The sequence below is a fragment of the Populus alba genome, chromosome 6 (genome assembly GCF_005239225.2).
Source record: "Populus alba chromosome 6, ASM523922v2, whole genome shotgun sequence".
Lineage (NCBI taxonomy): Eukaryota > Viridiplantae > Streptophyta > Magnoliopsida > Malpighiales > Salicaceae > Populus > Populus alba.
Genome location: NC_133289.1, coordinates 17,910,560 through 17,982,269, shown reverse-complemented (window position 1 = coordinate 17,982,269; position 71,710 = coordinate 17,910,560). Strand labels below are relative to the sequence as shown.

Genomic DNA, 71,710 nt, shown 5'->3' with positions numbered 1-71,710 from the left:
ATTGTTAACATCAGCATATCAAAAAGATCCAAAAACACAAAAAAAAAAAATTAAATTGAAGCAAAAACAATTCATGTTTTTTCAAAAGCACGGTTGGACCGCAATGCCAAACAAGACTGAAATAAACTCATAAACAATGTCTAATGGGCTAGAAAAACCCAAATTAAAAATAATTATTAATAAATAAATAAAATAGGATAATAAAAATAAAATTTTCATGCTACAATTTCTCTTTGTAACCTGAATCTCATATAATAAAAATAAAGTTTTCATGCTACAATTTCTCTTTGTAACCTGAATCTCATATTTGCGTACATTCTTGGCAGATTTCAATCCTGAATTCAAATAAGTTATTTTATCTCGTCTTGATGAATTAATATGCCTACAATATATGGATAGAAAGCTTGAGATGTTTAGTCTTTATAACAACTTGAATTGCAACACAATTGCACCTGTAGCTTTAGATATGTCGCAAACAGTGCATGAAAGTCTAGTTTTGCAGATGTGACAATATTCATCTAGTAACTTCGATCTTATGAAATAATATTCTTCTAAACTCCATTTGATCTGAAAATTTACAAGAATATAGTTTCATGTGTCTAGTATTTTCCTAAAAGATTTCAACTTGAATTCATGTATGATTTGAGAGATATGTTTGATCTTATAACCTATAATTCAATAACATTTTAAGGTCAAATTCGGACTTGATTTAGTTTATATCACATAACTTGTAATTCAATAACATTTCAAATCAATTTCTAACAAAAAAAACTCAATTAATTTATTATATCTATATAACAAATTCTCATAACACTCAAGTATTTCAGTTAACAACATCAAATAAATTATCTCGTGGATGGGTCTGCATCATTGGAACCATTAGCATATCGTCATGCATGAAAAATTATCTCATCCTCCTCTACTACAAGGTCTAAATGGTGAGCCTCCCCAACCTCTTCAAGTCCATAACAACATGATAAGAACCAATTAGAGAAAGCGGTGTACACAACATCATCAATAGCATCATGAATCACGTCAGAGGCTTTCTAACCCTCTCGTATAAAAAAAAAAAAAAAAAGTTAACATAATATATACCAAAAAAAAACATATCATCATATAAATAAATATTTATAAATGTAAATACATATTTTTGTTTCAAATATTTTATTTATTAGATGTGTATTAATTGTTAGAAATGAAAAATCAAAGGGAGAAATAATATTATGGATTGTTGAAAATCAAAATGATTATCGAATTTATTGGCATCCATTAGGGGATTGTCAGAATGTTAACAATTAGAAAGATTATCGGTTCTATTGGCATCCGTAGGGGGATTGTCAGATGTTAACAATTAAAAGAATTTTCGGATCAATTAGCATCCGTGAGGGGATTATTGGAATGTTGGCAACCAGATTTATTGGTATCCGTAAGGGGATTGCTAGAACATTGAAAAATCAGAAAGATTGTTGAATTTATTAGCATATGTGAGGGATGGTAGGACTGTTAACAATTGAAAAGATTATTAGATTTATTGGCATTCGTCAGAGGCATGCTGGATTATTGACAATCATATGGATTGTCAGATTTATTGTTATCCATGAGAGGATAGTTATAATAACAATGATTAAAAGAGTTGCTGAAATTATGTCAATTAAACATGATTGCTTTAAAAATGTGAAAATTATAGTTATTAAGTTGAATTTGTGAATGATAGTTTAAGGAATTGAATTGTAATGTTGGTGTTAAATGTAACTTTAAGAATGATATATGAATAATAAGATTCATGGTTAAAATAACAATTAAATATTTATATTTTATTTGTTAAATTACATGTTCATCACAAGCCAGGCAAGATTAGTAGGGCATAGGATTATGATCTTTCTAGTTGATATGATAAACTAATGTAGTAATTTATATTATAGATTTTTGTGAATGGGTATCTAAATAGAATAATGTGTGAAACATGAAAATCAAATAACTTTATTATAGGTATTGTAATAATTAAAATATTTTTAATTTAAATTGTATTTATAATGTAACTTACTGAAGTTGTGAATTTTTTTTCTCATGGTTTACAAATGAATTACAAATAAATAGTTAAATCTAGTTTTGAATTTGAGGATGTTATATAGTTTATTCTGATGATTTCATAAACTGAATATAGGTAATATCAAATGTTGTATGATCTATAACACCTGAATCATTTATCTATGCATCATTACTATTAAGTGCATAAAAATTAAGACATTTACTTAGGTTACCGAAAGTTACAATCGAGGTATGGCCTCTCTAGAAGAAGCGACAATATCAGTAATTTTGGCTATAACAACAACAAAAAAAAAACATATTAATTCAGCTTGGAATTTCTTTTGCTACGTGCCTTGGTAGGATCCCATCATTTTGAATAACCATGGAATTGTGATTTAGTATGTCCAACTTCACTATAATACATACACAAGTATTCTGATCATGCAACTCATACATTATATTTTAGATTGTGTGATCTAGATGACTGATCTCGATAAGCAACATAATTTGGTGAGCCAAATATTGTCTCAAAATTTAGATTAGTTTACTTTTATTGAGTTTTTAACCATCAAGCCACCATGGCAATGGTCAAGCTCACCATTCATTTTTGTTCTACAAATAGCATTATTGTGTACATATACACAAGTTTCTTTAAAATCTAATATTAGGTTCTTCTTTGAGATTTTGACCTTGAGTTTGTTCATATTTTGCATCAAGTTTATTCAAGAAGATGTGAACATGTAATCATCCAATTAATTATTTATATACAAGAACATGTTTATGATCTTTCATTGCAATCTTATAATGATAGTACAACTTCTAAAAAATCTCAATAACATCAAAATAATAAGTTGAGAGAGAACAATCAAGCACTTGGTGAAAAATATGCATTGATTTAGTATAAAGATTTGTGATTCATCTAATTCATCACAAAAAGTTTTGGCCAGACAACTTTAGATTTCTCGTGTAGTTTACAATCAAAGTAACGTTTCATAATTCTAGTGACATATACATAAGTAACCGTCACTTGACCTGTTGATTTTCTACATACCACTTTGTATTGGAATGTTTCACTTATAATAAATTCAAGCCTCTCATATCATGCAATATACATCTCTATGATTTGGGACCGTACATCATAATTGGTTTTGGTCAAAGATGATGACAACTTTGAAGTCAAAGTTTCCTAATTGAATATTATATAGTATTGGTGATTCAAATGTAGATAGGAATTTAGATTGATCATGGATCATACTGCAGAAAAGATATTTAGTAAAATGGTACAAGTATGGCTTAAATATATTCAATTTGAATATATGGTACATATGTTAGATGCTTTATTATGGTGTAGTATGATTTCTCTGTTCTACCGTGATAACAAGTAGAGAAATAGCAATGTATAGTAGATGAAGAATGGTTAAGAACAATAGGGTTTAGTATATAACTTTTTTTAATTAAAATTCATAAATAGTTAATATGCAATAATGAAACTAGAAAATGAATAATTATATAAATCCTAGAAATAATTATTAGAATTCTATGTAGTTTATATATTAGAAAAAAAAAACTAAAAGGCATCACTAAAATACTATGGCCCTAAACTTCTTGAACTGTGGATTTAAATAGTATAATAATCATTTTTTTTCTTCTCAAACAAAATCAATTAACTTATTATTGGAGTCTTTTACATAACTTGTCATTTTTATATTGATCAAGGAAAAATTAGCTTTTTAATATTTTAGTGGCATTGTGAAATAACTAAATTATCCTTAAAAGAAAATTTTTAAAAAACTAGCATCCAATGGCTTTTTTGTATTTTTTTTCTTTTAAAAGCATAATTAAATGACTAAACTACCCTTCAAATCAAGATTTCTTTAAAATGTGTCAATGTGCATTTTTATCTTTTCATCCTTTTTTTTTTAAAAAAAAAAAAACTTAGGTTTCCTTAGAGGTAAGCAGGTAATTTAATAAACATAAATATAATTTTTTTAAAAAAATGATTGACTTGTGCATTGCTCAAGTTAGTCCATGGATGGTGGTCATACTTTTAGGGCGACACGAGAGGCATTGACCAATGGCCAAACACTAGCTTTCAAGTCAATGTTGGAGTCATCGATGGCACCCTATGCCTCAACGGCGTATGTGGTCAATGCACCTCTAGTTTGGTGTTGACGACCTTTTTTTTTATATTTTCTCTCTCTTCCTTGATTTCCGTGTTTAGCATTATAAATTTTCAAAACAGCCATTCAATTTATTTCTCCTTTAGATTTGATCAATGTTTCTCTTATTACTATTTGTTTTATATAAAATAATTAATAAAATTAGATTTTTTTTTTAATTTCATCATCCTTTAATTTTTTTATATATGTTAGATTTGGTCCCAATTCTATTGATTGCTATTTTTTACTTGACATGATTTTTCAAATTGATTTTTTTTTTACAATTTCATCATCCTTCAGTTTTTTTTTATTATATTTGATCCTTATTATTTTTATTGTTATTTTTCTTAATTTGAAAAAAAATTTAAAATTGATATTTTTTTCTGGTTTCATCCTTCAATGTTAAATTGGTTGAGAATTGAGATTCTTGATTGAGCCCAAGTTAAGGATTTAATGGGTTGCATGATTAAAATTTTAACCCAAGTTTAGGACATTCACCCAAGTTTGTAATGGAGACCTTTTGATCTGTGTTCAAGCAATCCCCAAAGAAGTTGACATACAATCCAAAAGGTAAAAAATCAGGTTTGATAGAACACTGACCCAAAAGTAACTCTACACCTAAGAACCAAATGTATTGGATTAAATTTGGATTTAGAAATAACATTTTACCTATAACATGAAGTATACAAATAATGTCACGAAGCAAGTTAGCCTTTGATAAGTCATTGCAGTATCTTTGTCTTAGCAAAGAAAGGTTTGCAACACACAAAACAAAAGAAAATTTTAGTTTATTCAAATCATCATAACTATCAAAACTTGTAGCCATGAAGCAATATATAGTCCCCTGTAAATAACATTAATGCTTTTTTGGGTTGCAAGCCAATGGACTATATCTACTAATCAACTAACACAAGTCTAAAACTAAAACAAATCCTAAAACAATGTCTAATAGGTCAAAACAAACCCAATTTAGAATAAAGTCCAAAGTTAATAATATTCAACACTAAAATAAATAAATAATATCATAAAAAAAATTCTTTTGCATGAAATCCCCATGCATGACTGAAACTCCCCTTTTGTTTTCCTTGTATATCTTACTGAAACTTCATGCTCCAAATTAGCTAGGAAACTTTGTTTTTAATTGCTAGAATTCTCCCTTAAACTGTCTCCCTTAGTCTCCTTGATGTGTTGGAAAATCCTATAAAATAATAAAAGTAACAACAAAAGAATCTCAATCCTCCTTACCATCACATATATTCCATAATGGATATGAAATCTTTACAAACTATGGATAATAATTTTTGCCATAAATTTCTCCTTGTTTGAAATGAAATCCTTCTAAAATAGGTAAGTTAATATCTGTCACACATGCTTCCATAAGCATTAAGAAATCCTTGTATTGAATCTCAATCCTGTAAATTAATAAAAATAACAACAAAAGAATCTCAATCCTCCTTGCCATCACATATATTCCATAATGGATATGAAATCTTTACAAACTATGGATAATGATTTTTGCCATAAATTTCTCCTTGTTTGAAATGAAATCCTTCTAAAATAGGTAAGTTAATATCTGCCACACATGCTTCCATGAGCATTAAGAAATCCTTGTATTGACTGGAATCCATAATACACAAGGAAACAATGTTTCTCTAATTTTCGCACATTTCTCACAGATTTCAATCTTGACTTCAAACAAATCGTTTTCTCACGTTCGAATGAATAAGAAAGCCTACCTTATATCGATAGAAAGGTAAGAATATCTAGTTTCCAACCAAATGGAATATTAGCATAATTCCTTTTGTATCTCCAGATATAGTTCAAACAGTAGAAAAAGGTCTAGATAAACAGATTTAACAAGATTCATCAAGTAACTTTTACTCTCTGAAATAATCTATTACCGGATTCTGATTGACCTGAAATTTTAACCCAATGTATAACAACATGTCTATAAATACATGTAAAAATTTTATCCCGATCCAACAATCGATTTGAAAGTTATGTTTGATAGCATAAAATTGAACAGTGAGAAATTTTATGCTAAAATTCAAATCTGACCTTACTTGGATTGTATTAGTTTGCTTTTTTTCTTTTTTTTTAAAGCTCATGCATTTTCATCACTGAAAATTTATTTAATTAGATATTGGGCTCCATTTATTTTCTTTTTATATGATTTTTTATTGATTCTAAAAACGACCTCGATTATCTCAAGTCTTTTTATTTGTTGTTCTTTATTAAATTTAGTTTTTTTCTTAAAGAAATTTTGTTTTAAAATTAAATTAATTAGATATAAGCATGAGATATTCACATCATGATATTTTATTTAGGTTGCTGACACGATCAAAAGATTAATATCTTATTCCAAGTACAGGAGTGTCGAAATAATAAATAACCCGGCAAGATCGGAGTCGAACCACAAGGAGGTGAACTATATATATATATATATATATATATATATATATATATATATATATATAACAAAGAGTTTATGAGAATTTTATGGGATATTGATGTAAGGATTAAACAATGATAAAACAATTGTCAAGGTTAAATGGTTCATTAATAGTTTTAGAAATAAGTATAGTATAAACTCTTTTTATTAATCAACTAGAAACCATACACAAAGAAGGTTCCAATCAGATGATTTATCCTTAATAGTTCATTAGAAATTGTTAACATGATCATATTAATTATCTTATTTAAGTAACACCAAACTTTTAAATATTGTCAGGAATTCATGATACTAACTTATGTTAATAACAAATCAAGTTCCTTTCATAGCACAGGTGTAGGTTATACCATACGGTTGGCTATGAAAGTGCCAAGCATTTGTTGTACCAAGTGTTATGTAACACAAATCTAGATTAACCATTTAACAAGTAAGGTATTAAGAATTAATAAGATAAAAAGATAAGACGTGTTAATAACAAACTTTCTTGGATATAAACAATGAAGTCCATATTGAGTTTATATTATACATATTCTAACACCATTAGTGAAACATTTTCACCTTGACATAATAAACTAAGCTAAACATAATGAAGAAGAGAAACATAAATAAACAATATAAGAACATAAATATAGTAAAGGAAATGAAAAGCATAAACAAGAGATTAAGGAAAATATAACATGAAATAAAACTTAAACATTACAAAAATATAAAGAAAGAAACAAAGAGCATGATCTTGATCTAAACAACCAAGATGCCTAAATGCATGGAAAATACCTTCTTTTATAGGCTAAAATTTGAAACTATGAATTTGATGACTAATTGTTGAGTGAGTGGTCATGTTTTGACTTGGTGACAATCCTTATCTTCTTGTTTGAACAAAACGTCATTGATAACGTCAGAATTTGAACAAACTTAACTCATGAAAGTTCTTAAAAATTGTCTCAGCTTTCCAGGAAAAAAAAAAAAAAAAAAAAGCTGAGTCATTTGGACTTCTAGAACTCGAGATATGGGCTGAACACTAAATAGTGTCTGTGCTGCAGGACAGATTCAGACTTCTCCGTTGTTGCTACAATTTGAACTTAAAAACAGCATTTTTAAATCTTAGACTCCCATAAAAGTTTTAGGCCTACGTTTTAGCTTTTCATCCATATAGAGCATACCTAAATCCAAGATCTACAACTCCAGATATGATCCAATGACCAAATAGTGTTCCAATTTGGATTGAATCATCATCTTTTTTATAAGTTTGGCTCTTTTTTTATCTTTTAAATTTCAGTAGTTAAACTCATAAATCAATCCTTTAATTTATGTGATAGACCTGCATTTAAGATGAACATTTACCATAAATTAAATGTATCTTATAGTATCAAACTTGTTATTATAAAACATGCTTTCGTTAAGGAGTTATTAATACTGTAAGTGCAAAATGATGATATAAAACCTTGATAAAAATACACTTTTAAGTATTAATCAATTGCTTTCCATATCGTTTCTCTGATGATGTGTGCACCTCTTTTAGTGTCATCGTACATCCTTTCACAATAGCATTAGAATCGTTTCGATGGAATCTTTCTAGAGGTAGGGACTGCGTGTCCATAACGTAGTGATAGTGAGTCTCCGATAGGCTTTTCTTTCTTTTCCTCCCAAGAATGATATTGGCAGCTCAATGTTTATAGTTAATTATTGTCATTTTTCTTTATCGTTTTATTTCTTGTCATTGCTTTTTTTTTTATCATATTGTTAAATTAATCAAGTTTATTGAACCCAGTAAAGTTAATGATCAGGGTATCATATTTTTTTTCAGATAAAAATGTTTTCTTAAAAAGTAATTTCAATCATTATCAAAATATATTTTTTTAGCCATGTAATATACATTGATACGTTACAAATTATCAATAATTCAAAATAATATATTTTTTTTTATCAAAAGGATACTCTATAAAATAAAATAATTAATTGCCGCTACAATTTTGACACTCCAAAATCAGAATTTTTACACTATGATCATTCATTAGTAAGCTTCATGTAAGAACAAAAATCTGTCATCATGAAACTAGCGTTGCGATGCTAGTGGGCAGAGTTTTCACCTCGATTTGTCATGCCATGCGAGCTAAATTAAATCCTCTGCTATTAAACCTTTGACATTAGATGTTTTACTGCTTATGTCGATTAAGGAGGTGAAGCATCCCATCCTAATAAATCTTATAGACAGGAAAAGCAACTCAAATCCAATCAAACTTATTTGTAATTTTATGTAATGTTGTCATGCTCTCTTCCCTCTATTGGTTAAGGTGGGAAGCGTGTTGTTGTCATCTTTGTTGAAACATGAGGCCTTCAACAAACCGAGTGCCCCAAGAGCACGCTTGCACTCATCCACCATAATACTAAATCTAAAGTAATATTTGAAACACGATTGATTGAAATTTTGTTTTAAAAAAAAAATTAATTTTTATATTTTTAGATTGTTTTAATGTGTTAATGTTAAAAATAATTAAAAATTAAAAAATTATATATTATTTTGATATATTTTTAGCCAAAAAAACACTTTAAAATGTAATCACTACTACACTTCTAAACATCCTTAAAATAATATCTAATTCACAACCAACCTCATACCGTTTATTGTAATTCAAAGTATGTGTGAGCAAACATATTTAGTTTATTATAATAAGAACATACAAAACATAAAAAAATTATTCAAAGGAAGTCTAGAGTACATACATGTCTAAATCTATAAACATGGAAAAATAAAACTTAGTACAAACATGCTTTTGAAATAAACTTCATACAAACATGTTTATATCAAGGATGAATCATTTGTCTTTTAAAGCTTTATTGCTTATCATTTGTGCAATTATAATGGTTGCAATATATTTCTAAAGATTTCAACAACATCAACATTCGTTTAGATTTACTTCTAAATAAGATCTTCGAATAAAAAATTATGTAAATCAAATATCTTCCATAAGCTCTAAATTCAAGAAAAAAATCAAAACATAAAAAAAGAAGCAAACATTAAAAACATTAACTTAAGCTCTAACCCCCCCTTGTAAGTTCAAATGTTAAATAATTAATTCTCATCATTCAACTTTTGATGAGCTACCATGAAACAAGAATTAAATTTGAAACGTAGTTGCTATTAAATTTGAATTTTTTTAATGAAAAAAATTATTCAGAATTTGCTAGAAACATTTCTAGAAGAAGAGACTATTAAAATTCTTCTTGAACCAGACTCAAGTCAAAATCTCAATTGACCAAAAAAACAATTATGGTCCAAAATATTATTTTACCCAATCCTAGGCCAAAGCATAGCTAGGCCAAGCCAGTATACATGTGAGTTTAAATTCAAAACATATTTTATTTAGGATATTTTTTTTTTAAAAGTTTAGGTGCTTTTGAGTTTAATTTTAACTTCTCCACTATCCATTTTTGTTTATATTCAATTTGTGATTGTGTTTTTTGAAGGGTTTTGATTTTTACCAAAATAAAATAATCAATAATTTTTTTTATATTAATTTCTCAATTACTCATGATTTATTTAAATCATGTTACTATTTTTATATTAAATAACATAGGTTGAGTATTAAATTCAAATAAAGTTTTAATCTAAAAATTAGTGTAACTCACTTTAAATTTGAATTTAAATATATCAATTAACCATGTTATTTGAACATTTTTACAAAACTGATCACCTCTGCATTCCTATTTTTCCAAATAATCCAGCAAGTGCAAATAAAAACCCAACACTCAACATCACCACGCAAGCAATTAGCAGAAAGCCAACTGCATAAATGCTCTTCAAAGAGGACGAAGTTTGTGCCAAATATGGAGAGCTTTCTCACAACCCCGCAACACACGAAGGACAGTTTCAGGTTCACCACCACGTCTAGCCCATAAAGGAGAAGGAACCATGCCACCGCCACCCTCATATCTTTCATCGGCAAGCAGACTATTCCAACTGAGAACTTCATGCTTCCCAGACATCAAATTTTAAAACTAACCTCATAAAAAACACTTTTTATTAATAGCTTGGAAATCTCTTTTGAGAGAATTTTTTTAATGGTTTAGTAATAAGAATATTCTTATGCTAGTTTTCACATATCAAAACTACTGATTTTTACTATATAAAAAAAAAAAAAAAAACATGTTGCTAATAAAATATTATGTTATTGTTTTTAAGAATATCAGAGTTTTTTTTGTGAAGGTATTATTTTTTTTAATGTTATGTATTTTTATATATACAAATTTTTTAAAATAATTTACTCATTAATATTTAAAAAGAATATATTATCTATTTTATTAATTTTTTCTTATAAATATTTTATATAATCTTATCAAATTTATTGTTCTCATGTTTTTCATATAAGTGTGAAAATGATCTATCCATAATTTTTTAAATTTCTTAATTGAAACTTTGAAAAAAAAAATTCGGCTAAATTTTTTTCATTCAAAATAACAAAAAAAAGACATATTAATAAAAAAGTTAATTGATTATATATATATATTCATTTTTATTAGAAATCATTATAGTTTTTCCGAAGTAATTTTTTCATTACTTTAGCTTGCACTAAATTTTTACGTTTTAAAAATATTAAAAATATTAATTTTTTTTCTATGCTTCAAATTATTATATTTTTTATGTTTTTAAAATGTTTTTAAGTTGAAGCTTACCATGGAAAAGCAAATAAGAACTGAACGGAAGACAGCAGCAATGTTTTTAAAAAAATCAAAATAAGAATCCTTGTTGATCCCCACCAAGAAAAGCCGCTTCCAAGTTTATTGCAGCAACAATACTAAGATTACTTCACAGAGGAATCATGCACCAAAAAAGGAGGACAGGGCATTCTTCCATGGCAGAAATGAACCCTCAGATAAAATAACTTAGACTGAGAAGCACCTTTGTCAGCAAAGTCTGCATCTTTAGGAATGCAAATACCAACCCAGATAAAAGCTACCACAACCAACAATTCCGAAAGAAAGACATTAACCCTTTCTCTCTCACAAGAAACTCCAGACTTCTCAAATTCACAGCTAGTTGATGTGGCATTCCATCAATGATTCCAAGCAAAAGATTATCTCCAATTAGAGCAAAACTAGAAAGAGCATTCTCAAATTGACCGATAGCCTGCCAAACTATATCATGTTACCATTAATGGGTTCTAAACTAAACACCCAAATCACCAGTGCGCTTCTCCCATGCTTTAACTACATGCCACACAAAAATAAAACATACATCATATTTTCCAAAATCTTTCAGAATCAGTACCCTATTTCCTCAAAACCTGCACTATGTTATCCCAACAGCTCTTTCGTAACAGAATATAGAAAAAAGGTGTTCCTAACAGCCATGAGCCACCAAAATCATGAATTGCTTACATCTTTACATGGTTATCATTTTCATCTCCAATCCAGGAGATGTATCTCATGCTATACTCTATAGCATTGCATGCTTGAGAAATCAGTACCACATCGTATTACACTACATTATATTATCAATGACATTACTTGACAGAACTTTGCATGCAAGCCAGACAGCCAATTTAAATTACATTAGAAAAGGAACACTGCTGCAGAGTTCATGCTACAGATCTATGGTATTGAGCATTTAACTTCTAGACACATTTATCCAAAATAAAAAGATGATTTCCAGCATAACAGCATCAAGAAGGACACCTTTTGTATATCAAACTACACAGGATCCTACTAGCCGAGAAACCAAACAATGAAAAGAACTTGTTCTACCTACAGCAATCAAACTCAAGAAATATCCTCAACATGCTATATAAGAGAAAACCTCCACTTCAAGATAAGAGTTTTCGCTGCCATAATAGACCAAAAGAAATTTTCCAATCATCCAGCAACAACCAAATCCCAGAGACCAGATCATACAAGACTGCTTCTACTTGACAAAAGAAATAAAATTATAAATTACAACAGACGGTTTTAGCTAGATTATGTTGTCCTGCTCGTGGAGACCACCTATGAGTGCATGCACACAAAAGAAGGAACTAGCATGCCCATATTGAATCCAGTTCCATAAAAATAACAGCATGAAATTTGAAGCAGTTAAAAAGGTTTTGTTACCATGACAAATCAAACATTGTAATTCATAACAAGCTTGCTAGATAAAACATTTTGGTTATAAGAAAACATGGGTGCCATGACAAGCAGTTTGATGAGATTACAACCAAAAGGACTGAATTATCAAGGAGGGTCTGGAAAATCCAAAACAATCCCAGATTTCAGGAATTCAAATTTCATTGATGAAAGACAAATTGATGAAATTCTGCACTTCAAAGAAACTACGGAAACAACTCATATGCCAAAACCAAAAACTGCCCGTATCTTGTTTAAAATAAGATCCCGCCATCCTCTTTCAGTATTCTCCACCACAGTTTCATTCCCATATCTGCATGAACAACAGGAGAAACAAAATACGAAAGACCATGAGCCCAAAGAACAAAAAAAAAAAAAACAGCAGAACTTGACTAAAATAAAATTAAAAAACAAGTTTTACTACTTCAAAACAAGAACTAACCTGTCTTCCTCGGGTATATCAGTATGCACCACCTTCACTATAGTAATCCCAGGTTCAGGCTCATCAAAAGTCAGTCTCACCTGCAATCACCATCCAAATTCATTCAGTTGAGCTATCTTAAACTATAATCAGTCTCAAACAATTCACAAACAATCCTGCTCACAGAAAAATAAAAACCAAGTACCTATCCAAAAATGGATAGAAAAAACAAAACAAAAATCCATTCAATTCAGCAATTTTCGCCTATTCATCACCAGTTCGTTATATCAACCAAAATTTCAAATCAAAACCAACAATTAACTGACCTTCGATACAATCCCATCAGGCCAGTTCCCAAACCTCCATTGCTGCACAATCAATTTCCCCTCCTGCAACTCCAAATTCCTCCCCGTCACAGACCCATCAAAAATACTAAACTCCCCTCCAACCTCTTTGCTAATCCTCGCATTACTCTGTGTAAACCCCTTCCACCTATTCTCATCCATCAATATCTCAAACAAATCCCTGGCCCTACAACTGAACTTCTCCGTCAAACTAATAGTCTTAAACCCCTCTTTCCTCACCTCCTTCTTCTCCACCACCGGAGACACACTCACCTTCCTCACTGATGCGTCAGCCACCGGCTGCTCCTTTTTCTCCACCTTCTTCGTCTCCAATTCTTCCTTAGCTGGCCCACCTTTCGCCATACTCTGCACGTAAACTCTAACTTTATCCTCCACCATCGGCTTCCCCTTCGCAAACATAGCATTCTTCAAAGTCTTTCCAATTGGGCTTTCATCTTTCACCGTAACACGAATCTCAGGATCCTCGTCAGCGTTCTCATCTGAAATGTACGGAATTTCAACAGATCCATCTACCTTCAATAAACTATTCCGTTCACTATCTTTGGCTTCGCCTTGCCACGAAAGAGCAACGTGTAACTCATAACCCGGAATAATCTTCCCCTTACGGACATTAATATAAGCTTCTCCCTCGACTTTTTCAACTTTGTTGATTTTGATAAAGAGATTTCCTTCACCGTCGAGGATTGTGAGGTTGTTGAGGAGTTTGGAGAGGAGATTTCTTGACCATTCTAAACAGTCTGTCTCAGCCCAGTGCCAGTTGTGTACGTTGGCTCCGTCTGGTCTGTCTTCCACGATCCAACGTTTGTCTCCTTCTCCGTACTTGGCCATTGACGATTCTTTGATGAAATTCAAGAATGGAGGAGATGAAAGGAGCGTTTTGGGTTTCTGAGAGAGATTCAAAGAAGAGAGGGAACCAGTGGTTTCGGTGAATGGATGGAGGGTTGATTCTTGTTCTTGTTCTTGATGATTCGGAAAGGTCTAGAATTTTTGAGGTCAGGTTTGGGCTCAGGGAGGGCAAGAAAAAAGAGGGATTTTGGAAAGTTCTAGAGTACTGGACCTTACTGTGTTTTATTAGGGTAATTGTTGTTGTTGCCACTTGGTTGGTTGGTTGGGCGTCGGGCCTTTTTGGCTAAAGATGGAGGATGAGTTTAATTAGCTTGTGCTTTTTAACTTTTGATTGCAGTGAAAAGAAAATTTATTTCCTCTTTCAATTTATTTTATTTATCCTTTACATGTTAATGGCATGTTTAAGAATACAATAAAAGTTATTTTTTAAAATAATTTTTTTATATAAATATATTAAAATAATTTTATTTTTATTTTTTTAAAATTTATTTTATTAAGAATGATTTAAAAATATTAAAAAATATTAATTTAATTCTAAAAAATTTCAAATATTTTTAAAAGTATTTAGCTGTGGCTAGGAAAACATAATTTTTTTTTTTTACTTGTTATGAGTGTATTGGTTAGATGTATAACTACATATAACTCATGTACATTAGTGATGATGTTGCATTAGAGGTCGCTTTTGGGCTATAATTGATTGTCACCATGAGCCATAGGGTTTAACCTTCATGTTGGAATTCTTCTCTAGATAAATTAATATGTGTGTGAGAATTTCAGCATGTGCAAAACAAAATATCATCATTTGCAAAATAAGTTTTTTAACAGATTTAAGAGAACATTCAATGTTTAAGTCAATATCAATAAAGATGGAGGATAACTTTTTACGAAGACTGAAAAATTACGAGTCTTTTTTTATATACAACTTTTTACTTTTTTTATTAATCTTATCTTATTGTAGTATCAGTTATTTTTATAAAGTTTTTATTTTTATTAATCATCATTATCCTTTGATGGGATTGTTCATGAAGGAGACAAAAAGTATCCAATACCTTTATTGATTCCATTTGTTTGCTTAGAAAAGCAAATATGAGGTGTCATCCATGTAATAGAGGATGTTTTATTTTGAAACAATGAACCATTAAGGTCCAAGAATAGAAATCATGAGTCTATTGTGTGGCTTTTATTCTAAAATATTCCAAAATGTGTAATATATAAGGTGTCATCCTATCTTGTGTGCTTTAGTAGACTCCTAAACCTATACATTACCATTCTTTGCCATTGGTTTGTTCATTAAAGGCTTGCTTTGGATCAATCAATCCTAATTAAATTTAAATATATGGGTTTAGTTTTATGACTGTCGGATTTAATTTAGGCAATTTACGATTTATTTTTCTATATGATGCATCATTTTGTTTCAATCTTACGTGTTACATCTTTCAATGCCCTTGATTTGGTGTAATATAGCCTCTATATTCAAATCAAATTCTTGGGTTCATCCATCTTCTTAAAAAGATTTAACCAAAATCATCCTTTTAATCTTCAATCTTTATGTACTAAGTGTGTGTAGTGTTTTTAGGTTTAAAGACAAGGCTGGTAAGCCCAGTCATGTTGTTGGGTCAAACCTTTTAAGATTTAAAAGCGTGTTTGGTGAAGTGATAATTTACTTAAAAAAATATATGTTTTAGGATCTTTAAGTCATGTTTGGCAAACACACTCTTAAGATAAATTTTTAATCCATGATTTTTAACTAAGAGTGTGAATGAGAAACCTCATAACATTTGTTTTAGCATTGCATTATGTTTTTTCAGTGTTTAGTAAAAAACAGTCTTAGTTAAATTTTAATTAAATTTCAGTTTTTTTTTTAAGATCATTGTACAATTAATTTTAGGGTTCTCATATCTTTTTACCCTTTCATATTTAATATTTTGGATTGTAGAAAAAAAAATATTTATTATAATTTAACATCTCTTAAAAATACCAAAAAAATTCAGAAAAATAGTTTTTTATATTTTGCATATATCATGAATTTAATAACAAATTTATTAACACCATAGAGGTTTGGCCTAAATTTTAAAAACACCAAAAAAATATATTTGTTTATTTTTAATATAAAAAATTATGAACTTATATGTAAGATGTATATTCTTGATATTAAAAGAAACAAATGCAAAAAATATATTTTAGTTTTAAAATGACTATGTATAACCTATAAAGTCATGATCTACCTTACCAGGATGGGACATGTTTTAACCAATAAACAAACTAACAATTAGAAAAATACAATAATTTCTTAGTAATATTCAGACAAATAAATAATTTAGCTTTATCTTAGGTAAGTTGTACTAAAGTAATTTTATTGTTCCCCTACACAACCAGTCCCCTTATCCAGATTCTAAAGACCAGTTAAAGTTTTTAATAATCAAAATATAAGTGACAACTCCAAATCTTTTAAACAATAAAATAAAAACAAGAATTATTTGTTCTTTTCATATATACTTAAGATCCCTATCTAAAAAGATAATCATTATGATGTCACTCACGTGCAACAAGAGTCATGGTGGTTGTACTATAATATTGGTATTTACTTAACATGACCTATAAATAAGAAGTATATATTCGGTCCAAGATTAATATCTTTATCAAATAAAATTCTTATTATTATCATACTAATTCAATCATGTATATCAAATATAAAATAAATAAATACAATATTAGAAACATTTACATAAATAAGTTCCGTATTGTTTATTTTAAAATATTGGCTTTATAATTTTCTTCGGTTTCCTTTTAATTAGGTCATTCCAATTTTATAACTTAGGTAACAGGTTTAGCTGGTTAACCTTACTATTTTATAAGGGTCATTTTTTTACATCTTTTCTTAATTTTATTCTTTAAAATTAAGCTTCATCATTTTGCTTTTTATTATATTATCTCATTCTCATGATCCAGTAAGATCTGACGACATTACCCAAGTCCAAAGGTGTTTTATTTTTCTGGGCTTTTTTTTATTGATTTTTTTATTTTAATATTTTATATTTTGATTGTTGATGATTCACCATAGTTATTTTTTTCAATTTGCTTGTTATGAGATCAGGTCTCGTTGAGTGCTAGCTTTTTTCGCTTCGCCACTGGAGATACCATCATGGTCGACTATAACAAGGAATTTCAAGTTGATATAGCAGAAACCAAGCCATCTAATGCCATTTCCATTATCGATACAGATTGTGAGGTTGATTTTGTGCCTCGTCTAGATAACAAAGAGCCAAGCAAGGAATGGCACAAGTTCGTGCCTTTCACAGGTCTTTCTAGACGTTTGGGTGAGAAACCTGCTGCAGAGTTGGCTCTACCTGATTCAGGTTCTGTTGAAAAAGATAACCAAACAATTAACACAGCTCCAAGCATGGCCACTGAATCAGAGATCAGGTCTCGTAAACATCCAACAGAGGTGGTATGGTTCATGCTTGCACCTGGAAAGAAATTGAAAGAGCTCGAAACAGAGGATGTCAAAGCTTAAACTACGAAGAAAGAACAGTTCCAACCATTCACAGAGAAGAAATACTATTTGGAGGGCTGACTTTGCTGTCATCCTTCAGGCTTGCTATTAGTGGTTTTTGGTACTTCAGGGTGTTAGAAAATCAATAGTTGCAACTATTTTTATGATTGAAATCTGAATCTCACTTTCCTTGTTTGCTTCTATAAATAGACCTTTTTTTTTTCTTTTTTCTTTTTTGCTTGCTTGGTTAGTAAAGACAGTTTAGGCAGTCGAAGAATATTTTTATTTTTATTTTTATTTTTTACGCAGAAATTGCTTATGACTAACTGTTAACTCAAAAGGACAAGCACAAGCTTTCCAATTTTTCCTTTGTTTAGCTGTTCTCTTCCAGTTTGTTTGCATCCTGAATGCTATCAGCTCAGGAGACCAATTGGCATTGCAGAAGGCCATGCACCAAAGTTTACCACTTAAAAACTGCTAACGGTAACTTCGGGGGAACAGAAGCTCCACTAATTTCCACACTTAATAAAAGAGGGAGAAAAGTGCTTGCACCGATAAGATCAGCAGCAAATAAAACATTTATAGTAGCAAAACAAATAGTTTCCACTTCATTTAGACTCAGGGTGCTCAACTGTATGATGAGTTAAATATACAAAGAAAGCAATGCTGCAGAACCAATTATGATTCTCTGAAAAATTGCAGCATCTTATGGACGACACTGGAGGAAGAAAGAAATACATTTTTTTCAAGTTTTCACCAAAAGCTAATGAAGCCTTAACTTAGAGTAGAATGTTTTTCAATTTTAAACCTCATGCTGATCTTATGCTTCTCTATAACTTCATAACATAGCAATATCACTTGTCAAACTGGGTAGACAAAAAAGAAACCGACGCTACTGGCTTAAACATTTAAGCTACCATATTCAGCTGGACAAGCAAACACTCAATAAATATTCCAAGGGCTAAGGGACACTCTCACCAAAGCGCTACCAGTCCTAGAAAGAATAAGACACCACTCCACTCTTTGGCTTATGGGAGGCACCCTGTCAAGCATGCATGAGGTGCTTCCTTTGTCTCTATGATGTCACTTTGATCGAAATTCAAGACTTCAACTGGGTATTTGCTTTCACCTCATTCTAATTCCCCAGCAACACAAGCCATCTATGTTGCATGCACAAGAGCCTTTTCCCGATAGGTAATAATCAAACAAGGCCAAATCTTTATGATGATGTAATTTAATGAACAGTCTTGCTCATTCGTGTGCCAGCAAGAAGGATATTGAGATAGAATGGGCCTGTTAACAATCCCTTGTGATAAGACCACAGTTTTCATTGCAAGGACAGCTTCCCAGCAACACAAGGAATTATGATATGTCTATTGCAGCAACCACTAAATGCAGCCACCACAACCCAAATAACACGTAAGTATCAAGTGTCAGGAACTCAGGATTGAAAAAACAAACACATGCAAAACCAAATCATATATCACAATGATTAGCATTTAGCCAATACATAACTATGATACAGAGGCACAAGCTCAGTATAAACAGCTTGCAACAATAAGAAAAGTACCACCAATAATTGAACTATCACATCCAAATATTTGCACTGATTTTAAGAATCTCATTTAATGATATAAAAATACCTCTGACATGATCGCAAACTTTCATGTAAACCCTTAGAAAGGCGCGCAAACAATCTGAAAAGGTAAAAGATAAAAATCAGACCCCAGGAAAAGAAGCTAAAACAAAATTGTTGATTGTGATAATTCAATAAAAGATAGAGCAGCTAGAATCTTCCTATACCTAAAATCAAGCAGTGAAATATAAAGGTCAATCCTGGCATCAGCAAGACATTGCATAATTCTTCACTTAAGGTCCAGCAAATAACTGCACTCTGTTCATGCCTTGAGTTGCAAATTGGATTAAACTCAGGTGTATTAACAGCTTTGCTATGTGCCAGGACGCAACCTACTATAAAATTCAGTGAAGTCAAGCCGAAAGAAGAGGAATTTCAAATCAACATGTTGTTGCACAGGCAACTGAGACAAGAAACCTTCGAGCAACACTGTATATTCCTTTGATATTTCTTCCAGTTCCTGCCCCATATTTTGAAGAAATTCACCAGCACGTTGTTCCAGGGCCTTCCTGCCATCACTAAACCATGATCCAGGCTCTGACAGATTATCTCTTGTCTGCCTTTGTGATTTTGTCTTGTCTTGAGAGGACAAAGAGGATGCCCTGGTTCTGCGTGTTATAGGAATCATGAGTGGTTCAACACGATCATAAAAGAAAAGAAAAAAATATATTAAAAAAATAACATTGTTGTTGTCAATTGATATGAGTATTAAGATCTTCACCTCAAAAACAAACATTAAACGTTCATTGACAAAACAAAATCATTCAAAAACACAACAGCTATTTACCTTGCTTGTAACTCGTAAATTCCTTCACACAGCCGATCTGCATGACTTCTGAAACGCAGTATAAGGTCAAACAAGGCAAATAGTGACTTGTAAAGTGATTGCGATCGTTCACCAAGAAGAGATTTCTCTACAATTGAGTGGAGGTACTTATCATGTGCTGCAAGTAGATCATCAAGATCCTTTGCCCCTTCCATCTCATTTGAGAAGTTAGACCATGAAACCTCCAGAACTTCAAACATGATATAATATTGCAAGTTTGTAACAAAATGATTCATCTGATTCCAAAGGACCTGGCATTGTCTCAGTGTTGAGAGTAACTGTAACTTAACTGCATGCTGCAGCTTGGTGAAAGAATGAGAAGTAATACAATTAGGTTTCATTGTCTTCCACGCACCAATAAGTGCATGCTCCACTCGCCTCAGCTTCCACAGGAAATTAAAAATTCTTAAATACCTTGCCATAACAGATTCTGTAAACACTGTGTCTAATGGTACTCTGGCATCATATTCCAACGAGAATACATCCCAACCTCTATCTCCAGTACCTTGCGGCAACATCTTCACCCTCAACCTATCTAATATGTCAGGATCATCATACTGAGCATTGGATGATCGAATTGCACTTTCCAGCAACCCTGCCAACTGGAATGAACTAATTGTATTAGCAGGCTCAGAAAGTTCCTGACCAACAATATCCATTAAATACTGGACAAAATCACCTTGCCCCAGCAGTAAATAACGCTTGATTGCAAGGCAGTGTTCTTTGAATTTATACCTCGTGTACATAACATCCAACAGATGCTTATCAATTCTCTTTGCTGCTTCAACAACCAGAGTTTCAAGTGCATCAGTTTCACCATATCCAAGACTCCCTCTTCTAGTTGTGGTCCCAGCAGCAGCAGCAGCCTCTGTTGCAGTATCAGCCCAACCACGATCATCACAACAGACACGAAGGAAATTTATTGACTTCCCAGTCCTTAAAATGCGCTGAGCAAGGGGTTGTGAAATGAATGAAGGAAGCATTCCAGCGTGGAGCCTGTAACCTTCTCTCCAAAGTGATTCAACTTTCACTGGCTGACCCACAACAAAGAACTCAGCAAAAATATCCTCCAACTCCCCTTCCAAAACCCAACTCCTAACCATTTCAAAAAGTGGCGAACAAACATGCTGCAGTAAACTCCTCATGAACTCATGCACCAATGGATCGCCATGCTGGGCATGCAAATGTATAGCCCCAGCCATTGCCCCACCCCTCAAGACTCTGCATTTATCAACCAAAACAGCCATTAACCTCATTTTCACTGTTGGCTCAGCAAACCACACTGACAACCTCCTCAATGACAAATAATTACTCGAACTGGTTGACTTTGAAACCAATGGAATTGGATTCATCGCCTGCGCTTCAAGCACAGCCAACAATTTATAATAATCTGAAAGCTCATCCTGTAACGCAGCACAAAATGCCTGCCCTACAGTTCCCACATCTTCAGCTGGAAACCGATCCATACTCTCTGAAATATACCCTTTAACTTTCCTAAACAACCACCCCAACTCACACAACTTCCTAACCATAACCCTTGTACCTCTTGGAACCTTGATTGAATCTGATAAAACATACCCATCAACATTTGCATCAAACTTCACATATTTCCCATCAATCCCTTGACAAACATATAACACATCTCTCACTAAAATTTCTTCGGACACCTCATTTTCCTCTTTCACCAGATTAACGAACTCTCTAAATGCGATTTCAAGCAAATTCTCCGGATCTTTACTAACCAACAAAACCCCGTTATCATAACCCTTTTCCCTTCTCTTAAAATCACGGGAAATCCGCGATTCATTGCTCAAATCAAGCTCATTCAACCCCAAATTAGGTAACAAAAGCATGGAATTTGGAGCATTTTGTGCAATTTTTGTATCTTCGGAAATGATTTTAAGCAAATAAAGAACTGCCCATTTGTTATTAATACTTCCCGGTCCCGTTTTCGATGCAAATTTGTTGTATAACTCAGCGAGAGTGAGAGCTTGGGAGGATTTACCTTGAGTGGCAAGACCACGCTTGATTGATTCAGCGATTGCGGCGGCATCAGGGGCAATCGATGGGGTTAATCTGCTGGAGAGAATGCGGATTGCGTAGCGAAGAGAATTTTGGAAATCAGGAGAGTTAGGGTTATGGTTAGAAATTGGGGGTTTAGGGTTTTGAGGGTTTTGAGAGAGTAGGCGATTGACTAATTCTTTGACCAGATCTAGGATGTTTTGCTGGTCGTCGTCTTCTTCTTCCATTTCTGTTTTTTTTTTTTTTAAAAAAAGAGAGCAGTAGAGGGGAGAGAGTGAGGGTATTGGGAGTTGAGAGTCTGGTTTTTTTTATGGGCGGGGAAATGTGGAGTTTTTGTATTTTTCAAATTGATCTATATAATATATATTAATGAAATTTTATTTTTCAGGAAAAATATGAAGAAAGAAAATTGTTTCTTAATTTCTTACATTTGAAATTAAGAAAAAAATGAGTCATTTATTTTTTTATTTTTGAAATTTTGAGGAATTCTAAAAAACAAAAGAGCTGAAATAGTTTTTGGGATATAGCTTTGCCTTGATTTTTATAAATTATTTCCTTATGAAGAATGATAATACTTGTAGAGAAATTAAAAATTTTATTTTTAAATATATATAGGAATATTATTTTTATTTTTTTGAAACCGATTTTGATTTTTTATTTTTCATTATATATATTTTTGTTTTCAAAATTGCTAGTTACTTGTAATAATATAATATAAAATAAGGTACGTACATTACTATTGCATTCAAATTTTACTCAATTTTGCAATTTTTGTTTTGTTGTGTTCATGATGGAGGAGTGGGAGGGTAACTAACGATTAAATTTGCTTATAACAATTAAGGATGTTGAATTTTAATTATGCATGAATTTTAATAGAAAATGAGCTTTTACGAATTGTGATCCTAGGCCAAGACGTTTTAGCTTGATTATGTGCTTAATATTTAGGCTTGGTTATGGGATTGATCAGTAATTAGAAAATGAGTCTTTTATGGAATAAAAGAATGTATAATGCTTAAATCAGTAAATGTATTAGGGAAATAATATATGAGAAAATTAAGAAAAAATGCAAATTTATAAAAGTGTTGAATTTAAAAGGATTATCTCTTTTTTTGTTTATATGGTGGCTCAAGATATTTATAGATCTTGATATGCTCATATCAAAATATACAAGGTTTTATAATTGTTGAAAAATATTAGTGCCGACCATTGGGTGTGGTGTCTTTTACTCTATTTGTAGAAAAATGGGTGATTGGTAATGATATGTTGGCTAGAAATAATCGTTGGTTGAGAAAGGAGAAACTTGATTTGTCGATCATTGGCTAGAAAATATGGTGTCAACCCTGCATAAAAGTGTATACTTGTGAAGAATATCTCAAAGAGTGACGCAAACCCTAAAAATATAAAGATCTATAAATCGATCCTTTCCAAGAAAGCTAAATTCAGACATGTGGTTTAGTTTGGCATAACGATAATATGCACCGAGGCACCAAGACTTTAAGTAATCGATCCCCACCCAACATCTATAATCGAGATGCAAATGAAAAGTATAAAAGACACCATGAAATTTAATTAATTCTTTATTAAGTTAGAGTAAAACTATGCACTAGAAAATATAAGCCTCTAATTGCCAAAATTAATTAGCCTATGAAATGGATGAATCAAGGTCTCTTATACATAAATTAAAATTCTATAGGACACGATATGCATATAGTCCCCATCATTATTTTATCCATCACTTGATATATTTATTGCTTAGTCAAGCGTCCGGCTTAACAAAGGATCAAAATTCAAGTTCGAACTTGTGATGTTAATATGATGGTTATTAGAGGCTTACATGGTCGTTAATTTCAGAGCTTGTTGGATTAGTTGAGGTGCACACAAACTGACTCGAACATCCACGTTAATAAATAAATAACACGCTACTAATAATAAAAAAAATTATCAAAATTCAAATATGAATAATACAGGAAAGAAAAAAGAAATCGAAAAAAGGATAATAAATGGACAATGTCTAATCTTTCACAAATATTATTAGCATACTCTGTTATGAGCTAGTGTACATAACATGAGAAACTAAGGGATTAGATTCTAACAAGTGCAAATATTAGGTGTTAAGATAGTGAATTGTAATGATAATTTTCATTAACCACTTACCTATAAAATTTCAAATCACATTTATTATAGTTTATAGTTGATGACAAATCTGCATCTTCACACATATGATAGTATATATCATAAAAAAAAAAAAAAACCTTTAAGTATTGATCCTCCTATAGGTGGGATGAGACTCCTCATTAATAATATAGTGTTTGATATGTAGAATAAAAATGAACTAGATATGATAATTTCTTTATGAAATTGTTTTGTGCATTTTTCGATGGTACAAATATTAATTTTAGTCATGCCTAAGGCTATTCTAGTAGTGAAAATTTTTGTCTCATTAAAAGAGATGAGATAAGCTTGTTCAATTTTCTACAAAAGAGTTAATCTGGGTTAATGCAGATCAATAAAAGGATAAAAATAGTTATTATTATAGTTTAAAACCAGACTAGGGAGTTAACCTAGAGCAAAGCCCGGCTCATTTACATAAGAGCTAACCATTTACTCGGGTCAACATAAGAATAAAAATGATTACTATCATAATTTTAAAACTCAACTCGAGGTAAGACCTAAGTCACAAGTTGGGTTGACCATTGACCTGGGTCAATATAAGGATAAAAATAATTATTATCATAATTTCAAAACCTAACTCAAAGGTTGATCCAAGGCCAAGCCTAGATCAAGTTGACCCCTGAATCAATATAAAGATAAAAGTAATCATTATTATAGTTTTAAAACTTCACTCAGTGGTCTATCCAGGACAAGGTTCGAGAAATAAGTTGGGTTGACCATTAACCCAAATCAATGTAAGGATAAAAATTATTTGTAAAACCCCGATTAAAATTTCTAGATATAAAGCTAAATGATAAGGGATAAAATTTAAAGAAACAAAAGAGTACATAACATAATGTTAAAAAGGAGAAAAGATGGGGACAAAAATAAAATAATTAAACTATTGAGGTCAATATGTAATTACCTTGTAAAGTTCTGATTATAAGTCTTTCTCAAATGGCCAACAACAAAAATTTAAAAAAAAAAAAAAAAAGAGGTGGGGGATTTTCAAGCCTTTTTCACCAAAAATATTGAGAGAAAATAAAACAAAATTGAAGGGATTTAGGTAAGATTTAGCCTAAATAAAGAGAGAATAATTTATAGACAATGATTAAAGAAGAAAAAGGTGAAAGAAATTGGAGAAATTATGTGGAGAAGGACCGGTAAAGTGCCGTAAAGAGGGAGTATCAGAAAAGTTTTGACTGGCTGAGGATCGAAGCTCACTTAATCACCAGGTAAGGGGTTTAAAACCTGACTACAAAAGTTAGATTGATTACGATTAGAAATTGATGTGTAAATTATAAATTTTAGGTTAGGGTTCATGAGTAAATTAAGAAAAATGAGAAATTGGCTTTGTTTAATGTAATTGAGATAGAAATGAATGAAAACAACTCAAAATAATGAGCTATCAAGGAAAAAAAATAAATCCTAGGGTTTAAAAGGGTTAATGTCGGGCATAAAAGGGTTAAATTGAAGAAAATTCAAAACAATGCATGAATGTTGTTTAAGTATGTCTACCTTAGCATGTGTTTAATGTTAAGAATGAATGCAAAAGAAATAGAAATTGTTTTTTGAATTTTAAAGGAAAGTTGGTTATACTTTGTGTTAAGAACATTTCAAAGTTTTTGGAAGTAATGGAGTTTTTTTGTGTTATATTGAGTATTTTATAAATGAAGGAATGTAAAGAAAGTAGATGCATTTTAATGAGAGGATTTTGATTATTTATTGAAGGAAGTGAGAAAATTTGTTGATCAGTAGGATGATAAGGTAAATGGCGTTACAAATTACATAAAAAAAAGAAACAATTGCATTGAATGGTGAGAAAAACAAATGAAAATACTTTGTTATATGTCAAAAGAAAGAAATTGAAAAACTAAATAGCTTTATCATCCACTTCCAATCAGATTTAGGACAAAAAATGACAAAAAAAAAAAAGGTTAGATTAAGTTATCATGAAAGTCGAAGTAAGGGATAATGTCATTCTAACAAAACTGACATCGCTTAAATTGGAATTATAGAACTCTAGATACAAATTAAAAATCAAGGGAAGGTCAGACTAAATTTGGCTAATCAGTTTTGATGTTGCAATGAGAATAGTCATAGATGTGTCGAGGAAAAAATTGAGTTTTCTTCTTTTTAGTGAAGTTGTAGCCTATAATTTAGCTTCCGAAAGAAACAAACTATCTATGAAACCAAATTTTTAGTTTAGTTATGTTTCAAATAAGGATTTGCTTGAAGATAGGAAATTGCACTAAGTGATTTTATGTCAAGAATAAAATTATGGTCTATTGAGTTAAAATATGAACTAGCCAAGGATTTGATATCGTTCCTGTTGGTACAAGAGAGACTGCAGGATCCACCCAGTAGTAGAGAATAGGTTCACATACCCAAACTTTAAGTAGGCGCTTGGCACCTTAAAACTAGGGCATTATTTAACTATGTTTGTAATTATTCTTTAAATGTATAGCAATCTTATTTGATAAATGATAAATTGTTGAAGAAAATAATTACTAAATGAGACTAGTGCCTTAATTAATGTGTGATTGAGAAACTAACTATCTTGGTTTAATGAGACCTAGGCCCTGGTAAATAGGCAAATGAAGATATTAATTCCTTGGTTAGCGGGATTAATGCCCTAGTTAATCGACAAATGAAGATATTAATTTTCTAGTTAGTGGGACTAGTGCCCTAGTTAATAGGTAGAGGGAGATTTTGGTTCCCTATTAAATTGGATAATTTCTTGATTAATGGGAAATTGGAGAACTAGTACCTTGGATTACTGGACTAGTGTCTTAGTTAATGAACAATTTGAAAGATTTGTAATTTAGAAATGGAACAATTACCGGTTTGGCAAGAGAAGATATTGTGTTCTTAAATCATATGAATTGAATTGGAAATAATTACATATAAAAGCAATAATAATAAATATTCTTTTTGTCTAAACTAATTATGCTGAGTGTTATATAAATTTTAGGTATTTCATAGCGTCGTGACGAGTAGTAGATATCACATTTGTGATTTTGTGAAATTAATGCATATTTTATTATGTAATATAATTTTGTAACTAAGTAGTGTATGAATCTAAATTAAGTATGAATGATGCATCTTAATTAAATTCTTTGAAACCATATGATTGTAATTATATAGACTAAGTTTTAGGTTCAATTAGCATTAATATGAATATGTGTTGTTTTTATTTTGTAACTAAGTTAATCATCTCGTTACTTAAAATATTTTGGAATAATATAATAATTGATTTGCTTGAGGAAATACACAAGGAAAAGAAAAGGTTGACATTGAGTTGATGGTAATATATGATGAGAATATGTTGAAGTTTTATTTGCAAATTGTGAAAATTGATTGAGTCGATAACTTAGTATAGATAAAATATAAAGCAAACTCAGCCGAAATTTTGATAGACAAAAAAAATATATGTACTTTAAATGATAATACTATATGTATCTATAAATATGATAAAATAAGATTTGAGGTTATTACATTATTGTTGTTGTTGTTGTTGTTGTTGTTGTTATTGTTATAGTTTTAAAAATCGACTTGGTGGCCGACCCAGGATCAGGCCCGGGTCATAGGTTAGGTTGATTATTGACCGTGTTCAATATGAGGATAAACAAAATTATTATCATAGTTTTACAAACCGACTTAAAGGTAGATATAGTGCCAAGCCTAGATCACATGTCGGGTTGATCATTATTCTTAGTCAATGTAAGGATAAAAATAGTTACTATCATAGTTTTAAAACTCGACTCGGGGGCTCGATTTGGGGCTAAACTTAGGTCACGGGCCGGGTTAACCATTGACTCATGTCAATATAAGGATAAAAATAGTTATTATTATAGTTTTAAAACTTGACTAGGGGGTTAATTTGGGGCAAGGCTTAGGTCATGGTTTGAGATGGCTAACCCGTTTTGACCCGAGACAATATAAGCATAAAAATAATTATTATTGTAGCTTTAAAACTCAATTAGAGGGTCGACCCCGGACAAAGCCTGAGTCACAAGTCAAAAGGGTCAACTCGAGTTGACCCGGGTTAATATAATAATAAAAGTGGTTATTATCATAGTTTTTAAACTTAATTTGGAGTCAACCTAAGGCAAGAACTAGGTCATAGGTCAGGAGGATCAAACCTAGTTGACCCATGCCAATGTATGGATAAAAATGGTATTATCATAGTTGCAAAACTTGAATCGGTGGTCAACACGAGACAAGGCCGAAGTCACAGATTGAGAGGGTCAACTTGCGTTGATTTGGGTCAAAATAAATATAAAAATAGTTATTATCATAGTTTTAAAACCTTACTTGGGGGTCAACCCATTGCAAGGCCTAGGTCACAAGTCAGAAAGGTTAACTCGGGTTGACTCAATTCAACATTTAAATAAAAATGATTATTATTATAGTTTTAAAACCTGACTTGAAAGGTCGACCTAGGCAAAGCTAGATCACGAGTCAGGAAGGTCAACTCGAGTTAACCCAGATTAAAAAAAAATCAAAGCAACATCATTTTGACAAAAAATAATTAAAAAACTAGATGAATTTTTTACCCATGATTTATCTTGAGTCAACCGAATCACAAGTCGACCCATGTTTTCTACTGTGTCAGGTCAGATCAATCTTTCCTCTATTTTTTCTTAAACTTGGATTGATTCAGGCCCAAGGTATGCCAAGTCCTGTTCAATGTCTACCAAATATACAATAAGATAAATTATCCAATCTAGTCCAAAGTATACCAAACATAAGACATGACAATTACTTATCTAGTCTTAATTCAATCAAATCAATATTGTCCAACATACCAAACACTACCTAAAAAGTGTTATAATATGGCGTCATGTTTTCAACTAAAGAATATGGAATAACCTATTTACACTTTTATTTTTTTGGGAGAGAGAAAAAAGAGTGGGACATAAGAAGTTAACTTGGTAAAGAAGACTTAATCAGTAAGAGGTTTTATCTTTTAATTTCTTCGTTGGTTTCTTAACTAGTTTTTCGACTCGTGCTTTGTTGTAGGTCAAATACATTTGTTTTCGATACAACAATATTTTCTACGTGTTTTTTAACATAAAAAATCTCAATTATAAGAGTTCATGTATGCATTTAACTAAATAAACTGATAACTATTTATGCAACTGGAAAAATTATAAAACTCAATTCATAACTTAAACAAGTCAAACAAATGATATGGGTCGTAGATTTAATTAGGCTAAACAATTTTTTTTTCAAAATTTTATTTTTTTGTCTAAAATACACACTAATAAAATTAAGAACCAACCAAATATCGAGGCAACTAGATAAAAATACAAAATCGAAACAAATTACATTGCTCAATAAAAAATAACCAAAATATTAAATGATGAAATTGAAAAAAAAAATAAGTAAGAAAAAAAATCCAATTATGATGGATAAGATTTGAGGAGTAAAACAAATAAAAAAAAAATGAAAAAGACCGAGGCTCTCAGGCCTGGAGTAGCTCACGTGTCTAAATCTTTTTTATCTTAAAGGGTTGATGATAGGTTGTTCATCCCTTAAATTTTTGAAAAACAAATAATAGGTGATGTGTCACCTGCCTTGTCCAAATTTTATCAAACTCTGGCCGCTATAAAATTGAGTTGTGATGTTTCCGATAAGAAAAATCATTTCAACCATATTTTGACCCCTAAAAAGACCTTAAACACCTTGTAAAACATATTTATGGTTGCAAACAATCTAAAAAAGTACCCAAAAACCCATAATCAATCTAAAACTAAAATTATTTGTGGGCTCAGATTTACCATATAAGACAAGTTCGAGGGGAAAAAAATACCTAGGATAAACTCATTATTTAAAGAAACTCATTAACACCAAAATAACCTTTTTTTTGGCCTTGATCAGTGTAAACGATGACCTTTTTTTTTTATTGCTGGAATCCAGTCACTTTCCCTCTTCTCCCCTGAAAAAAAAAACTTGGAGACCAAAATTGACTTTGTTATAAAATTTTTGAAAATTTATGGGACTATATTTATAATTAGAAAAATTTGGGGATTAAAATGCACTTTTCGTGCTTTGTTAAATTGACTTATTCACTCCATGTTTTTCACTCCCCTCTCTTTTAATCTTATTTTTTTTTAATAAACTAACCCAAATTAATCTTCATTTTAGTAGTTGAAGGATAAAATTAAAAAAAAAAGTTTCAGAAGAAAACAAAATTCACGATGAAAATCCATAATAAATTATGAAAGAGATTACAGTGCATGGGTGAACAATGATTCCCCCTATGCCTTCTAGTTTATAGTGTAATAAAGAGGTGTATCATCATCCAATTATTCCAATTGAAAGAACTATAAGCTTTAACTAATCAAAAGCCTGTCGCACCGTGCGTGTTCGTGGTTATTCAATTTATTTTATAAAGTATAAAAAATTGATAAATAATCCATTTAGTAGGAAAAATAAGTATATCATAAATACAAGTTCTTAATTAAACTCTATTGCCTCATCATAATTCTTGGACATGTTACATTAAATATAAGCGTATATAAAAAATTGTTTTATTGAGACGATGCTAATATAAATTTGTGATAGATCTATGAAATCCTATATATGAATCATACACAAATGAATAGAAAATTACTTTGATATTTGTTATGCAAATATATCATTAAAATAGAGAAATAAAAAAATCAATTTTCATTGTGTTTACGTATGAGCATATCAAATCTTTAATTTATTTAAGAATTAAATTATAAACTTATATATAAGGGTAAGTAAAAAAACTGAAAAACCAATTAAACTGATAAAACAAGAAAAACAATACCTGAAAAAATCGAACAGTGAAAAAAACCGATTAAATTTTGAAAAAACCGATTGGTTCGATTTTGATTTTATAAGCCTGAAACTGAAAAATAGAACTGAATCCAAACCGAAAAAAATCGAGCCAAACTCGAAAAAACTGAGCTAAAATCGAGCAAAACCGGTTTGAACTAGTTTTTATTCTAAAAAACCAAATCAAACCAAATCGAAACTGGTCGGTTTGAACCAGTTTTTTTTTTTTTTTTTTTAATTTCAGTTTGGTTACTTCTTTTTTATATAAAAACCGAATCGAACTGAAATGATTACCCCTACTTAGATGTAAAGCTATTTATCTAAATTAAATTTGTTTTATATTACATTTATCTATCTATGTAAGTCAAATATATTTATTAAATCCAACTAAAGATTAATACTGCTATTTATTAATTGAAACAAATTTATAGATATTTTTTCATCATTAAAAATACAAAAACAAAAAAAATATAAAGAAACAAAAAATCCCGATAATATATATAATCTAATTTAAATTTTCAATGCATGTTTAATTTAAATGCTTGATTGCTCTCAGATTTTAAGAGAAATACTACAAATTATATAGCATATAATTTAATAACTTTATTAAGAAATGACCTCCTTGTGATACGAGTTTTGGACTGGTTTAGATAAAAATAAATAAGTTACTACGAAACCTACATGGAATATTTCTATGATCTTGATTATCTATAATTAGGAGGCGAAATATAATATGAGTTGGTCTTGTTGGAGGTGATTATTTTTTATTTGAGTTGATTTTTATATATAAAAAAATAATCAAATAAATTTTTTTTTTTAAAAAAAACAAAACCGGTTCAAATGGACCAGTTTCGGTTCGGTTTGGTTTTTAGGACAAAAACCGGTTTGACTCGATTTTTTTCATGTTTCGCTTGGATTTGTTTTCCGGTTTTTTTCAATTTGGGTTTGGTTTTGGTTTTTTCGGTTTCAAGCTTATAAAACTAAAATCGAATCAAATCAGCTTGTGTTTTTTTTTTAATTTTAATTTATTTTTTTTATGATTTGATTTTTTTTTTTTTTATATATTTTCAGTTTAATTAATTTTTTATTTTTTTTACTCACTCCTAGATTGTATGGTGCCAAACCAAGAGGTGGTCCAGCAATCTGTTGAGAAAAAAGGATGTAAGCATCCTCCGAATATAGCATTGGTTGGTCCATGTTTCGAATATTGTCCACCGCAAAAATTTATTCTGGTTTTAATGTTAAAGATATTCTCCAATCATTTTTTTGCTAATTATATTAACTTTTTTCTTAATAAAATCTTAATGGGATCATCCCTACTTAAATTGTTGCATTTATTTTCAATCAAAGAATAAGTATATCTAAAAATATTATTTTAATATATTTTTAAATAAAAAACATTTCAAAAAATAACTGTTACCATACTTTTAAATACTTTAATATTTTAGTTACAATTTGGTATTGTACTAATAATTATTTTTTAAAATATTTTTTTTATTTAAAAATGTATCGAGATAATATATTTTTTAAATTTTTTTATTTTTTTTAATAATAAGATATCAAAAAAATTCAAAAATATCAAAAAATAATTTGAATACAAAAATTTCAATTTCTTTTAAATATTTTAAAGATACAAAACAATTACACTCTTCTAAATATATTATCGAAGCATCAACGCTTATATACGTTGATGTTATGGTTATGATTGTTTGCGATTTCTTCATTTTCACTTGCCAAGGTCACATGAAAAAACATAACATCAACATATATAAGCGTTGATGCTTCATTTTCTAATGTATTAAAAGTCAAATGCCAAGGTCGCATGAAAAAACACAAGTCGAGACAGCAACATTACAATGAACATTCAATCTTTCTAACCAAGTTTTGATCCACTTGTTAATTCTTTTTTCGGGTGGCAATGGATAAACTATTGTAAAAATATCGACACTTCACTCCATAGAGGGGAGGAAAAAAAAGTGGCAAAAAAAAAATCAAAATCAAAAAGTAATTTTTGTAGTATTTTTTTTTATTTTTTTTCTTATATTAAAATCCTTATTTTCATTATAAACTCTAAAAAAAAAATAGATTAAGAGCCTATTTGTTTTTTTCATTTCAAAAATGTATTTGAAAAAAATTAATTTTTTTTTTTTTTTACTTCAAATTAATTTTTTTTTTGATATTTTCAAATTATTTTGATGTGCTGATATTAAAAATAATTTTTTTAAAATAAAAAAAATATTATTTTAATATATTTTTGAGTAAAAAAATACTTTAAAAAACAACAACCATACTTCTAAACGTATATGTAAAGTAAATTGATGGTTAAGGTGGTGTTGTTTTTAAAAGTAGAATCATGCTTAAATTTTTATATTTTTTTTATTTACTAATAAAAAAAATAAATTTTAAAAATAAAGAGTTATTATTTTAATATATTTAAAAAATATTATAAAAAGTAAACATAAATGGTTAAAGAAAGTTGGAATACATTCGAGAGTACAGAATCAGGCTGTTCCTCCTGTAAAGAGTAAACGTCAACTCCAACTGATCATAAAAAAGGTAAAGGGATCCTCAAAAATTTCAAACCTTGCGTGCGCGTACAGTCGTTGGTCCACCACCACTGACTTTACCATAGGATTAATAATGATGAAAAAAACTTGACTTCAAATCAGTCCCCAAGCTTTTAGTTTCTAGCAAATAAGTCTCTACCTTTACTTTTAATCACATTTATTATCATATCAATAGTCGATATCGTCGTCATCATCTAGTTGCTTCAAGTTTGGTTGTGGCTTCAAGTTGGGATAGTTATAAGTCCATAGTCATTAAGAGTTAGAATAGGTAATATCATCGTCATTATCATCATCTAGTGGCTTCAAGTTGAGTGGCGGTTTCGAGTTAGATAGTTACAAGTCTATAGTTATTAAGAATTAAATTGGGCTCATGTTCAAGTTTATATAAATATATTTTAAAGTCAATTAAGTTACAAAATACGTGAGATTATTTCAAAATATTTAAAAATCAATTAATTTGATAAACTTAAGAATCAATTTGATACATAAGTGAATTTATTATAAATGAAAATAATTTAATGATGCTATTATATTATTCAAACAAATTTAGAGCACAATGGTTGATTGAATAGATTTAAAGAACATAAGGACTAATTGATAAAATTAAAAACGTAAGGATAGATTTAGGGTTTCTCCTTGAAAATATAATCCTTTCCAAAGAGAACTTGAAATATAATATATAACTGTATTATTACAAATGTGAATAAATATATTATATTGTATTAATTTTTATTATTTTATAGAAACAAATTGACGGGGAATTTAAACATGTTAAACCGAGCAAAGGTTCCAGTGTTCGCAAGATTTTGAAGATTAGTGTCTGATCTGTTAGTAGCTATATAATTTGGGGACTGATCTATAGTTACCCAAAAACAAAACGAGACCATTTATGCTTTACACCGATGCGAACAAGGCTCCTCCTTTTCTCCTCCTTTTCCAAATCCGGGTAATCCGGAGTCCTCGCGTGTCAATTTTTTTTTTAAATTTATTTACTTTTTTGCTTTCTGTCTCCAATTCATGGTCTCAATGTTTTGTCTGAATTTGATTGCATATGTAAAGACGCAACAAAAAGCTTAGAAATTCTCAACTGGGTATCTCTTGTTATATTTGATGTGTTTTTTTGCTTTTGCGATTTGTCTTTGGGTTATTTGTTGGAAACCTGAAATGGGGTTTGCTTGTTTGTTTTCATTGTTGCTTGTGTTTGATTGGGTTGCTTTGATGGTTATTAAGCCAAATGGGAAGATTAGATTTTTTTGGGTTGATATTTGGATTGAATATCTATGTTTAACATGGAAAGCGGGTTTCTTTCCTTTTCATATTTTTATTTCATCTCATGGTTCCTTTGAGGATAATAATATTAAAGGTAATTCCTGGCATAACCTGATTTGAGTTTTGTTAAAAGGGATTGATTAATTTTGAATTGGGTTTTATTTTTATTTGCTATTTCCGTCTCTTGTTTCGATTCCTTGCTCGCTGGTGTTTATAAAATTTGGCATTTTTAGGCAGAATTCAGGTTTATACTTGATTGAGAATTAGAAATGAGGCACCTTGCCCTTTTCTCTGGTCAATTTTAATTGCATGATTGATGATTATTATTATTTTCTCATTTTCACGTATATTACTTAAAATGGAGATTCATTCACATTGATGATTGTGGAGGAATTGGTGTAGATGCATTCTATTTTGGGCAATTTATTGAGTTTCGCCCTTCCCTTTTCTTCTGGCTGCCAAAGATGCCTTATGGTTGGCAAGCCACTTCCTAATAGCATAGCAGGGCAACAAGTTTGACAGGTGTTCTATGTCTTATTTGTGCTTTTATATAATTTTTATTTTGCGACAAGAAAGGTCTCTTGCTTTCTCTAATCATGTGTGATTTTGAAGGGGCGGGGTGAAAATAAAATGATGTGTGAAGCTGAAATCTATTGTAACATACTTCAATAAGACAGTCATGAATTCACACACACTGAATTTAGTTCATGGCCAGTGGCCTCTGCATACAGAAGGCAACTGCAGATTCCCTGAAAACCCCAAATCCACCAAAATTCCTTCGAGTATGTTTACAGTTTAAAACTTATAAGACATCAACTTCTTTCTATTAAAGTGTGATGTTCAGTTGCTGCACTGGATGTCAGTTGAATCTAGACAATTTGCATTTGGTATATTGTGCATAAGATATAGCTTCCCTATTAATGAGAGTTTTTTTACAGGCCAATGGAGTGTGAATCCTTTTGAGAGGCGATAGTGGTGCTATTTTTAGTTATTGGAAAATATTATCAAGTTTGGAATAGCAATGGCTCCTGGAGGAAGTGCTTTTAAAGAAGTTCTTGAATTTCATTCCACAGTTGCAGATTGTGACGTTGCAAATTCAAAATCAGAAAACAACATTACACCAACAAAAGGTACTGTTGTTTATTCAAACAATGGTGTGCACGAGCTCCTTGAGTGTCCTGTCTGTACAAATTTAATGTACCCTCCAATTCACCAGGTTTGTTCTTAATTATCATGGATTGTTCTCCTTTAGTCTGGTTTCTTCCTTGAAGCAACATGCAAACTCCCCCCCTCTCTTTTAAGTAGAATTTTGTTTCTGACCAATCACATACCACTTGAGACTTCTTCCCAAAAATATAATTAAAGCAGAGCAACTCAGGATCTCAATAGTTGAAATTAATATCACCTTGTCAAGGTTATAATGAAGGAAACTACCTATGATATCTCATACAGTTAAGAGAGATTAATTGTAGCTTGCCATACTAAGGTATTTATCACGTCAATGACTGGCAAGTACTCATTTTAGTGAACCTGGAGATGTGGAGTACTTCTAGGGGAACTTCTTAAATTGGAAGTTAATCAATTCTGCTATCCTGTTTATGGATTATTTAATGAAGTAAAGTGTATTCAATAAAGTTACTGATTGGTAGATATGGTCACGATTAGCTTAATAAAATATATTATTAGCACAAGTTGTACAATACTATAATGCCTGTGGTAGGGGCAAAAGGAATTGAGAACAGAGTTTGAATTCATTAGGGGGGGAAGGTGGCATTATTGATGCCAGATGTAGACTTATGTATGGGGCTTAACAAATTACTCTCTTGCATTTGGTTCATTGAATATTTAGGACAGAAATGCCTCATGAGTAGTTTACTATATAACTTGCTGCTGCTTTACATGGTCAATTAGGTTTGGAGATTCAGTTTATTGTTTAAAATCTGTAACTTAAAAGTCTTGTCCTCTTTCATTTTTTTTTATCCTCTCAATTGCTTAATATTGTAATTAATTTTCTTAACCCCCCCCCCCTCTCCTTGTGGGCTGGACTTGGCTGTTACAGTGCCCAAATGGACACACTTTATGTTCGAACTGCAAGCTTAGAGTACATAACTGTTGCCCTACTTGCCGCTATGATCTTGGAAATATACGGTGTTTGGCTTTGGAGAAAGTTGCAGAATCATTGGAGCTTCCCTGCAAATTCCAGAGCTTAGGATGCCTTGATATTTTCCCATACTACAGCAAGCTCAAGCATGAGCAACACTGTCGATTCCGTCCATATAGCTGTCCTTATGCTGGGTCTGAGTGCTCTGTAACCGGTGACATCCCTGCTCTTGTTTCCCATCTCAAGGATGATCACAAGGTTGACATGCATGATGGGTGTACCTTTAATCATCGTTATGTTAAGTCAAATCCACATGAAGTTGAAAATGCCACATGGATGCTTACAGTAAGTTCCTCGTATGATGTATGATAAAGTTGGATTGTTCAACTCTCTTTTTTTGGGGTTTTTCTTGTGTATGTGTGTGCGTCCATGCATGCATGGATGCAGTCTGCTAGACTTATTTTTATGTGTAAGATGTTGCCATACTTTTTAATTTTCCCTTCTTTTTTGAGTGTTTTCTTCTCGGGATTGGGATTTGATGTTGACTCGATCTTTATTAGAAAAATGCCTTGCAGGAAAGTGAAAAGCAATATTTGAAACAGATTTTGATGTAATTCATGCATGCTTCCTGCTGGGCTGTTTTGGAATATTTGTCAACTCTTTCTTATGGTTCTTGTGTTTTTAGCTCCTGCTGTTAGAATTATGGTGCTGTGGATGCTATTAGAAATGTAAATGCACTGGTGTACGCTGCTTTGATGTCCATTTGACATAGTTGCATCACAACCTTTTGTTACAATAAATTTTTCTTAGAAAGGTGTTTTTGGAATCTCATTAATCATGCTTTATTTACTAGTTAGTTGCTACTTGTGTTGCTGGGCAGTGCTGATCACTTTTCATCTGAATTGTATGATCCTCTGCAGGTTTTTAACTGTTTTGGAAGACAGTTCTGCTTACATTTTGAGGCTTTCCAGCTGGGCATGGCACCTGTCTATATGGCCTTCTTAAGGTTTATGGGTGATGATAACGAAGCTAAGAAATTCAGTTACAGCTTAGAAGTCGGTGGGAATGGTCGTAAACTGGTATGGCAAGGAATTCCCAGGAGCATCCGTGACAGTCACAGGAAAGTCCGTGACAGCCAGGATGGGCTTATTATTCAAAGGAATTTGGCTCTCTACTTCTCTGGTGGGGATAGGCAAGAGCTGAAATTGAGGGTTACTGGTCGTGTATGGAAAGAAGAATGAGATGGAAAGTTGATGCTAAGGCTATTGTACAGTTAACTAAATTCACGAGGATGCTAGGGTTTCTCAATGTGCCAAAGATGTAGCTTTAGTTATTCTGGTTGGGGTTTTTCAGTTGTCTTGGTGTTTATGATTGAGATTCGTCTTTGGCATCTATTTGTTCAGCTCACTGTTCTCTGGAACAGATTCCTGTTGACAGTGTAAGAACTGGATATTCGGTGTTAAACCGGTGGCTGGGGGATCTGGGCAGCACATGCATGTGCAGTTAACACATTCTGGATATCACCGAACCTACTGTAATCTGTTTTGTTATGTTATTGTACCACATGCCCACATTAAGACAAGAAGAGGGAAGGGTCAACTCTGTCTCCTTGTATCTCTTACAGATATCAATTGATGACACTTTATTTGGAAACCTGCAAGGATGACCACCACCTATCTTCTTTGTCCTTGGCATTCATACTCTTTCAGGTGTCCCTCCAGTGAAATGAAGAGTGGAGGTCAATTCGACATCACTGTCTGAAGGGAACAGCAAAATCAGCTTGCGACGGTATTTGGTTTCTAGAAAATTAGTAGTATGAATAAAAAGATTAGCAAGTTATATAGCATAAAAAAAAAAAAAAAAAAAAACAATCCCCTTGCTTACCAAAGCAATTATCTGGGTCAAACCCAACTTAATTCTTAACCTTAACTAGTTAATTTCAAACCAAAATCAGAAAAAAATTAAGTTAAATTTCATCAACTCAACTCATGGAGTTGATTCAATAGCTTGTACAATGTAGCTCGAACTAGGTTTCATTTTAAACCGATTTAGAAATTAATCTAGTTAAATTCAAGTTAATTCGAGAAACTGTGAGCAAGGTATAATAATTATGGTTAATCACCGAGCTGTTCAAGGGCTGAAAGAATTGATAAGATAATGGTTGAATGTATTGATAAACAAAATCTCAAATGCAAAAGAAAACGGGGTTGAAGAACTATTATCTCATGCAGCTAGAAAGAAAAAGAGAACACACATGCTATCTTTTCTGCTCCAATTCGTTTGAAGCAGGATTTGTTGGTGCAATCATATTCCAGAGAGAGAGAGGCCAAATGCAGTCAAACCATTGACCTTTGACCTTAACCAAGGGCATCCACCATGCAAGCCATGAAGTCTTAGACCGTGGCCCACTAATGTGAGGTCACCCATGTAGACGGTGATCATCATATATATATATATCGATGATCAGGTGAAGATGCACCGTAAGATTAGCATTGGATAATAAAAACTAAGAAAGAAAGAGGACATGGGACATGATGAATGCAAAACGTGAAGGCAAGTCCGTAGGATGGAGGAGGTTAGTTATAGCGGTTAAACTCTTTTCTAAACCGAATTTCCCGCGACACAAAAAGACCTGGGTGCCTCTCTGTCCCAAAAACAGAGAGCCATTGCAGAAGAGCAACCTTCTCCTTTTCTCTATCCCCAGCTCTCTTTCTCTTTGTCTCTACCAGTCTGTCTATCAATTTCTACTCCTTTTTGACAGGGTCATCTATCACAGGCTTTAGGTATGTTCATTTTTATTGATGGTTGACCGATCAATGATGACCATGTAATGCTGCTCTTTTGAATCACCTTTTCTTTTCCTTTTTTTTTTTTTTTTTTTTTGAATTAGATTATGAGGTTTTAACATTGAGAAACATGAACATTAACAATTTAATCATAAATTAAACTTTGAGAACATCATTGGTGTTCCCCAATGCTCCACAGAAGGTATTTCAACAGGTGTAATTTATTTGAAAGACATATTTAGTTTCAACCCCAGATAGTTTTTGGGTTTTTGATTCGATAAAAAGGACCTTCGTTTGTTTTATTGTGTTGATTACATATTTCTATATGGTTTGTTCTTTTCTGGGATTGCAGGATATTGCTTGTATTAGATTTATCCAAGAATTCATATGTTCTGTTGTGGAGATAAAGAGGAGGAACCCCATGGCCCGCCTGCTAATCAATACACAGCCCCGCCTAGAGGAGGGAATCCATATGGTGGTGGTAATTCATTCTATTCCTAGTTTCCAATCTTGGATTTTAATTTTCTCGTGTTCTTGGCCTCCATTGTTGACATAATTTCATGCCATTTTTGCAATATCTCCTGTCCGATGAATGATGATAGTTTTAAGGGAAATATAATAGCAGCCAAGAAGAATAACCATTTAACGTTTTCTGGTGAATGACCTGGGTTTCTCAAGTTTCTGATGTGATAATTCCTACTGTGTATTATAGGCAGCGGGAGAGGAGAGCCAAGAAGCGCCACTCCGGCCAGAAACGGAGCTCCACAGAAGGTATTACCTATTGAAATTCCGGCAATACCATTGGATGAGTTAAATAAGATGACAGGAAACTTTGGTACGAAGGCTTTGATCGGAGAAGGTTCTTATGGCAGAGTTTTCTATGGCAAGTTAAGTGATGGCATGCGTGCTGCAATCAAGAAGCTAGACACCAGCAGCTCACAGGAACCAGATTCTGATTTTGCAGCACAGGTTAGATATTGGGAGCGTTTCTTTTGGTAAATGCTATTTTCTGGTCACAAAGTTTTGATTCGATGTTTGCATCTGGGGTCATGCAGCTGTCTGTAGTTTCAAGACTGAAGCATGAACACTTTGTGGAGTTGACGGGGTATTGTTTGGAGGCAAACAACCGAATCTTGGTTTATCAGTTTGCAGTAATGGGTTCTTTACATGATGTACTACATGGTAAATCCAGTTATGATGTTTCTTAGTTTCATTTGTTTCTTGGAATTTGTTCATATTTAGTTAATTTTATACTACAGGGAGGAAAGGTGTCCAAGGGGCTGAACCAGGTCCAGTTCTGAACTGGAACCAGAGAGTTAAAATTGCATATGGGGCTGCCAAAGGCCTCGAGTACCTGCACGAAAAGGTTCAGCCTCCTATAGTTCATCGCGATGTCAGATCAAGCAATGTCCTTCTCTTTGACGACTTCGTGTCCAGAATCGCCGATTTCAACTTGTCAAATGCCCATTCTGACACTGCTGCTCGACTGCATTCAACCAGGGTCTTGGGAACATTTGGCTACCATGCTCCAGAGTAAGCCTCATGTCTTCTCTAACACTAGCCTGTTGTCTGAAATTGCAGTCTTGTCTTACTCTAATCGTGAACATTCATTCTCTCATCTATTAAGAAAGCATTGAGTATCTAAATGCAGTAAAGTGAAGTGTATATTCTGTGTCCTAAACCAAAATGGAGCAGCTTTTCCTGCATACCTTTCGCCTTAGAGATGCTAAGAACTTGCGTGAACTTTTTTTAGCCTTCCTAGCAGCTAGTAGTAACTCTCAATTATGCAATAACATTTATGCTAAGATTTTATTGCATTCTCTTTTCTAATCCATGGTTTGTTCTCAGGTACGCCATGACTGGACAAATAACTCAGAAAAGTGATGTTTACAGTTTTGGAGTTGTTCTTCTAGAGTTGTTGACAGGAAGAAAGCCAGTAGACCATACAATGCCTAAAGGGCAACAGAGTCTTGTTACTTGGGTATGTTTCAGTTTATACTTGGGCCTCCCTTTCCTCTGCAATTCTCCATTTGTGCCTTTACCCAGAAGAGATGTAATTGCTGCAGGCAACACCAAGATTGAGTGAGGATAAAGTGAAGCAATGTGTGGATCCGAAGCTAAACAATGATTACCCTCCAAAGGCAGTTGCCAAGGTGCTTACTATTCTCCCTTGTTTTTCCTCAACACAAATTATCAAGCATCCGGTTAGTCTCTGCTATTGATTCTGATGGAAAGGAAATAGCTTCAAGAACATGTTGGGATTAGGCAATTTGAAGTTTTGGTGAATGCTTGAAAGCACTCTTTTCCCCCTGTATCTTGTCCTCATTTCTGTGTTTTTGAATTGGTGTATCAGCTAGCAGCAGTTGCAGCACTTTGTGTTCAATATGAAGCAGACTTTAGGCCAAACATGACTATTGTTGTGAAGGCTCTTCAGCCACTTCTCAACTCAAAACCAGCAGGGCCAGACGCTCAGGCATAAGTCACAACTTGATCTAATAGCAGCACCAGCAGGACCAGACTTGTGTAATATAGTTTCCCTCAATCCTTTCAAAATGGCTTTGATATAGACAGTGTCAACGTGAAATAACATTGTTAGTACTTTTCAAGGAAGGGAGATTTCCATCAGGTATACATGTTGCTGTAGTGTTCAACTATTTGTTATTGGTTCCCACTTTGTGGAATATCTTGGGAATAACATCTTTTCATTTTGGAAGGATATAAAAGTGTCTCATAATCCTTCTTTTTATATTATAAATAAATTTTTTGATGTGACATAATTCTCTCTAAAGTTAAATTCATTCGAGATCTTAATTAATCGTATATTTACATGTGAATTAAAAAATATAAATAAGAGGATTTAAATCAAGAATATATTTTTTTAATTGATTCTTTACCACTTGATTATTATTATTATTATTATTAGCTAAGCTAAAACTTTCAATAAAATCATTTAGTATAATGGCAAAAGCCTACATTTTTCTTTTCTTTGTGCAGCTTGCTGTGTACTCCTACTAGATCAAGTCCCACCTTCTAAAGGAGGTAAAAATGAAAGAGAAAAGGAAAGGTAAGACTTCGAGGAATCCCCGTGTACTTACAGCCACTCGGCCAAAGCAATGCTAGTTTGTCTTGACCTGTGACTCCGTATAATATATTACAAGTAAATTTGATTAGGGCTATCTTTTAAAAAATTTAAAAATTATTAAGAATATATGTAACTCCTGGGTAAAATTTCTGTATTTTGATTACATTAAAAAAAAAAAGAGGGGAAAAATAATTAAATAAATAATTGGGAAATTTGTGTAAAAAAGTTTTGTTAATTTTCAAATATATTGCTAGAAATTTTAGGGCTATTACAATATAAATATATATTTTTTACAGTATCATTAAATTGAATGATCTTGAAATCTGTTAACCATGTTGCTTGTTTTAACTCAAGTTTTGAATTAAACCGTGTGGAAGTTGATCAAAAATGAATCATTTAATTTAATGGGTCTAAAAACAATTTGAATGACTGGCAAAAACATGACATAACTTTTTAAAAAAATTTAAGACAATAATTTTTTTTTTTAATATTGAGAAGATGTGAGGGTGGATTGATCTCAGTCACCTTGCGACCTGAGTTAAAGACTTTAATGCGTTTAATAACTTTATTATTTTTATAAATTATTTTTATTTAATTTTATGATAAAATTAGATGCTTAAAAAATTGAGTATCAACCCTTAAAATATATTTATTTGAGATCGTAATAACCTTATATAAAGTAGAAAAAAATAAACCATGGATTTCATTTCCCAACTAATTCAATATTGAAGAAGAGTGAAATAAAGAAAAAAAAAATAAAAGGACTAAAAACTAAAAAATACATATCATGTTTGATGGGTAAACCTGCTAAACCGTGAATTAAGTAATTCGGGTCAACACATCAAACCTGTAAATCAGATAATGAACTCTATTGGGATTAATAACTTGTTTATATATATATATATATATATATATATATATATATATATATTGTTTATTTAAATATATGATCGCAAAATCAAGTGTCAAACCAATATTGAGATTTAAAAAAAAATTTATGATAACCTCATAGAAAGCAAAAAAAAAACTAAATGAAGGCCAATTACTTTTATTTTGTTAAGAAAAGGCAGAATCAAAATAGTTGGGACCAATATGAAAAACATAGAGAAACTAAATAATTGTTTTGAATTTGAAAAAGAAATCAACTTTGGTCATCTTAGCTTGTAACATATCCATTTTCCATCCATTTTTTTTTTAATTTACTTTTTATCCAAAACTTCATTTCTTTTATTTTTCAATCCCTTGTTTGAAGTCAAAGAGAGAGAGTTATTGGATTTTAGTTGTAGAAAGAGAGAATATTAGTTGAGAACGATTCCAATCATTAAAATAGTTGATCTTACATGTTTCATTTGACAAGAAGAGTTATATTAAGATGTTCTTTCACTTTAAATTGCTTGAAAAGGCAAATTTGGCATCGTGTTTTTTTTGGGTTTTGGGTTATTTTTTGTTTTTTAACCTTTTTTTTTTTCGTTATTTGAAGGCATATATGGATTTATTTAGGTTTATAATGTATTTTTAAATTGTTTTTTTGGTTAAAAATGATTTAAGATGGATTTTTTTAGAGTAAAACACCGCCGCCCTAACTTTCTCGTTACCTTTAGTTACCAGAATTTAGGTGACGCAAGTAACGCATTATCTGTTATTTTTTCAAACAAAAAATATCAGGACGGTGTTGACCCATAAATAAAGAAAAAAAAATTAGCAGGCCTAAATACATAAGTTACCCTAGGCATGTGTGTTGATCTATTGTTTTTTTATTTTATGTATTAGTTTTTCTCTAGTTTGATCCTTCACGATTAGGTTGTTATTGGTCTTTTTTACTTATTTTTTTTTTAATTTTATCTTTTAATATTTTATTAATTTTTAATTGGTTAACATAATTTGTTTGTTTTATATTTATATATTTATCGCAATTTCAAACAAACATCATGATGTTTAGTTAGTTCTTGATTTTTGCAAGCATTTTAATTTGTCATATAATTAGATAAACATTATAAAAAAAAAATGTTGAACTAGATTGAGTTCATGGTTTGGGTCACAGGTTTGGATGGTTAACTTCAATTGATTAGGAATCATACTTCATAATTTATTTTAATTTATTTTTTGTAGAGTTATCAAAGTTTTAACCAAATATACCAACATTGAATCGGTGCTTAATTTGACGGGCACCTATTTCTTTTCTATAATATGATTAAATAAAAAATTGTCTAACAAAAAATTGAAAACCCAATAAAATTCATAATTCGATTTGCAGGTTTGACGGGTTAAGATGTGAAACCCAAATCGATCCAATTGTTCATCCTCTTAATATATATATATATATATATATATATATATATATATATATATATTTCATCTTGAAATTTATATTTAAACCGAGACAACTTTACTTCTAGTCATCTGTTTTATTTTTGAACTCACCAAGTTAATTGTCACATGTCAGGAAAACTCCAAAAAGATTTGATTTGAAACACGGGCTAAGTAAGGAGATGGGTCGAGAGATTTCAGTACTGATCCATTGGCCATCAAAAAACATTTCGTGACCTGGATAACTTTTTTTAGTGCAAAATAAATAAATATATATATATATATATATATTAAAAATATATAATGGAAAATTTAATGATACACAAAGAGTAATTAGTAATATTTTATTAGTTATTTTTATGAATTTACTTTAAAAAATATATATATACACATAGAGGAAAGACTAAGAAGATGTGAGGACATATCCATTGAAATCATATGAAGAGAAAATTTAGTTAACTGTACAAAATAACTTTTTAAAAAATATCCCATCCATTAAACAAAAAAATAATAATTGTGAATATGATTTGGGAACCAAACACTAAGTACTCACCGCTGAATAATTTATTGATTTGGATATTCCGTTGTTGTTTCCTCATTTTGAAAACTATAATCCGCAAATTGGAATGTTAGATCACGTTGAAAGATATTTTTTTATTTTTTTATTTACGTGAGTGTCCGGGCTAGCTTACTCGCACCACGACTAATCCCACGACTCACTGAACATCCTACAAACCCAGTGAGCATGTAAGGCACCGCGGGGGTGACAGGCGTGCACGTTGAGGTTTGAACCTAGGATGCAGAGGAAGGGAACAAGTCCCTTCAACCGTTGGGTCAAGACCTCAAGTGCCGTTGAAAGATACTCTTAATACATTTTGTTGATGCCTTCTTATACAAATTATGAGATCAGGATTAAAAGAAAAGGCAGCTTCCTAGTATGTTTATTTTAATATTTGATTAAGTAATTCTATGATTGTCTATAACTTTAATAATAAGGTCAAAATAATATTAGTATTTAATATTGATCGTGTGATTAATATGCATAAGTTAGTACTTAATATTCTTTTCCATTAATGTTCTCTTCCAAGCAATAATAATAATAATAATAATAATAAATGATCTTTAGCTTTCTATTATTTTGAGTTGATTGCTTGAAGATGGAGTGAAGAGGAGTATAAAGAAATTAGAAGCTTATATAATTGTTAATTTCAAAACTCATAAGATTAATTGAGTTATATATAAGCTGGTACGAATACTCATATTAATTAAAAAAAAACCACTCGCATGAAAATGTTTCATAAACTTTCCAAATAGCCTCTGGACATCTTTGGTTAGATTGTTTTCTAGGTACATAATATTTTTCATTACTTTTTACATATTACTATCGGTGGTCTTCTACCCATTAATAGCAAATCATAGAGGTTAGAATTAGAAATTCATAAAATCTCACTCTTTGGAACATGATACAAAATTTGAACCCTAATTCATATGAAGTATGTTTTCTTTAAATATTGATTAAAATCTCCTTTGTAGTTTATGATACATTCACTGTATGAGTACAACTTTGAGAGCCATCAACTTCCACAAATGTTCATCTATATAAATTTGATAAATCATACTTTTTAACTCAATATTTGATGCATTAAAAGAATAAAAAATTCAATATACTTGAATTCAACCATGTATTCAATCAAAGACAATGTGGATCTGACAACTTGCTAGATCCAATATATTTGGGATCGACACTCAGGTTTAACCATATGTCAAACCCAAAATATTGTCAGTCTAACAAGTTGCTAAACCCAATATACTCGGGTTTAGCCATGTGCTGATCCCAAGTCATTGTGAGTCTGATAGGTTATCAGACCCAATATACTTGGGTTTAGCCATGTGCTGAGCCCAATACATCGTAGGTCTGGTATGTTGCCAGACTTAATATGCTTAGGTTTAGCCATGTGCTAAGCCTAAATCAACATGGGTCTAGTAGGTTGCTAGACCCAATATACTTGGGTTCAGTTATGCGCAGAGCCCAAAATCATCATAGGTCTGACTAGTTGTAAATCTAGTATGCTTAGGTTTAGCCATGTGCCAAGCCCAAATCAAAATGAATCTGGTAGGTTACCAGACATAATATACTTGAGTTCAGCCATATGTCAATCTAAGACATCATGGGTCTAGCATATTGCCAGACTTAATATATTTGCGTTCAACCATGAGCTAAACCCAACACATCATATGTCTAACAAGTTGATAGCTGAACCCAAAACATCATGATTATGATAAACTTCTGAACATATTTCATCTAGGCTCAACTACGTGCCAAACCCAATTGGTTTGGGTTCAATATTAAAACCTATTAACATGAATTATTCATGTCAAGAATAATTATCTTCTTTCAACATCTATATGTGTACAAAAGTTCTCTCAATAGCCTACCACATTTCCATTTTCTTAATAATTTATAGAGATATTTGTTCCTCATTAATAATGTGTTCGGTATTTTTATCTCATATTAATGCCATCAAAACCAAATAACTTCTCAGTCCTTTCACTCCATCAAAACAACAAGTTCAGTGATTATAAATACCCCATAAACTATTTAGGTAAAGGACTCACTTTCTCTACTCTCCAAGCATTTATATCTTAACCTTTAGAGTATTTATAATACAAAAACAAGAACAAACACTTTTGTTCTTGGAATTAAATACTCTTTCTTTTATTTATTACAATCTCCATTTAAAATTATTGACTTTATCATCGGATGATCCTTAAATCCTATTGAAAGGGACTGTTTTACAAGTACCAAAATTTCCATCATCAATTATGTTCTCCTTGGACTATGGAGAATGGAATATTAAAAACAACATTTGATTGACAAAAATCTAAACACGCAATAACCTAGATCCTGATCTACTTAGATTTTTAGGACATCATTAAGATCAATTTTTATATTGAATGAACAATGTATCTTGAATAGACTGGAATGATTAAGTCACATTTGAAAGGAGAGCTAAAAAAACTCAGAAATTTAAACGTCTTGACCATAGACATGCGTGTCTAGCCAAAACTTAGAGAGTCCAACCTCCACCTCACCAACCACAAGTATATATAGTATGTTTATTTAATGTAAGTATGCATTTAAAATTGCTTTTATCTTAAAGATAATTACCATGAATTCAGAATGTTGGCTAAACAATATCTTGTTCATATAAAGGACACATATCTCCTTGTCAATTCTTGATATAGTTTGGTGGCATATGAATATACAATTTTACCTTTTTTTAACATATAACAAGACAAGACTTGCAATTATATACACAAGTCCAATACTTACGGTTTAGGAAACCAAAAAGTATTATCCTCTTTTACCATACACTTTGCAATTTATATTATAGTACTTGTATTATCTAATTATTTTTTTTTAAAACCCCATTCCATCTTTTTTAAGTTTAAATTTAAATTTAATAAAATATTATGTTAATTTTTATTGTATTTAATTATAAATTATGAATTATTAACTTTTATGAATTACAGGTGTGTGTTGAATTTTTTTAATTGTGTTGGGGAGATGAATTGTAGCTTATATTTTTAGTTGTGATACATATATTGTGTTGATGTTTTATGGCAGGTAATTAAGAGTCTTAAAAAAAATTATCCTATCCAATTTTTTTGGTGAATCACATATCTAGCATGCAATTTGCTAGTAATAGATAACGCTTGAGATTAACTGAACCATTCTATATCTTTAAATATTTTATGCACTGTGATATTTTTTATTGTTGAAGATGTCCCAAAACATCCAAGTATCTTGGGGGTAAGGCTTATATCTTGGATAATCAGTTAATCTCTTGATTCAAACAATCTAATACATTCTTCCTAATCAAGGTAGTCGAATACAAGTGCCTAATACCTGTAAAAGGTTCTTTTTGGTGAACTGAGGGACTCTTTGATGATTAAGTCAACGATTTTTTTAGAGAAAATACAATAATATTACAGAGAGATACTATGAAAGTAAATATATAGTAGAGAATGGAGATTCTAAACCTTTTATTTAAAGAATACATGGTCTATTTATAACTTATAAGTCTTTTTATGGAGATGATAGGCTAAAATGTAATATTGCCTTTATAATATTAAAGATAAAAAATATCTATGACATATGTATTAATGTTGATAAAAAATATTCATGACATATGTATTAATGATGAAAAATATTCATGACATATATATATATATATATATATATATATATATATATATATATATATATATATAAATGAGGGAAAATATCATATGTATTAATGGGAGAAAATATTCATAACATATGAAAATACCACATCTACTATACATTCCATGTGCATCTCTTTCATGATAAAAAAAACCAAATCAATTAATTAGAACAATAAATGGACAGAAATATGGTTTCTTACATCGCAAATAAATCCATCTAAGAAAATAATTTGTAATTCGTAATGTATGTTAGACATACAATTATTAACTATTTCATCCAAGGTTTTAATATATAATGTGAAGATAACATTAGAAAGTAAACAAAGACTATGCCATTTTTTATTTCTCAACATAGGCAACTATGCACACGAATAAGATTAGAGTTACAATTAGCTAAAGTGTTTCTCCTAACAACACTAAGAAGTATATTTTCTTGGTATGGAAATATATCCAAAAGTTACCACTATAACCTACCAATACACCATAATCTAAAGCATGAGATGCTAGACCAAGAAATTAAACATTATTGTTTAATACGAGGCATATGTATGATTGCTTTAAATTTAGTTGAACCTGATGCACAAGACTCGATAGGCTGGTTCACACAAGTCTTTTTAGTTTTCTAGGTATTTAAAGTGCATGGAAAACTAAACGTATCCCTATGTGAAATCCTTATTTTGTTTTGCAGTAAACAATTAAACTTTTTTAACATTATTTATTTACATAGCTAGAAGCTTAAGGTCATATTTAAATATTGGATTTGGCGTTAAACAGGTTCTTAATTATAATTAGATCTCGAGGGAACGCTTTGCTTACATAGCAAGATTTTCAAGAGACACCAATGACTTGCAAAGGGCATCATGTTACTCATATATGGTAAGGTTCCTTGTTATTCATCCCCCATCAAAACCCATAAAGAATCAACATGATATATATATATAATTTTATTTTATAAGCTTATAAATTATATATATCATGACAAATATGTAATAAAAAACTAAAAAGAAATTGATAGACATTCTCTAAATATATATCCAAAATGGCATAGGAAATTTAATCACAAGCGTATAATAATTATATAATATATCTATGTTTAAACTAAAAAAAAATGTACTTATATGTTGAAACGCTTCAAAAACAATGAAGTTTTTGTTGCTATTAATGATTAATTATTTATCCTTAAGACTTTATTGCTTATTATTTAGTGCAATTAAAATGTTTACAATAAACCTTTAAAGATTTCAACAATACCATATTGTTTGGATACATTTCTAAATAAGGTCAACAAGCTAAGAAAATAGATTCAAGTATCTCCAAACAAATATTGAACCTAAAATCTAAATTGAGTGGAAAACAAAGCTTAAAATAGAGCCTAAAAACAAGGAGGAAAAGCATTAAAAGTGAGGTGAGGAATAATATGTAAAATCTAAAAATAATGTTGAAAACTCTTCATACAATCTCTTTTTTATAGTGATTTTTTAATCAAATCTGATAAGAATTAATTATAATAAATAAGCTTTGATCATGTATCATAAAACCAGAACTAAACCTAATATTTTTTGTTTTAAAGAGCTAAAAAATATATCCATGTTATAAAGAGTTAGTAATGAGAAAACTAAAAAAAACTAACAGATTTAATTCTTGGACATGAATGAGACCCAAAACAAAAAATTAGATTGATAAAAAAAAAATTTTACAGCAAAAAAAATTATTTAAGGCAAACTAAGCCTAGGCTCACTAAGGACCTTTCTCCTCTAAAACTTAAGTGCTTTTGAATTTCTAATTTTAACTTAATGCGTTCCTACTAATAATCTTAATGAGTATATTTGGTATATGCGGATAAAAGCTGTTTGGTTGTGGTTTTTGGAAAAAGTTGTTTTATAAAAATGCCTTAATTTTTGATTACTGGTGACTGAAAAAAAAAAAACTAAGTAATGAAAAGTTGGTTGAATAAGGCCTTGAAAAAAAAAGTTTAAAGTGTTTGGTTAACTTAAATGCTCTTTTCTTAAAATTGAGGTTATTTAAATTATTAATTTTGAAAAAATATTATATTAATATTGATGGTTTTAAATTTAAATATTGTAGAATTAATTACTCATATTACATCATGAAATAAAAAAATATTTTTATATATTTCAAATATTTTTTGATCTTTTATATTTCCATATAAATATTTATAATTGCATGATTATTTACAAAATAAAAATGATTTATTCTTGATAAGAAAAAAATTAACAGTTTCAAATAATTTTTTTAATGCTCTTTTTTTGTAGAAAAATATTATCAGGTATTAAAATTAATATTACAGTGCGATAAATTCACTTTATACTAATTTTTTTTTTTAAATGTTAAAAAAATTAACACTGAAAAAAAAAAGAATTTCACGTGAACAATGCAATTCTTGCACTGTTTTACATACTCCACTGTTCAGTGAACAGTGGAGGTGCATGATACACTGTTCAGTGGTTGGAAAATTTCAAAGCAGTATTTTTATGCTTTTCATCTTCCTGCGTTTCTCACGCGATTTGGATGTGGGACCATGCACAGTAAACAGCGTTTTTTTGTTAACCAAATATTTGCTTTCTATGTTTTTTTTAAAAAAAACACAACTTCTAACACGTAGCTAAACAGACTCTAATATTGGTACGATTTAAACTTGAAAGGACCATGTTCCTGAAAACGTTGAAAAAAAAAAAAAAAAAAAAGGAAAATGTATGGGCACCTCAGCACCCGCTCCGATTATGCTCGTGCATGCTCGTAACATTGTTCTCCACTACCAAGGAAAAAAACAGGACAAAGAAACGTCGAACTCTTTCATAAAGAAAATTAAAGGAGATCGGCAACTCTTTAAGCACCGACAGCTTAGTGGGCCCCTCTTTATATATATATATAAAAGATGACGCGTTTAAATGAATGCTGATGCATACAAGTCCAGCCAAGTCCACGCTACTATGTACGGATTGTCTCTCCATCTTATAAATTAATACATTCTTAACTCATTTTAAGTCATAGATCAAGAAAACTAAATAAGCTGTTAATATATTCAAATTTGGTAGACTCCCCTTGTTCATCTTATATTTTATAGATTAATATTATAGCCTAGTCCGGTAAGTGAATATAAATAAAAATAATAATTCTATTGTGGGTTGTTCGGAATTATGTTTGAAATAATATTTTTTAAAAAATTAAAATTATTTTTTGTTTAAAATTATATTTTTTTTATTCTTATATCGTTTTAATATGTTGATATTAAAAATAATTTTTTTAAAATAAAAATATATATTATTTTGATATATTTTTTTAAAAAATTTTAAAAATAATTATCACTTTGAAAAACTAAAAAAAAAGAAGCTCACGAATAAAATAGTTTTCAATTTTAATAAACTTATACCCTTCAACTACTTTATTCTTATAAGCATTAAATTGAAGAGTAGCTACATCATGTGATGTTTATTCAACCACTTGTTTCAATCTTCTTAATTATATGTTGGTTGATTTATGGATATTTATATTAAACTAATTTAAATGGAAAGAAATATTAAATTAATTATATTTTTTAATAATCTTAATATAAAGATATCACAACACGGTTTTTTTCTTCTTTTTTTTTTTAAAAAAAACTCATGCAGTGTGATACCGAAAACAGCTAAGCATGTATATCCATATAAACTGTTGCTACAGACAAGCATATCTACCTGGAGATCGCGTTAACAAGAACTCGCATCGGTTTTCAACAGGGATTCCATTTCAATCATACCAAGCCTTTTTTCTTTTCTTTTCTTTTCTTTCTTTTGGCGTTTTATAATGGTACTTGTTTATTTTTTATTTTAAAAGTATTTAAAAAAAATAATTTTTTTTATTTTAAATTAATATTTTTTTATTTTTTAGATCGTTGATGTCAAAAATATTTTTTAAAAAAAATAAAAAAAATATTATTTTAATGTATTTCTGAGTAAAAAAACATTTTAAAAAACAGTTCTAACCATACTTCTAAACTCTTTTAAAAAATCAAATAAACATGCTAAGCTTACAACGACCATGATGGTTAAAACCATCTACAATCCATGCTTGTTTTGATACTATAAAGCATGTTTGAGAGTGTAATTATAATTATTTTTTAAAATATTTTTTTTACTGAAATACATGAAAATGATATATTTTTTTATTTTTTAAAAATTATTTTTAGATCAGCGCATTAAAACAATTTAAAATTAAAATTAACAAAAATTAAAAATTAAATTTTTAGAGAATATAGTTTACACAGAGTTCCAACGCCTTATTATATCACCTTTCATGATACAAGGGATAAAAATTAAATATTTTCTAAGGCAATACCGCTAGGAAATTGTTTGAAACATGTGTCGATGATATTTGAGATAAAATTAAAAATAGAGTTTTAGGGTTAAGACAGTGTTCAAGCAGCGTTCAAATTAAAGGTGGAATAGATCCAATCCCTTTCTTTACAGCGTTTTCTTCTTCTCTCTCTCTCTCTCTCTCTCTCTCTCTCTCTCTCTCTCTCTCAGGTTGGTGCTTTATTCTCTCCTTCCTTTTCTAGCAATATGGTGATTTGAAGGGAAAAAAAAATGTGGCGAAGAAATAACCATGCAGAGCAAAAAAAAATTAAAAAAATTATAGTTTTTTTTTTTTGTCTGGAAATCCTAGAATAGGACAGCAATGCAAAGAAAAGAAAGCTGCAACGGAAAATTACAAGAATGCCATTATCGTCACCAATCCACCCAAATCCCCAACATTATTTTCAAAATCACCACATGTACAAATCCAAAATCCTACACGTAATTTTCACATGGCCATTTCTACGATGTCAAATCACAATATGTACAAACCTCAAATCCCACTTATAATTGTGCTATTTGTTAATGTAATTGCGGAAAAGTTCACCGACAACCACACATATTAATTTTGATAAAACAAGTAAAATTAATTTTATTTGATAGGATCCATTAATTTTTGCTACCCAACCATAGGATTGAAGAAGTAGCATTTATGGGCAGCAGTAGAGCATGGCTCGCACTTAAAAAAATCAGTGAGAAAAATTTTAGTTTTCCCCCCTGAAAAACCAGTGCAGTTAATCATTGAACAACATTTTTTTATTATTTATTTTTAAAATTAGTTTAAGGTGAATTAAATTTACTCGTACTGTAATCTTTAATTTTATTTCTGGTAATATTTTATTTAATTTTATTGCACGCTCAAGAAATCATAGAAACTGTAGTTCTTGTCGAATGACTTTTATACGTAATGAAATTGTAATTTTTTTTAAAAAAAAATTATGTTTTACTCAAAAAACTAGTATTTAATTCAGTTTAAAAATTCAATTTTTTTGTTATTGCGCACTTAAGAAACCATGAAAAATATAATCCTTGTTGGATAGATTTCGTATGTAATGACATTGTATATAGTTTAATGGAATAATAAAAAATATTTAATATCAATATTATTTATTTCATGATATAAAAACAATAGTTAAATCTATAATATTTAAATTAAAAATCATTAATATATATATATATACACACACATATAATTATTTTATAACCTCAATTTGAAAAATTTTTTTAACCAAACACATTAAACTACTTTTTGTTTAATCTCAATTTCAACCACAGTTTTAACCAAACATATTTTTTTAAACCAACTTCAACTAAAAGTATTTTTTATAAAATAATTTTTTTAAAACCACGAACATAATAACAATCACAATACCAAACACACCTTTAAATTGTCATCTTTATAGTGAAAGAGCATTTCCTTTTAGTTTTTTTTCCATAATTTTTTTGAATCCACCTAAAATAATTATACACAGTTTCACATAAAATACATATAAAAAAAAATGATATTATTCATTTATATATATATATATATATATATATCCTAGTTGTTGGTCGACCAATGAATTCACTTCATAACTTACCAACTTATATTGTTTAAATTTTAAAAAAATAAATCATCTAGTAAGTGGTTCAATAATAAGAGCTTGGGATTAAAGAGTTTGCTTTCCTGTGGTCTCAGGTTCAAACCATATGGTTATCATATTAATGGCCATTGATAATTTATTTAGTCGTTGATTTTAAAGCTTGTGAATATTAGTCGATATACGTTCAAGTTGATCCTGAATATCTCATATAAATAAAAAAAAAAAATTGAGAAAATACAATAGTAAATAATTTTTTTATGTTGGACTTGTTTGATAGGAAACATATAGAAAAAACAGAAAAGATGCAATTTCTAATTCTTCTCTTTCTCTTTCTCTTTCTGTTTTTTTTTTTTCCTTCCTTAAATCTACTCTTTATCATGTAACTTATTGTAAGAAATAGTTTCAGATTTCATAGCAACTATTCAAAACGACACATTTGGCATGACTAGAAACAGGGTATACTATAGAATAGCAGTACCAAAACGACAATGACATGAGATACATCATGTGGCGGTGCGCGCTGGCTCCAGCACAATTATAGGTACAGTTGGATTCTCCGCTTGGTGGGTCCATCCAATCACATAACGCCACAGCCACACAGCCGCTCACCGACGACCCCCTAGTAAAATTATCGAGTTGGCACTGCTTAAATATTGACCGTTGATTTTTAATCTCAGGTACGGACTCTTGGGTACTTCAGAAAAAGGACACAGGTCGCATACGGTCCCACACGGAAAAGTGTTTTTAATGTGAAGGGGTAAGAAATGGAGATAAAAATGAATGATGTGGAGTGGAATTACAAGGGTATCCCTAATTCAGGAGGTGGGATTCATATCGCCCACCTCCCTGTTATTGATAAGCTGCTCCTAAATTCCTAGGAGATTTAAAATTTTTCTTGCCAGGTTTGGTTTTTCTTTTCTTTCTAGTATTTGTAAATGTGATTTAAATTATGTTTTTTAAAAAAATTGGTATAAATATCTTTCCTTTAAAATATTTACAGATTAAATGATTTTTTAACAGCTAAAAAAAGGAATTCTTTTTAGAGGGTCACATTTAAATTTTAATAGTTTTAACTCTAAAATTCTAAATTTAAAGGAAGAATAAGGGATACCCCCCCCCCCCCGGCGGCGGAAGCCTGGCTATGCCAATCTCCCTTAGCTGCGCCCCTAATTACGGAATTCGATTGATGGTATTTTACATTGAAAATCCAAATTTAAAGATTATTTAGTTTTTATAAATCCAGGGAATTATGCAAGTACGAAATATTGTTGGCATGGAAATGTGATTAAGAATTATTTTAGTTTTGTGATTTTTAAAATTTTTATTAAAAATCAATTTTTTAAAATTATTTTGATATATTAATATTTAAAATATTTTTTTAATACTAATGCTATTATTCCTCGAAACCATGTCTATCACAGTAAAAAATCTTTCCTTTCCTTTCCTTTCCTTAACTGCATTGTTTTTGACGAATGACAACTATCGTCTCTTCCTCGTGTAAACCAAACTTCATCTCTCTAGACGCTGTCGTATAGAAGACTGTCGCTCCACTACTCTCTCTCTCTCTCTTTCTAAGGCATCATCAACTTTAGACTTCTAAGTTCTAACACCACACAACTCTCTCTTTCTCACTCTTAAACAACAGTACCATTTCCTCCTCCCTCCCTCTCTCTTTTTCCAGAGATAGAAACCAGAGAAGAAGATAAAGTGTTCAGTTTCCATGGCTGACACAACAGCCAGCAAACACCTCTCTTCCATCAGTGGAGGTAACATAATTACAGATATGAAGAACCTATCTTCTATCCTTAAAACAAGGAGAACTAAGACTTTCGCTTATGGCTTCATGTTTGCTTTTGTTGCTTTCACTATCTTCTTGGCATTCAGTCCTTCTCCAAACTCATCCTCTCCCTGGTTTACTAATATTTTTAGTACCAGCACTAGTACTGCTTCTTCTGATTCTCATAGATCTCAATTTTCTTCGATTTTCTCTTACTTCTTGCCCAACAACACATCAGCAGCCACCTCACAAGAGCAAGGCCGTGGTTTCTCTTCAATGCCTTCACAAAACACTACTAGATCTAAGACCACCTTATCACCCAATTCTAGAACAGAAGTTAAAGAACCAATAAGTGTAAAAAACCTCACTCAAAGCACAGTTTTGCAACCAAACCGGACCTCTAATTCTTCAGTTGTCATTATAGAGCCAGCCTTTGCAAATAATCAAACTCAAACTGCAGTGAATTCTGATAAAGGTCAAGTTTTAAAGCCAAATCAAACCACAGTTGCTAACCCAAGTACAATCCAGGTAGCAGCAAATCAAAGTGAAAATACACCCACGAAGTCAGGTTCTTTGGTAAAGGAAGGCTCTGGAAATCAAGATAAAGGTGATGCAGGTAAGACCGTGTCATCAAATTTTACTGCTACACTTGAGAAGAAACAAAGTAATGCGACAAAACAGAGCAATGAAACCAATTCAGGGAAGGAAGTGAAGCGGGGACTTGATAATCGGGTGCATAATTTGGCAAATTGCGATTTTTTTGATGGAGAATGGGTCAAGGATGATTCGTATCCGCTTTACAAACCCGGGTCTTGTTCATTGATTGATGAGCAGTTTAATTGTATAATTAATGGCAGGCCTGATAAAGACTATCAGAAATATAAATGGAAGCCTAAAGGATGCACTTTACCAAGGTATGTAGTTTCTTTTTTAAGTTTTTCTGCTATTTTTTATGGGGAAACTTTTCTATTTTGGGGCGGGGCTTTGGTTCGTAGAAAATCACTCCAATTTATCAATTTAGATTTTGGATTTCATGCTTGTATTGAGATTAGTGAGGATTTGGACGTACAATTATAAGCGATCCAATTATTTTTGGCCTGTCAGTTATCCTCTGCTACCTGATTTAGAAAGTTTCCTCTCCTGTTCATTGAATGCATCAATCAACTTCGTGTTGTGGTGTATGATTCGTACAACACTTCAATTGAAAAGGGTCAATCAAATAAATTTATTTTTAATTACAAGGTTTGTTAATCTGAATTGTTTTGCTCAGGTTGAATCCTCGTCATATGCTGGATATGTTGAGAGGAAAGCGACTTGTTTTCGTTGGCGATTCCCTGAACAGGAATATGTGGGAGTCTCTGGTTTGTATTCTAAAAGGATCAGTGAAAGATCAAAGCAAGGTTTTTGAAGTGAATGGAAGACATCATTTTCGAGGGGAAGCTTCATACTCCTTTTTATTCAAAGTAGGTTACCAATTCCATCTGCTCAATCTTTGTAAACTGAATTTCTTGTATTTTCGATTTGTTTCCTCCTAACTTTGTGAAATCTGTCGTTGCATGATTGGCAGGATTATAACTGCACAATTGATTTCTTTGTATCGCCTTTCTTAGTTCAAGAATGGGAAATGCCCGAAAAGGATGGATCGATGAGGGAGACGCTTAGGCTTGATTTAGTAGGGAGGTCTTCCAGTCAATATAAAAGTGCAGATATCATCGTCTTCAATACTGGACACTGGTGGACACACGACAAAACTTCCAAAGGGTGAGTTCATAGTTTACCTCTGCGGCTCTATTGTTTTTCGGTTCCTCTGTTTTCTGGAGGAAACTAAACCACCTGCTGGTATTTGCAGGAAAGATTATTACCAAGAAGGGAGTCATGTGTATAATGAGTTGAATGTTCTAGAGGCCTTTCGAAAAGCTTTGACAACATGGGCCAGATGGGTTGATGCAAATGTAGATCCAATGAAATCTCTGGTCTTCTTCAGAGGATATTCTGCTTCCCATTTCAGGTGAAATGCTATCAATTAATAATTTAATTGTTAATGATAGATTTCCTTGTGTTCTTCTCCCATATCATTTGATTTGATTCCACTTTTGACTTTCGAGGGAGTAATGGTAAACTAATATTTGTTTTCATGCTCAAGATCATGTTTTTCGTGGCATCAAGACCTTAAAATAAGAAAATTTAGATTGGTCTTGGAATTCTCAGATAGGAATGGCGCTGATTGCTGTTCTCTTGGTATTTTTGTTTAAATTACAGCACCATTGTAGCTTTGGAGCAGGTAATTTAATATTTGTTGCATCTGTCTTTATGCAGCGGTGGGCAATGGAATTCTGGTGGGCAATGTGACAGTGAGGCTGAACCCATAAAAAACGTCACATACCTAAGGCAGTATCCACCGAAGATGCTGGTTCTTGAGAAAGTGTTGAGAAACATGAAAACACATGTCACATACCTCAATGTTACACAGATGACTGATTATCGGAAGGATGGGCACCCTTCAGTCTATAGGAAGCAAAACCTGTCTCCGGAGGAAAGGAAATCACCGTTACATTTCCAGGACTGCAGCCATTGGTGTCTTCCCGGTGTGCCGGATGCGTGGAATGAGATTCTCTACGCTAATCTTCTAGTCAACGAAAAACAGAAGCAGCAAGCGAAGAAGAGGCATAGGTAAAGTAAGAAGAGGCCACACAAAGTTAGAGAGACTGCAGTTAAAATATGGAGTTGAAACTGCACGTACATGCAGTACAGTTTTTCTTTTCTTTCAATTTTGGGTTATAGAAACAAAGAAACAACATGGGGAGAGATTCAAGAAATAGTGAGGCATGTTTTCTCCAAAAAGTCAAAAACCATGAGAGAAACAAGGCAAGAGAGGAGTGAATATGCTTATAGTAATATAAATCTATATGTTTATTTAAATGTATGAGAAGAAAGAGGAGAGAAGAGATTGAAGGTGAAGTTTATAGGCGGGAATCTCTCCCCACTTGTTTCTTTAATTATTGTTCTTCTGGCCTCAAATTAAGGCTCTGAGGATTGTAAATTTAAATTTATTTACCTTGAATAATACATTGTGTTGTAATTATTTATCCCCATCCTTTCACTATTGCATTTTTCAGCCTAGTCGGCAACTATTTAATAATTTTTAGTTAAACATGTGATCATGTTGATTAAGCTTTTTTGTGTCATTTTCCCCTTGTAAATTAGTTGTGGTCAATTTTTTTGGTATGGGAAGCTGAAAATTCGAACAACGAAGACGACCGGCTGTTTTCTACTTTAGATGACTTCTGCACACCAAAATTGTTTAGGTTCGCACTTTTGTCTTTGCCTCACATGCAATGTTTAATGTTTGAATATTTTATTTTCTGACATAATTGACAAAGACAGCCTAGGGTTGATGAAACATGTGCCATAGGTGCTGAAACGGTGAGAGATTTCTAAGGTTTTTTTTTCTAAGATGATATTTGAATTAATTTGTATTTATTTGAATTAATTTTATGAGTTTTAAAATTAATAATTATATAAATATTTAATGATCTTAAAATTTGTGAGATTTGAATTGATAATTTTTAAAAAACAAACTTAAAATTTAACAAATTATACAATATTTCCTCCATCGTTATTCGATTATGAAGTTTAAATCGATTGAACAGTAGCGGTATTTTTTTGTAGAACTGTGAAGCAGGACATGGCTTGCCTCTACATTTTATAAAAGCTAATTAAAACTACAAAGAGATGGAGAATTCACTACGCTGCTATTGTTCACCCAAATTCATTACCATCTTCGTTCCACTTTTTATAACCATTTTTCTGTCCAAGGAGTTTTTATATTTTGTACTTTGTCCATTCAACCTTGGTTTATTATTATTATTATTATTTTAATTTTCATCTTGCAAATTATGTTGTTCTATTTAATGTTTTGTCACTAGCGAATGGTTTATTACAAAGATTATTTCTATAATTTAAATAAAGAGCTATTACGATGTACAATTGTAGGGTTATGTTAAAAAAATGAAAAAAATAAAGACTAAAATTAAAAGAAGAAGAAGAATAGGAACGGTTGTTTTTATGTTTTTTACTGTATAATAGGCATATCTTTCTACACTCTGGTTAATGTTTTTTTTTTTTCTTTCAAAGCTTACATTTCGGTCCCTAACACTAGCAAGAGGAGAGAGAAAACTTTTGGGTAGAAATAGAAGAGAGGGCTTTTAATCTCACATTCCGACATAAAAAAAATAAAATCAATGTTAATATTAATAGATTTATCTTGATGAAAAGAGTTTAATAAAAATGGTTTTTCGGGTGTTTTTTAGGCAAAAAAAAAAAAAAGTTAAAAACTGGGTTTTAGGAATCTAAAAACTCAGAACTTGATTTCTTAATAATGAGGGCAATAAAAAATCATTGTATCAGACACATCATCTACATCGGTGGATGACATGCCGTTTGCTTCTTTAGAAAAAGGTGCACCTTTGCTTCTTTCTAAAGCTTAGGTTTGTGAACTTGTTGCCCTACAAGAGTTTGGACATATAATCCCTTCTTTTTTTAAGACCAGGCACACGAGCCTAGGCTTGATGCTCGTGGCCTTCATCTTCTTCTTCTGTTATATATATATTTCCAGTGATATATGACACTCCTTATAATTTATTAAGACATGATAGAATTATGCATTTGAAGTTGATTTTTAATTCTGTTAACAAATTACAAAAACAACTTTAGTCTTATTTAAATTAGTTGAACTATTATTTTATTTAGTTTTTAATTATTATTAGTCATTTTAGAGATATTAGAGCCTTTATTATCCATATTTATTAGAGATATCTTATTAGACCTAGGATTCTTTCTATTATGAATACTCTTTTGTAGAGACTTTTTAAGGTTAGGCAAAAAAAGACTATTTTTAATAAAGGAATCGACATTCTTGCCATCTTTTGTGTGGTTGAGTTATTTCCATACTAAATTCTTGATTGAGCTTGCAAACTATTTGAAGGATTGATCAACTTTGTCATGATTTTATACCATTTGTTCATGTTTCTTTACATGGATAGGGTGGGGGTGATCATTGTGTATGCCTTTGGTTAACCAAGGCAGGATATTGCCAAGTCAAGTTGCAAAACATTCAAATATGATTTTTGTATATCTTGAAAAGTGTCCACATCACAACATGGATTGGAAAAAGGAAAAACAATCATAACTAAATGGTTTAGTAAAAACATCCATTAGTGGCAATAAACCAAACTTGTAATTTTTTTTTTGCGACCGTATCATAAACAAAATGAAAATCACTTTCAACATATTTCATATTAGCCATGAATAAAATGCTCCAATATTATTACACCATAAGATAGGAGAAGAAGATGATGGATAACTAAGTTTAGACATAAAAAAACTACATTAGTAATAGTCTTATATTTAGCCTTTGTAAAAGATTGAGAAATCATTTTCTTCTTACTAGACTTTCAAGAAATAAGGGTATGACTAAGATAGATAGCATAAGCATCTATAGATTTTCAATCACCAATAATATCAGTCCAATTAGAGTCACTAAAGCCATGTAGTAAGAGATCAAAAGACATAGCATGATTATAGTTACCATAGATTTTGTATTGGTATTGGGTGTTTTGTCATGGTTCATTCTATCCTTATTCATTTTCTTGGCTAAAGTTTATTCTATTTTGGAAACCTCACTAATTTCTTACACCCTTTTTATTTTTTAAAAAAATTCAACCAAAAAAGATACTAGAAATAAAATTATCATCTCTGTCTGTAAAAGTGGATTGTATAGCAATATTGGCTAAAGGAGCAATCATGTCATTAACAAACATGGATACAAGGGAGAGCAAAAGAAAGTCATTGGTGTGTAAGGATTCATGGCTCAATAGTAAACAATGTAATTTCAAGAACATGATAGGTTTAGAATGAGCAATTAAGGTGGTCACTACATCTTTAAACTTTTATAATAGTCTTTTGAACATATACGAGATAAAATCAATGAGAATGAATGGCTTATCAACTATTATGAACTCATCATTATATATTTTCTCATAATAAAAATAAGTCAAAACTAGTTCTTTAGAGAGTTGCTATATTTCAAAAAGAATTGAGTGAAGAGACATAATTAGGGTTATCGACAATAAGACCAAAGATGATTCTAAGGTTCTCTAAATAGAATAAGAGGTCTATTAATCAATTACATGAGAAAATACATTAACAAATAAAGATGCAATTAAAGTGCTCATTACTAGTTGATCTTGTTGAACCTAATATTTTCAATTTGATTTTGATGTAGGAGGAGATTCGTCTTTTTATGGTATAAAGAGTTGGTGGATATGATTTTGATCCATCAATAAAAGCCATAAAAGCCTTGCTCAATAAAAAAAAACTTTATTTTGGACCTTAAATGATGAGGAAAAAAAAAGAACCTAAAAAATATATTTTGATATTTGGTTTTTAGTCTTTAAAATGATCGGAGTATGTTTAAAGGTTGGAATGGGTTATTAGGTTCTAGGATTTTTTGTTTAAAAGTTTTTTAGATGGAAACAAGTTAAATTTAATTTTTTGGAACCCAAAACACTCAATTTCTAATTTTTCAATCAATTCATGGTAAAAAAATTATTTTAAGGGACGACACAATATTTATCTAAACAAACAACATTTTACCTCCTATACCTTTTTTTTTTTTTTAAAAAAAAAAAAACTAAGTGAACATAGATGTTTTTTTAAAGGTCATGAATACGGCTTGACCTTCCAGTCCAAACATGCCTAATCCACCATTCTCCTGTCCTTTCATCTTATTTTTTATTCTATATTTTTGCTATTTTAAAATAAAATTATTACAATAATATGTTAATAATCACCAAATAATACCGCACTTTTAAATAAAATTAGAACTTTTATGTTAGTATTATTAATTATTTTAAGAATAATTATATATGAGCTTAATTTCCAAAAATAAATTAAAACATTTCTCATGAATATTCAACGAGTATAAAATACTATTTTTTATTATACATTTTTATATAATTTTCTCAAATGAATTATTCCTTTTTTTTTCACATATAATAACATAAAATTATCAAGTTTTTTTTTTAATTAAAACTTATTTTTCATATCACAATAAGTTTTTATTTGAAAATATGTTATTAATAAAAAGACATGTTTTTGTAAAAACAAAAAACAAAAATATAAATAAGATAAAAGAGTTTTAACGAAAAACATTTTGACAAAAATTCAAAAAACTAAAGCAAAAAAACTGTTTGCTCAACGACATGGTGTCTGGATTGCTTGCATGAAGAAAAAAAAAGAAGATATTTTACATGTTCAAAATATGTTGTTCCCTATTTTATCATGAAAATAATTTGATAAAAAAAATCTCAATTAAAAAAAATACTATCAGTTTTTTCTATCTACTCTTTCAACGAATTCATAGCATAAAGTAGGAACCCGCATTGGCATAATTCATAGCACAGGCGATGACACTAGCTTTCTCACTAAATCATTAGCAACTCGTAAATCCACGCCTGCCCTGCCTCCTTCCATCGCTTTGCAGCTTCTCTGCTGAAACTAATTTTTCCTTCTTAACATCCCTCTTTAAGGTTTAATTCTCTCTAAAATCTCATTTCCCATCTCCAAAAGTTCATTCTCTTTCTTGAAAATCTCATTCTCATCAACATTGCTGTCTGGTGTGAGCATATCATCCTCATACCATCTTGATGACATTGACTGTATCGAAACCAGACAGATTTTTGCATCATCTCGTGCTTAACCCAAAAATTTAGATGAACTCCCAAGTGTTAAGGTTTTTTGGCAAATGTGATATATTATAACACTCGAATAAATAATTTCCGTGCGATTAATCATGGGCTATAAAGTTACATTCAGATCATCCAATTTTGCTTCTCTTCAGATAAAGCAGTGGAAATGTTGTAGTAGTACTATCTCCTACGCTGCAGCTGACTACAGATGTCTTCTGCTTCTTCTATTTTGTCAAAAAGATGGCCCCAAGATCCCGGCCTTGCAGACTCGAGCCTTTTGTATCGCATCATTTTCTGATTGCTACAAGTATACATGTGACAGAACTCCACTTTGGAATCCTGTGCAGTAGCTGGAGAGATCTGATCATTGCCGCATCTGGAATTCAAGAAGAATCCAATCGTTGTTTCCATTACAGCACTCGTTTGGAGAATTCAAGAAGAATCATTGAAGCACGCTCCAAAATGTAACATGGTAATAGCTATTTATATGTTTTGTTTACTGAAAATACTAAATACTGGTATTAAAGAAGTTGAAAAAGAACTTGGAAAAAGACAAGACCTTGTATCCAAGGTAATCACTAACGTTTATGAACTCTTATGGACCTTTTTTTCAGTAAGATAACAACAATTACACAAAATACAACGACATCCCAGTGCGAGAATTAGAAGAGAAAAAACATCAAACAACAGTATAGTTGATGGATTGGTTCTGCAGTAGCCAATTATTACCATTGTACATTTTAAATAATTACAGCTTATTCAGTACAATACAAGACAAGATACAAACAAAGCTGGAAAGCTATGCAAAAAGAACATGAGAGCTTGAAGGTGTCAAGTCACAGAAACTATCTGGCGGATCCACCACATGCCATCTAACACTGAAGCCCCATTTCTTCTCACAAATGCCCTTTTGCTGCAGCCTAGAGATATGACCCACAACAACATGAAGATTCCTACCCACAACATAGATTTTGCAATCCCAAGCATTGACAGCAAATGGTTTAGAAATTTGTTCTGGTAAGGGAGGCCCTTCTATTGTTTCCCAAGAATCACTTTCTGCTTCATAAACCTTGAGCTTCATCCGTTCAAGGTCTGAAACCACAAACAAGCGGCCATAGACCACCACACTGGAACCAGTCCAACCTTCTCTCAATCCAAAAGCCATATTCTCCCATTTATCAGTCCTTGGATCATAAATTTGACCCCTGGGAGAGAAAAAGAATGGCCACAACCACCCTTCTGTCACAAGAAGTTTCCCATCAAGAACTGCTGCATCATAAGATGCCATGTTTGTTCCCATGTTTGCAATTCTACGCCAATTCCCTTTTACAGGATCCAAAACCTCCGCTGAGTCAAGCTCAAAAAGGTCAGAGCTGTTGCCTCCTGCTACATATATCATCCCTTCAATTACCCCACTAGCAAAAAATGATCTAGCTGTTATCATCCGATTCATCACAGTCCAACGATTCTTTTGCATCTCATACTTCAAAACCAAGTCAAGGGGAAAATCAACATCAGAGACCATACCACCACAAACAAAGAGTGTACCATCATGAGCTACTGAAACACATCTAAATCCATGAGGGCAGACCTTGTGTTTACAAGGCATTGCTGGGATAGTGTGCCAAGAAAAGTTAATAAGGTCTAAAACCTGCCACTGGATCTTTCCAGTGCACTTGTGGAAAGAAAAGACAAAGAGCCAAGGATCCTTGAACCCCAATTCCTTTCTACGGGTGAAGAACCGCTCCTTATTACCAAGCAATAAATGCCATCTCTTACAAACAGCTTTGCAGGCTGCATGGCTCTGGACTGGAACCCGGAGAAGACAATTGAGTGCAATATCATCAGGAAGCCCAGGAATAAGGGGCTCACATTGCAGAGATGACTCAAACTCTGGTGAAGGGTTTAACAAAGAAGATTGGATTACAGCCACTCTAAATTTGGGGGATAATGTAATCTGGGAGTCCCCTAGTTTATGTACCGGTGCCTGTTGAGACGATAATCGAACTCTTTGCATCTTTCTGTCTGAAGACAAAGTAAAAAAATAAAAAATAAAAACCTTCCAAATAACACCCGATCAGGCCCTTGTTGAACTACGAGATTCCCTATCTGTGCTATCTCACCAAATTGATAACCATATAGCAGAATAACGATAAACAGCAAAAGGATTTTCTTTCTCCAATTCTTATTCCTTTACAATTGTATCACAATAGAAAGGAGCTCCCCCATTTATGAAATTTTAAAAAGTAAACCAAAAATTCCTCCTTTACAAATTCCTTGTTACAATAATGAAAGATGATACATACCACACCCTAAACCCTCCAAGAAAAAAGTCCAAATTCAAACTCATATACATCAAAGCTTATTACTTTAGAAAGTCTACCAAACCCACTGTTTTTTCCTATCACCACTTCCATCAATTAAGATACCAAATAGCACTCTAAAAGTCATGTCTCTTGAAAGACAATTACCAAAATTCAATACCCCAGAACAAGAAAAGCTCAATTCACTAAGCTAACACCTAACACGACACAAAAACTAATAGCCAACAAAAAACCAGCTGAGAAATCAACTAGAATTGGGAGCAGCAACAATAATCAAACAATACAAACCAAAAGCAGCAGAAATCTCAACTTAAACAGAGAAAAAGAACAAACCAAAGATTAAAAAACTCAAAAATGAACTTACCAACAAGAAATAATTGCTTTGGGTAACTCTTTTGTTAAGAAGATAGTGACTTTTGACGGAACTTATTTAGCTTCAGCCCTTTGCAACGTAAGACTATTCTTCTTCTCAAAGAAAAGATTATATAAAATTATGTGGGCAAAGATCCTCGTGTCTTGAGGCAGACAAGTCCACGCGCAATTGGACATTGTTTAACACTTTCTAAAGTCGGGTAAATTACATTAGAGGTCCCCACATTTTAGATTTTAGCTAGTTAAACCTCGAATTATTCTATAACTTTGGCAGAGCCACTCTACTGCCAAAACTCTCCATTAAAAGTTTTTGCCTAGCCGAATACAAACCAAAGGTAGAGGCACTACCTCTACCTAGTTTAACCTTTTTGACTTATTTATGAATGGGATCAAATATATAAAATTTCGCTGTATGTTATAACCTATTTTGATTCCTTGTTATTTTTAATAAATAACCAAAAAAATCTTTTAGAAGCATCTCAAGACAAGAAAATCTAAATAAAATATTTTGAGTTGACCGAACAATTTTCTTTTCAGGCTTTGATTGGATAAGATAATGGTTCAAAAGGAATAATTGAAGGATCAAGGACTAGTTTTGACAAATTGATATAATGTAAGAGGTCCTATTAATTCATTCAAGATTTAATTGGTTAAATTTCTAACTTTTATAGTTGATTGTGATTTCAATTGAAAGTTTTGTAGAGATAATGATCACTTTGAAAAAAGCAAAGAAAATAAAGGAGTTCACTTAATTTCATTTAGGCCCAATTGAAAGATTTTATTTTGTTTAACTTAAATTTGGTTGTATATTGTGAAATTAGAACTATGGAAGGATGAAAATTGAAAAGGTGCTAGTCTCTAAGGACTTTTTTGAACTTTCACCATGCCAAACATTGTCATTTCAAAGGCACAACATAAATACTTGGAGCAACCTCCTTTGTTTTTTTTCCTCGATAGAGAAGTTGGAATAAAACCCTAGTCATCGCTTTCCAAAGCCAAATACCCAACCTTGTTCTGCCTCTGACTCGTACAAAATCCTAGCAGCTAGCTCCTTTCATATACTCCTAACCCCCACACACCTAAATTGGAGGCAACATATATAAGTATAGAAGGAATCTTAGCAAAATAGATAAGTTCTTGAAAAATATAAGCCTATTTAATACTTATTTTTAACATAAGTATTGGAGGCAACATATTAAATCCTTAAATGGACTGATATCAATCTATGTGAAATCATAAAGCTTCTCACTAGCTAGATAAAGGCCATTTATTATGGTGAAAATCATGTATGGTGATGGTTTGTATTCCTTACCTAAATACAAAGATATTGTTGGACTTTTATTAGAATAGAGAAAAGGGCAATCAAAAGCTTTTTATTGGGTTTTTAATTGATCTTGGATAATTAAATTATGTTAAAAATCTTTTAAAGCTTCCATTATTTTCCAAAGATGTGTTGTTGTCTTTCCATCCATCTAATGTAATCAGCATAAGCAATACTCGGCTATAATGGAACGTATTTCTTCTAAGTATTTTGAGTGGCATAGTTGTTTTAAAGGGGAAAGTATTTCCTTTTTTAATATCCAAAGTAAAAGGATGAACTTGTTTTTTATTAGGTACCTTCTTAAAGAATGGACTAAAGTGTTTCGTTTATATATTCTTTGTAACACTAATAATGGGCAAGTTAAAATGAGACAAACAATTTATTAAATTTTTAATAGCAAGTTATGAACATAGATTTTATAATAATAGATTTTAATAGCAAGTTATGGCTGTTGTTTTAGTAATTTTTAAAAAGAAAAAATATTTAAATTTAAAAGAGGAAATGGAGATTTATTTTATAAAAAAGATAAAAGATCAAGTACAATTTATAAAGCCCACGTATCATACCTAAAAGTTGTCTTAATTTGAATTGATTAGCTAAAATGATTACATGTCATCTATATTTTGTAACATCATAGATCATCTTTGGATTAATAGTGTCACTTTCCATATCATATTTAGTTACTAAATCAATTTTAGTATAATTATATAAAAAAAATATATTCATTCTTTTTAAAAAAAAATGAATATGGGATCATTGTTTACACAAAAAAAAAAAAAATATACATTCATGTATCAATCATAAAAGAATCATGATTGTTCAAGATAAAACAGGAGGATTAAGGCTAAAATCCATCAATTAAAATGGAGCTTCTGTGTTTAAAGAAAAGTCATTTTTTACCATGAGAATTAAAGAAATGACTAAATGGTTATCAGAAGTTATATTGATCAAGAAAAAATGATTAATCATAAGAGTTTGATCGGAAGTCACAAATTAGCTTAGGACTCATGTAAGTATAAATAAAGGAGAAGTATAGTTTGTATTAGGATTTAGTAAAGCATTGATACAAAATTTGGATTGCAAGAATACTAATCACTTCAAGTAATATAATGTAAATAGGAGTTTTATTACCACGAGGACTATCTACCTATTAGCTATTAAAATTATTCCATTTTTAAGTTGTTTGAAAGAATAAAATAGATTATTATGTGTAATAAAATTAACAAATTAGTTAAATAAAAAAAAAAAAGAGAAAGCATAATAGTAAAACAAATTCACCAATGGATAAAATATTCATTATTGTCTTTAGTCCTCTTAGAACTTTTGTAGCGTTGGTTACATTCTATTAGCCTTTGAAACTCAATAATACTTATTAACATATCTATTTCTTTGTCAATAATCCTAAGATATTGCTAAAACAAATATTGTTTGTAATTTGAAGAAATGACTCTATCATATATATCTACCACATACTTTCTCATGATGTAATAAATATGTTGTTTGTCCTCCTTTAAACATAGATTTGTCTAATACTTCCACTAGGAAAAATCTTTGTCCTTTTGATGTGATCCTAGCTTCAAAACTAAAAGATTCATTAAAGGCTCCAATAGGTCCAATCAAAAGATTTAGAGCAAAGAGGTTCAAGTAGTTAATTAATGGATTTTTTTATGATATATGGGTTAAGATGTACTTCTAGAGGATATGAAAGAATGAAGAATAAGCCTTGATTAATTTTATTCATATTCAAGAAGTGCTTGTAGGAGAGCATCCAAACATTACAAAAAGATTGGAATAAAAAAATTTAATTTTTTCAGTTTTGACATTTCTCGACTATTTTGGCCATAACTAGAGCTAAAGAATGAATTTTGATGCGATTCTAGTTGCATTAGAAATTAGACATCCATAGTTTTCCAGTGATATATGGTACATCTTATAATTCATCAAGACAAGGAAGAATCATTCATTTGAAGTTGAGATATGATTATTATCTAGCATAATTACAAAATTTAACTTTGGTCTTGTTTTAATTAGTTAGGCTATTATTTATTTATCTTTTAGTTTATTTTAAGGCTTATGTATATATGCATTTATTTGTGTTAGGTTTTATTTTATTATTTTTCTCATTTAATATGATAAGGTCTATGTATCAAGTTTGGGTTTCACTAAGTCAAATTAAGGTTAACTTTCTACTATATAAACTAATTGTTAACATTATTTTTTAGTTTATGAAATTTTCTCTAAAGTTGCAGCATATGACGTGCTTTGTTTATCTTTGTATAATTTAGTGATTTTTATACTAAGTTCTTGATTAAAGTTGTTTAAATGATTGATCAATTTTATTATGATTTATATTTTTTATTTATATCTCGTTATAGGTATAAAATATAGGTAATGAATTGCATATAACTTCTTCTTAAGTTTCGCTATGGTAATCTTATCCATAAACGAATCTATAAGAAGTTTCATATCATGACCAAAACAAGCTAATTACAAGCTGTTTTCCAATCTATTGCTTTATCCTGCGGAAGTGGAAATTGAGTGCAAGGAAAAGCTATGATGTCAAAAGAAAGTGATAATGAATTG

The 71,710-nt window shown here is 31.0% G+C and overlaps 7 protein-coding genes across 10 annotated transcripts; 4 read left to right on the top strand and 3 right to left on the bottom strand.

The window, feature by feature from the left end:
* Nucleotides 1–12,761: 12,761 nt before the first annotated feature.
* On the bottom strand, nt 12,762–14,604 carry LOC118043876 (uncharacterized). The gene is made up of 3 exons (XM_035051983.2): nt 13,483–14,604; nt 13,178–13,257; nt 12,762–13,048 (listed from the first exon to the last, which is right to left on the bottom strand). The coding sequence occupies exons 1-3, from the start codon at nt 14,347–14,349 to the stop codon at nt 12,955–12,957; spliced, it is 1,041 nt and encodes a 346-aa protein (XP_034907874.1). The 5' UTR covers nt 14,350–14,604; the 3' UTR covers nt 12,762–12,954.
* Nucleotides 14,605–17,509: 2,905 nt separating this feature from the next.
* LOC118043740 (uncharacterized) lies at nt 17,510–17,881 on the top strand. Its single transcript, XM_035051805.1, has one exon. The coding sequence runs from the start codon at nt 17,510–17,512 to the stop codon at nt 17,879–17,881; it is 372 nt and encodes a 123-aa protein (XP_034907696.1).
* A 308-nt stretch (nt 17,882–18,189) lies between these two features.
* LOC118043877 (gamma-tubulin complex component 3) lies at nt 18,190–22,644 on the bottom strand. 2 transcript variants are annotated; one of them, XM_035051986.2, is made up of 4 exons: nt 20,284–22,644; nt 19,664–20,104; nt 19,504–19,557; nt 18,190–19,248 (listed from the first exon to the last, which is right to left on the bottom strand). In XM_035051986.2, exons 1-2 carry the CDS (start codon nt 22,569–22,571, stop codon nt 19,810–19,812), a joined length of 2,583 nt encoding a protein of 860 aa, XP_034907877.1. In that variant the 5' UTR covers nt 22,572–22,644; the 3' UTR covers nt 18,190–19,248; nt 19,504–19,557; nt 19,664–19,809. The 2 variants fall into 2 exon arrangements, with proteins under 2 accessions (XP_034907877.1, XP_034907876.1); XM_035051985.2 differs by lacking the exon at nt 18,190–19,248 and having other exon boundaries at nt 19,308–19,557.
* A 12,042-nt stretch (nt 22,645–34,686) lies between these two features.
* LOC118043878 (E3 ubiquitin-protein ligase SINAT2) lies at nt 34,687–38,898 on the top strand. Of its 3 annotated transcripts, none has more exons than XM_035051987.2 (4): nt 34,687–34,821; nt 36,083–36,360; nt 37,204–37,590; nt 38,166–38,898. In XM_035051987.2, the coding sequence occupies exons 2-4, from the start codon at nt 36,166–36,168 to the stop codon at nt 38,484–38,486; spliced, it is 903 nt and encodes a 300-aa protein (XP_034907878.1). In that variant the 5' UTR covers nt 34,687–34,821; nt 36,083–36,165; the 3' UTR covers nt 38,487–38,898. The 3 variants fall into 3 exon arrangements, with proteins under 3 accessions (XP_034907878.1, XP_073266228.1, XP_034907879.1); XM_073410127.1 differs by lacking the exon at nt 34,687–34,821 and adding an exon at nt 34,945–34,966; XM_035051988.2 differs by lacking the exon at nt 34,687–34,821 and adding an exon at nt 35,468–35,926.
* Nucleotides 38,899–39,933: 1,035 nt separating this feature from the next.
* LOC118043879 (probable protein kinase At2g41970) lies at nt 39,934–42,749 on the top strand. Its single transcript, XM_035051989.2, has 8 exons — nt 39,934–40,028; nt 40,384–40,512; nt 40,744–41,000; nt 41,087–41,213; nt 41,291–41,564; nt 41,880–42,012; nt 42,098–42,184; nt 42,385–42,749. Exons 2-8 carry the CDS (start codon nt 40,419–40,421, stop codon nt 42,508–42,510), a joined length of 1,098 nt encoding a protein of 365 aa, XP_034907880.1. The 5' UTR covers nt 39,934–40,028; nt 40,384–40,418; the 3' UTR covers nt 42,511–42,749.
* Nucleotides 42,750–57,115: 14,366 nt separating this feature from the next.
* Nucleotides 57,116–60,448, top strand: LOC118043880 (protein trichome birefringence). Its single transcript, XM_035051990.2, has 5 exons — nt 57,116–58,276; nt 58,633–58,825; nt 58,930–59,123; nt 59,212–59,370; nt 59,679–60,448. Exons 1-5 carry the CDS (start codon nt 57,306–57,308, stop codon nt 60,034–60,036), a joined length of 1,875 nt encoding a protein of 624 aa, XP_034907881.1. The 5' UTR covers nt 57,116–57,305; the 3' UTR covers nt 60,037–60,448.
* Nucleotides 60,449–65,789: 5,341 nt separating this feature from the next.
* LOC118043881 (F-box/kelch-repeat protein At1g30090) lies at nt 65,790–67,962 on the bottom strand. The gene is made up of 2 exons (XM_035051991.2): nt 67,799–67,962; nt 65,790–67,135 (listed from the first exon to the last, which is right to left on the bottom strand). The coding sequence occupies exon 2, from the start codon at nt 67,125–67,127 to the stop codon at nt 65,910–65,912; it is 1,218 nt and encodes a 405-aa protein (XP_034907882.1). The 5' UTR covers nt 67,128–67,135; nt 67,799–67,962; the 3' UTR covers nt 65,790–65,909.
* Nucleotides 67,963–71,710: the final 3,748 nt, after the last annotated feature.

Bases quoted from the DNA above. Each gene is read 5' to 3' on its own strand.
- LOC118043876 (XM_035051983.2), bottom strand. From the start codon at position 14,349: ATGGCCAAGTACGGAGAAGGAGACAAACGTTGGATCGTGGAAGACAGA. The intron at 13,258-13,482 runs GTCAGTTAATTG...TGGTGATTGCAG, and splicing joins CTGATGGGATTGTATCGAAG to GTGAGACTGACTTTTGATGA. The intron at 13,049-13,177 runs GTTAGTTCTTGT...TTGTTCATGCAG, and splicing joins GATATACCCGAGGAAGACAG to ATATGGGAATGAAACTGTGG.
- LOC118043740 (XM_035051805.1), top strand. From the start codon at position 17,510: ATGGTCGACTATAACAAGGAATTTCAAGTTGATATAGCAGAAACCAAG.
- LOC118043877 (XM_035051986.2), bottom strand. From the start codon at position 22,571: ATGGAAGAAGAAGACGACGACCAGCAAAACATCCTAGATCTGGTCAAA. The intron at 20,105-20,283 runs GTAAATAGCTGT...TATAACACGCAG, and splicing joins ATTTACGAGTTACAAGCAAG to AACCAGGGCATCCTCTTTGT.
- LOC118043878 (XM_035051987.2), top strand. From the start codon at position 36,166: ATGGCTCCTGGAGGAAGTGCTTTTAAAGAAGTTCTTGAATTTCATTCC. The intron at 36,361-37,203 runs GTTTGTTCTTAA...TGGCTGTTACAG, and splicing joins TGTACCCTCCAATTCACCAG to TGCCCAAATGGACACACTTT. The intron at 37,591-38,165 runs GTAAGTTCCTCG...GATCCTCTGCAG, and splicing joins ATGCCACATGGATGCTTACA to GTTTTTAACTGTTTTGGAAG.
- LOC118043879 (XM_035051989.2), top strand. From the start codon at position 40,419: ATGTTCTGTTGTGGAGATAAAGAGGAGGAACCCCATGGCCCGCCTGCT. The intron at 41,001-41,086 runs GTTAGATATTGG...GGGGTCATGCAG, and splicing joins ATTCTGATTTTGCAGCACAG to CTGTCTGTAGTTTCAAGACT. The intron at 41,214-41,290 runs GTAAATCCAGTT...TTTATACTACAG, and splicing joins TTTACATGATGTACTACATG to GGAGGAAAGGTGTCCAAGGG.
- LOC118043880 (XM_035051990.2), top strand. From the start codon at position 57,306: ATGGCTGACACAACAGCCAGCAAACACCTCTCTTCCATCAGTGGAGGT. The intron at 58,826-58,929 runs GTAGGTTACCAA...CATGATTGGCAG, and splicing joins CATACTCCTTTTTATTCAAA to GATTATAACTGCACAATTGA. The intron at 59,124-59,211 runs GTGAGTTCATAG...TGGTATTTGCAG, and splicing joins CACGACAAAACTTCCAAAGG to GAAAGATTATTACCAAGAAG.
- LOC118043881 (XM_035051991.2), bottom strand. From the start codon at position 67,127: ATGCAAAGAGTTCGATTATCGTCTCAACAGGCACCGGTACATAAACTA.